The 71,917-nt window shown below is 47.7% G+C and overlaps 2 protein-coding genes across 2 annotated transcripts; one reads left to right on the top strand and one right to left on the bottom strand.

Moving 5' to 3' along the window:
* Nucleotides 1-21,414: 21,414 nt before the first annotated feature.
* On the bottom strand, nt 21,415-48,007 carry LOC147120634 (tubulin alpha-2 chain-like). The gene is made up of 4 exons (XM_085986787.1): nt 47,925-48,007; nt 40,606-40,828; nt 33,821-33,969; nt 21,415-22,576 (listed from the first exon to the last, which is right to left on the bottom strand). The coding sequence occupies exons 1-4, from the start codon at nt 47,925-47,927 to the stop codon at nt 21,605-21,607; spliced, it is 1,347 nt and encodes a 448-aa protein (XP_085842913.1). The 5' UTR covers nt 47,928-48,007; the 3' UTR covers nt 21,415-21,604.
* Nucleotides 48,008-58,139: 10,132 nt separating this feature from the next.
* LOC147120633 (tubulin alpha chain-like) lies at nt 58,140-65,490 on the top strand. The gene is made up of 4 exons (XM_085986786.1): nt 58,140-58,239; nt 61,791-62,013; nt 63,321-63,469; nt 64,433-65,490. The coding sequence occupies exons 1-4, from the start codon at nt 58,237-58,239 to the stop codon at nt 65,402-65,404; spliced, it is 1,347 nt and encodes a 448-aa protein (XP_085842912.1). The 5' UTR covers nt 58,140-58,236; the 3' UTR covers nt 65,405-65,490.
* The last annotated feature ends 6,427 nt before the right edge of the window (nt 65,491-71,917 follow it).

Here is a 71,917-nt window from a genome sequence, read left to right as displayed (position 1 = left end):
GACCCTCCACAACGACCTCTGCCACCCCGGGGTCACCAGACTTTACCACTTCATTAAAGCCCGCAACCTGCCCTACTCCATCGAGGAGGTCAGGACCATGACCAGGAACTGCCAAACCTGTGCCGAATGCAAACCGCATTTCTATAGGCCGGACAGAGCAAGCCTGATCAAGGCCACCCGCCCCTTCGAGCGCTTGAGCATCGATTTTAAGGGGCCCCTCCCGTCCTCTGACCGTAATGTGTACTTCCTCAACATTATTGACGAGTACTCCCGTTTCCCCTTTGCCATCCCCTGCCCAGACATGACCAGTACCACGGTCATCAAATGCCTGAACGACCTCTTCGCCTTGTTCGGGTTCCCGAACTATATACATAGCGACCGGGGCGCATCCTTCATGAGCGAGGAACTTTGCCAGTTCCTGCTCGCGAGAGGTATTGCTGCGAGCAGGACCACCAGCTACAACCCCCGGGGGAACGGCCAGGTGGAAAGAGAAAACGCGACAGTTTGGAAGGCCGTCCTCTTAGCCCTAAAGTCTAAGGGCCTCCCAACCTCTCGCTGGCAGGAAGTCCTCCCGGCAGTGCTCCACTCCATCCGGTCACTGCTTTGCACTGCCATTAACGCCACTCCCCATGAACGAATGTTTGTTTTCCCCAGGAAGTCGACTACGGGAACCTCGCTACCAACATGGCTGACTTCTCCGGGGCCCGTCCTGCTGCGGAAGCACGTGAGGACCCATAAAATGGATCCCCTGGTCGAGAGGGTGGACCTCCTGCACGCCAACCCCCAGTACGCCTATGTGGCATACCCAGACGGGCGAGAGGACACTGTCTCCTTGCGAGACCTCGCACCCTCGGGCACCCCTGAGATACCACCGTTACCCCCCGCCACTCCCCCAAATCCAGCTCCTGTAGACGGCATGCCGGAACCCCAGGAGCCTTCGTCGACCACGCAGACACCAGCATTAACATCGGATACTGCACCACCGCCGCCGCTGCTGCGCCGATCAGAAAGGCTTACGAGGCCTCCTGAGAGACTGACATACACGAACTGGTAGTACACTTCACCCCGCCGGACTCAATTTTAAACAAGGGGTGAATGTGGTAAACCACTGTTACCGTTCACAACCGTTCACCATTGTTACACTGTTGTTATCACTGTTTACACTGTTGTTATCACTACACAAGGTTACCTCTTGCCACGCACGCTGTTATACCTAGGCATACCTCAGCTGACTCCGCCCATGGCTCCGCCTGCTTGCCCAGGTATAAAGGTGACCGCTTGGCTAGTATTCTTCCTTGTTGGAACCGATCACCCACGAGGGTGGGCTCTGTTATTTAGCCAATAAAAACCTATAGTTACTATCTTAACTCGTCGCTTTTCATGGAATGAATTGATAGGTATATCACCTTTAACATAGTAAAATGGCACAATTAAGTTGTTTATTTGTTGGCTTCCTAAAACATTTAGGTTGGAATATTGGCCCAGAAAGTGCCGGTTTTGTGCATGCACTGCGCATGCGCAGGAAACCGGCACTTCCGTTCCCCTGAAAGAAGGGGTTCACAGGTCAAACACATGCTCGGCAGAGGCAGCGCGTGCGCATTGAACTTACATTTCTTTCCAGGTTTCTCCGGGAAGGTAAGTCTCCAGAAGTTAGACATGTAAAAAGGTAAGTTTATTTTTAGCCCCGTTAGAAAATGTAATTATTTTTTTCAAAAATTTAAATTATTGTTTAAAATAGTTATTTCATGTAATTTATAGTTTATTTTAAAAATGTGATTTAAAAAAAAAATTATTTGAGGTTTTAGTGATGTTTTGGGGCTCATAGTATTTATAGGTTTGACAGATCTTCCTGTCAAATCTATGAATACAGATTCCCTGCTACCATTGGCTCTCCATGGCCCACGTGATCCCATGGGATGCTTCGAACTAACTGCGCCCCTGGGATATGCAAGCACTGCGCGCCGGCAGTTGGAGCAGGCCCAGGATCGGAATCCCACGCGGGCCCACAGCTCAACGGCCGGCGCGCTAGGTAAGTGCAGGTCGGAGGCTTGCACCCGTGGGAAGCCCCCGACCTGAATTTCTGGGCCATTATGTTTAACACCTACCCCAACACCTCTCTTTTGGAATAGTTGCCTGTGACTTTTAAGAGTCTGAACAAGGAAGCCTCTCACCTCCCTGTAATGTGTCAATATTTTTGAAGAGGGTGGGGCCTTAAGGATTGCCAACATTCCCAGAGGGAACCCTACGCAGAAGTTTGGAAAATCAATTGGTTACTGAAAGACACAGCTGAAATCTGCCCTGGGCCTCATCCTCTAATGATGAATGTCCCAGTTATTCAAGCGAATGGGGAAAAAAAGGAGGGCTTTTGGCTGAGCATAGTTGCAGAGGTTTGGCAAAGCGATGCAGAAATGAACTTAGGCCAAGAAGGAAACAGGAGGTTTTGTGAAATACGAACACCCACTCAGAATAGCAGCCACTCTCCCAAATCAATCCCTTTGGGTAAAGAAATTGCCACCTTGCAGTAATTGGAGTTAAACTGGACAATACCGTGGGGAAAATACACTTGCTTTTTAAAAAAAAAAGTCGACAGTCTTATTTCAATGGAGTTCAAGATTCCATCAGCCCCCTCTTCCCCACCCTCCAAATTAACCCCATTCCACTGCTCCATGAACTTTTCCTCCCCACAACCACAACCCTCACATCCCAGTCACAAAGTGACCCCTGAGCGCTCAAGCTGAGCTGAGGAATCTCCACAAAACACAGGCTCAGATCCACATCTTTAGATCAAAACAAAACTTCCTCTTCTAGTTTCAACAGATTAAAGGTCTGGGCCACACTGGCTGATTTCAGCTCTCTCTCTCTCTCGTAGGAGAAGAGATTGTACAAGGACCAAACTGGATTGGGGGATTGGTTAAAAAATAAATGATTGCAATCAAGAAAATTGCAAGCTGTTGCAATTGCACACCTTCCAAATGAGGGTGTCACTTCTAAAAAGGTTCCCCATTTTAATTAAACGTCCATGCACTTTTCTCCACACTTAGTTTACGAATATGATCTGTGTCCGACAGAATAAAGTGTTTATTTTATACTCATTCTCCGGATGTGGGTGCCACTGACAAGGTCGATATTTATTGCCCACCCTTAGGTGCTCTGATGTAACGGTTTGCTTGCTCGACCATTCAGAGGGCCGTTAAGAGTCAACCATGTTGGTGTGGGACCGGAATCACATATCGACCAGACCAAGTAAGGACGGCAGGTTTCCTTCCCTAAAGGACATCAGTTGGGTTTTTTACGACAATCCGACAGCTTCACGGTCACTTTTACTGACACCAGATTTTTATTTAATTTCCAAATTTTAGTAAAAAACTGGATTAAAATTCTCAAACTGCCCATGGTGGGCTTTGAACTCCTATTGGTGGGATTATTAATCCAGTAACATAACCACTACACTACCATACCACTGTTAGCAAAAATCTCAAGCAGTCAATAGCAATCCCTGACCAATACAGCCCTGCAGCCCATATCCTCAGTCACACCAAGTCCCATTTACCATTCCTTGTGCTCGCTGACCTACATTGGCTCCCGGTCCAGCAACACCTCGATTTTAAAATTCTCAACCTTGTTTTAAAATCCCTCCATGGCCTCGCCCCCTCCCTATCTCTGTAACCTCCTCCAGCCCTTTAATCCTCCGAGATCTCTGCGCTCCTCCAACTCTGACGTTTTGCGCGTCCCCGATTTTAATCGCTCCATCATTGGCGGCCGTGCCTTCAGCTGCCTGGGCCCTAAGCTCTGGAATTCCCTCCCTGAACCTTTCTCTACCTCTCTCTACTCCTTTAATGTCGCTCTTTAAAATCTACCCTCTTTGGCAAAGCTTTTGGTCACCTGTCCTAATACCTCTTTACGTCGCACGGTGTCCAATTGTGTTTGATAATCGCTCCTGTGAAGTGCCTCAGGGCATTTTACTACGTTAAAGGTGCTATATAACTGCGAGATGTTGTTGCAAAACAAAATATGAAAGTTGCCGGATTGTCATAGAAGTCCAACTAATACATTAACGGCCTTCAGGGAAAGGAACTTGCCACCCCTAGCTGGTCTGGACGACACATGACTACAGTCCCACACTACACTACTGTGTCCAAGACACTCAGCCACTTCGTAATGTCACAGGGAGTGAGCGTAATTGGCTGGACACTGGCATCTATTAAGATGGGACCTTGAGAGAAAGCTAAATAGGATCATCCACTTTTAAGCCAAAGACACTTGCAAACACTTTAGCCTCGTCTCTTGCACTCACGCGAAGACCGATCCAAAATCATTGTTTAGAGTCTGCCATTTCTCTATTTCCCATTATTAATTCCCCAGTTTCACCCTTTAAGAGACCAACGTTTACTTTAGCTGCTCTCTTCCCTTTTATATACCTGTAGAAGCTCTTACTGTCTGTTTTTATATTATTTACTAGTTTACTCTCATACTCTATCTTCTCCCTCTTTATAACTTTTTTAGTCATCCTTTGCTGGTTTCTAAAAATTTCCCAATCCTCTGGCCTACCACTAATCTTTGCAACATTGCATGCCTTTTCTTTCCATTTGATACCATCCTTAACTTCCTTACTTAGCCACGGATGGTGCATCCTTCTCGTAGAGCCTTTCTTTCTCACTGGAATATACCTTTGCTGAGATTTATGAAATATCTCCTTAAATGTCTGCCACTGCTGATCTACCGTCTTACCCTTTAATCTATTTTCCCAGTCCACTTTAGCCAACTCTGTCCTCATACCCTTGTAATTGCCTTTATTTAAGTTCAGGACACTAGTTTCAGACCCAAGTTTCTCACCCTCAAACTGAATTTGAAATTCTATCATGTTATGATCACTCTTCCCTAGGGGATCCTTTACTATGAGATCATTATTAATTAATATCGCTCCCTTCTATCCTCCCCATTGAACCAAGGTTGGTTACCTGGCTCAATGGTGATGGAGGAGTGAAGGATGTTCTGAGCCATGAGGTTACAGATTATGATGGCATATGATTCTGCTGCTGCTGATGACAGCATCTCACAGATGCCCAGTTTTGGGTTACTAGATCTGTCCTTAATCTGTTCCACTTAGCATGGCAACTGTATCACATTACACGATGGTGGGTGTCCTCATTGCGGAGACAAGACTGTGCGTTGGTCACTCCTACCAATCCTACTGTGGACAGATATGTCTGCAATATGTAGCTTGTTGAGGACAGGATAAAATAGGTTACCCCCTCATGTTGGTTCCCTCACGACCTAAAGCAGGCCCAGTCTGGCAGCTATGTCTCAGCCAGAGTCAATCATGGTACTACCGGGCCACTCTTGCTGGTGGACATCGAAGTCCCCAACATAAATTACATTTCCACACCTTTGCTTTCCTCGGTTCTTCCACCAACATGGCGTACTGATTTGTCAGTTTTGGGGTTGGCGGAGTCTCACAGTCGGTGGTGATCATTAGGAAGTTACCTTGGGCTTGTTTGACCTGAAGCCATGAGAATTAATTGAGTCGCAAGTTAGAATAGAATCATAGAACCAAACATCTCTGAAGGAAGCCATTCGTCCCATTGTGCCTGTGGTGGCTCTGAAAGAGCTCTCCGATTAGTCCCACTCCCCTGCTCCTTTCCCCATAGCCCTGCAAATTTTTCCTTTTTAAGTTGAGATCCAATTCCCCTTTGAAAGTTACTATTGAATCTGCTTCTAACACCCATTTAGGCAGCGCGTTCCAGATCACAACAACTCCCAATCCTCATCTCCATTAATGGTGAGGACTCCCAGGTTCACTCGCACCTGCTGGTAGACCACTGTGATGACCTCTTGTAGATCTATCCTGCTGGTGGGACAGGACTTACCAAAGATTGGTGATGGAGGAATCTCGGATGGATATGATTCGGTGAGTACAACTATATCAGGCTTGACTCGTCTATGGCACAGATCTCCCACCACCAGGGGCATTAGTAAGGAGAATTCTGCAGTATCAACTGGGCTGAGATTACCTTAGAGTTGTCCTGACACAACGCCTGGTAGGGTTGCCAACCCTTCAGGATTGACCTGGGGTCTCCAGGAATGGAAGGGAAGGGAAGGCTAATCTCAGGACACCGCTGCAAACAACCCGGGAGAAAAATAGAGGGCTTTAAAAAAAATTGTATTTTTTTCTTTCATTTTCTTTGAACACCTTTGCTTATTAGTTATAAAAAAAAATTGGAGGTGTGGATAAAAAGCTGTTTGACAGTCAAGAATCATCCAATCAGTCTTTCATTTCCCAATTAGTGTAGAATCTCGGCTGCCCGTGTCCTAACTCGCACCAAGTCCCGTTCACCCTTCACCCCTGTGCTCGCTGACCTACATTGGCTCCTGGTTAAGCAGCGCCTCGATTTCAAAATTCTCATACTGGTTTTCAAATCCCTCCATGGCTTCGCCCCACTCCCTATCTCTAATCTCCTCCAGCCCCCACCCACCCACCCACACCGAGATATCTGCGCTTTTCCAATGCTGCCCTCTTGAGCATCCCTGATTTTTATCGCTCCACCGTTGGCGGCCGTGACTTCAGCTGCCTGGGCTTTAAGCTCTGGAATTGCCTCCCTAATCCTCTCTGCCTCTCTACCTCTCTTTCCAACACTCCTTAAAACCTACCTCTTTGACCAAGCTTTTGGTCATCTGCCCTAATTTCTCCTCGGTGTCAACTGTTATGTCTTATGATACTCCTGTGAAGCGCCTTGGGACATTTTACTACGTTAAAGGCGCTATATAAATACAAGTGGTTGTTGTTGTAGAAGGCAGTGTGCCGCAAGGATGGATGTTTCAGGCAACAAATGGCGGGAACCTGGGGGCAGGAGGTCACGTGATAAAACCTCCAGGGATACATCCAACCAGAGTTGGCAACGCTATAGAATATCACAGCACAGAAGGAGGCCATTCGGCCCATCGAGTCTGTGCCGGCTCTTTCGAAGAGCGATCCAGTTAGTCCCACTCCCCCGCTCTTTCCCCACATCCGGGCAATTTTTTCTCCTTGAAGTATTTATCCAGTTCCCTTTTGAAGTCTACTATTGAATCTGCCTCCACCGCCCTATCAGGCAGCGCATTCCAAATCCTAACCACTCGCTGCGTAAAAAAGTTTTCCCTCATGTCGCCTCTGGTTCTTTTGCCAATCACCTTGACTCTGTGCCCTCTGGTTATCGGCCCTTCAGCCATTGGAAACAGTTTCTCTTTATTTACTCTATCTAAACCCTTCATGATTTTGAACACCTCTACCAAATCTCCTCTTAGCCTCCTCTGCTCCAAGGAGAACAACCCCAGCTTCTCCAGTCTATCCACGTAACTGAAGTCCCTCATCCCCGATACCATTCTAGTAAATCTCCTCTGCACACTCTCCAAAGCCTTTACATCCTTCCTAAAGTGTGGTGCTCAGAATTGGACACAATACTCCAGCTGGGGCCGAACTAATGTTTTATAAAAGGTTTAGCATAACTTCCTGGCTTTTGTACTCTATGGGCTGGATTTTGTCATGGGGCGGGCTGGGGTCGTGTCATCCACTTTTCATGTTATCCATCCGATTCCAAATCGATGTGGGAGAATTATGCGATTTTCACATAATTGGGCAATTGAGTTCCAGCGTGTGGGAACCCATGGCCCAATTATTTTTTTCAGTCTGAAACTCGCCTCCCATGACATCATCATTGCTGCTGTATTTAAGGTCTGCAAGAAGCCTCGCTTCTTCTGCAGACTGCCAACCTTTTGGCCTTTGCAGTGAGAGGGACCTGGAGGCAGAATGAGCAGCGGGAGACCTAAGTCTGCTCCCAGGTTTGATGACTTCGCCCTGCAAGCTTTGGTGGAGGGAGCAAGAGCTAGTAAGGAGGTGCTCTTCCCTTCTTCAGGGAGGAAGAAGCCTCCCCAGCAGACGAAGCTTGTGTGGGTCCAGGTGGCCCAGGAGGTGAACTCGTTGTCCCTCATCTGCAGAACCTGGCTTCAGTGCAGGAAGAGGTTTCATGACCTTCTGTGCACTGGAAAAGTGAGTATGACTTTGCCATCACCCTCAATCTGATCCCCATTGCCTTTCCTCACCAGCACTCAGCTTTAGCAATCTCTTCCTCCACATCCCACTTGACACTGACATCCCTGCACCCTTACCCATTCCCTCTCTCTCTATGGTCATAGTCACCTAACTATTCGACTATGCAGCCCTCACACTCCCTATCACTGTGATGCTATGAAAACAACTTACAAAACACAGGGAGGGCCCTTGGTCTTGCCAACTCACTCCATCTTTGTCTCCTTCTAAGCATCTATGCTATGGATTCTCTACACTCATTCCTTCATTCTCACTCAAACTCCACTTGTCTCCCTCATTGCAGGAAAAGAGAGCGCACAATAAGAGGGAAAGAGCGAGTACAGGAGGAGGGCCACCCTCAGTAGCCCACCTCACCCCCCGGGAGGAGGTGGTCCTGGAGATTGTGGGACTGGAGGACGATGCGCAAGTGGGGGATGGACAGACGGGTGCATCAGAGAAAACTGGCAGAACAGTTTTTCATCTCTCTCATTGACATTGCATGAGTCGCTGATAATGATTCTGAAGCTCTAACAGATGGACTTATGATCATCTGCAAGATGCAATGTGCATGTAACCTTGGCCTCACATCTCTGACTCTTTCCTTTACTCCCCCACAGGACCATCACAAGCACCCGTCCCCACTATCCAGGAGGAACAGCCTGAGTCTCCAGGCTCCTCAGAGGAAGCTGCAACCTCTGAGGGTGCAGCGTCAGCAGAATTCAGCCAACCCAGCACCAGCGCAGACACTCACACCTCGGTGGGACCATCGCGAGATAGAGTAGTGTTGTCACCTGGTGTATCACAGCTCACAAGTGAGCATCAGTAGATTGTGGAGACAGGGACAGCAGTGGAGAGTCCTAGTCGGAGGGCGCAGGACTCTCCCAGCTCAGCTCAGCTGCATGTCGACCCTCTGCCTCTGGGTCCATCCATAAGATCAGCGATGCTGGAACTCCAGGAACAGGTGCAGGAGTCTCTGGCAGGTTTTGTCTCCAGGGTCACTGTGACTGTGGAGTGAATGCAGGAGTCCATTGCGAACATGAGCAGAGCCTTTGTGGAGTCATTGGTGCATGAACGCAGCACCACGGAAAGGATGGCAACCTCCGTGGAGGTGATAAGTCGCCAGAGTGCAGAAAACATGGTGAGTGTTCTGAATAGAATGACACCTCTGGAGGAGTGATGGTCAGCTATTGAACAGAGAAACCAGAGCTTCATGGAAGTCCTTCCGAGTAGGACTACCAGTGCAGATCCGAGTCCCCATGGCCCCCCCTGATGTGCAGCAAGGTGCTCTCAAGCTACTTGCAAGCACTGAGGGGGACCTGACCCATGAGAGGGAAGTTGGTGGCAGACATCAAGGAAGTGGGGGCTCCTCTCCAAGTGCTCACACTTCCATGCCACTGCAGAGCCCTCGGTCAGAGCCCCACTAGAGTCTCCACCCAACCGAGATCGGCGTCTCAACCCCTGCACAGCTGCAGGAGCAGCAGACTGTTGACGAGCCCTCACAGGTTCACAACCCCAGAGGATGCCCGCCAAAGGTGTCGAGACAGGAGCAGCAAGAAAGTGAGCAAGGGGCCTCCACATCTGCTGAAGCCACAGGGGAAGCACCACGTAGGAGCACGCGTAAGAGAAAGATACTGCACAAATAGTCACAAGGGTAGTCACTTGGGTGAAATGTTGCGTTTATTTTTAAAATGCCAAAAGTTGGTTATTGTAAATAAAAATTCTGATGGTAACTGTTGCAGTTGTGGCATGTGTCATTTTGCAAATGGGACTTCTACATTGAGGGCTTAGGATTACTTGCAATTGTCAGTATGGTGGTCAGAGTGCTAGGAATCCACTGGTTCTTGGCCATTGTCGATGCTCTGGTAAGAAGCTGCGAAGCAAAAGTGCTTGATTGGCTAGGCTAAGCAAATCTGGCCAAGATGAGTGCGTTCCTTGCATCCCGGGCAGCAATGTGGTCACACGCTGGCGCCTTCTGGCCTGTGCAGCTTCAGGTGGGTGAGCAGCAGCTTGGCGCTCCTGTTGTTGCTGCTGCTGTTGGTGGTGCTGTTGTTCATGGTTCTGCTGGTGCCGCGGCTGGTCTTCGTCCTCATCTGATGTCCAGAAGGAAAGGAAACAAATGGTTCCTATGCTTCTGGTATATGCCTCAGTTGAGGAAGCGCTCAGTCAAGGTGGCGAGAGGGGTTTCCCAGGAGGTCACACTGGAGATGGGTGTCAGGCTCCAAACTTCCACAGCTGTGGTTATGCCTTCTAAAAGTTCCCCCAGACCTGAGACAACAAAGTCCTGCCACCTGCAAATATTGGCTGATCAAATCTACTTTTTAATGGTGGAGCTGCAGCTGATAGTCAGCAATCCAATTGTGCTCCCACCAGGTTTCACCGTCGTGTTTCAGAGGAGACGTGAATCACGTGGGAAACGTGTTAAAATCAGAAAGGCCTCTCAAAATGCGATTATAGAGGCAATTTAGTGGTTGTTAAGAGCCTATCCCGCCTCTTGGAGACGGGACGGACGGGATCAGAAACCACGCATTTGGGAAAATTGCTTGGAGGCGGGATGGGGCCCGCCCGCCTGCCACTTTTTGCAATTTTAACACAGACGCCTCCATTCCCGCCTCCTCGGGCCTGGCAAAATCCAGCCCTCAGTGCCTCTATTTATAAAACCCAGGATCCCAGATGCTTCATTAACTGCTTTGTTAACCTGTCCTGCCACCTTCAAAGATTTGTGCACATGGATTTTCCTCTTATTACAGAACTTCATAGTGATTGTTTGCCAAGATTATGAACCCAAAAACCTGACTCGGAGGCGAGGGTGCTAACCACTGAGCCACAGCTTAAATAAACCATAAGCTTATTAAATTTGGGTGCGTCCCATAATTGACAACTAATGATCATCTGTATTTCTTCCCACCCAAATGGCCCTGATTAACACTGAGGGTTTGTCAAGGAGACATACAATGAGCCTTGTTTAATCTAAAGAGAATGAGGAGAAACTACAGTCCCACCAATTCAGCCTGACAGTCAATGAATTGATTAGCAGTTTGCATGATTGCAGTGAACTGGGTGAAAGGGATGACTTACTTCTAACAATTTACTTCAAGAATTTCAGAGAGGGATAATTATACTGATTCTACTAAATCAAATTAGAGTTGGTTTTTAAACCTTTGTGTATCTAATTTTCATTCTGCAATAAGAGATCGTGTGCGTGTACACAATAAACCTGGCATGACAGTGAAAATAGGCACATCTGGTTTTTGTATATTCATTCTCGGGATGAGGGCATCGCTGGCAAGGCCGGCATTTGTTTCCAGTCCCTAGTTGCAACTGTGTGGCTTGCCGGGACAGTTGAGAGTTAACCACGTTAGTGTGGGACTGGAGTCGCGTGTAGGCCCAGACCGGGTAAAGGACAGCAGGCTTTCTTCCCTAAAGGACATCAGTGAGCCAGTTGGGTTTTTATGACAATCCGACAGGCTTTTTTAAAAAAAAAACGAACTCAACTTCTCAAACTGCCATGGTGGGATTTGAAGACACGTTATCAGTCAAAAGAAGACCTTACTGAGGTGTATAAAATTATGAGGGGCCTAGATAAAGTGGATAGAAAGGACCTATTTCCCTTAGCAGAGAGGTCAAAAACAAGGCGGCACAGATTTAAAGTAATTGGTGGAAGGTTTAGAGGGGATATTTCATCACCCAGAGGGTTGTGGGGGTCTGGAACTCACTGCCTGAAAGGGTGGTAGAGGCAGAGACCCTCCCCACATTTTAAAAGTACTTGGATGTGCACTTGGGATGCTCTAACCTGCAGGGCTACGGACCAAGAGCTGAGAAGTGGGATTAGGTTGGATAGCTCTTTGTTGGCCGGCGCGGACACGATGGATCGAAATGGCCTCCTTCCGTGCTGTAACTTTCTATGATTCTAACTGGGCTTGCTGACCCACTCGGACATTGTGTGCACCACGGAATCAATGTAGGCCAGTGTGCAGGGCAGTTAGGAAGTGGTTAATCCTTTTTCCTGAAGGACATTGGTGAACCAGTTGTGTTAAAGAGGCAGGTTTTAAGGAGGGTCTTAAAGGAGGAAAGAGAGGAGAAGTTTAGGGAGGAAATTCCAGAGCTCAGGGCCTGGGCAGTCAAAGGCACGGCCACCTATGGTGGAGCGAAGAAACTCGAGGATGTGCAAGAGGCCAGAATTGGAGGAGCACAAAGATCTCGGAGGGTTGTGGGGCTGTAGGATGTTAGAGATAGGGAGGGGGGGGGGGGGGGGGTCCCCATGAAGGAATTTGAAAAATAAGGATGAGAATTTTAAAATTAAAGTGTTGCCAGACCGAGAGCCAGTGAAGTCAGCGAGCACAGGGGTGATGGGTGAATGGGACATCAAATGAAGACAGAACATGAGCTTGTTTTGATGCACCCACCACCAGTTCCATGGAACCATAGTTAGTGATTGAGAAGGGGGGGGCGGGGGGAAGGAAGGGGTCAAATGAAGAAAAAAGAAAATTGGATGCTCTTGTACAAGAGATTTCCTTCTTCCCTTTTGGAAATATTGCTGTTCCCCCAGGAAGAGGTTTTGAGCAAGGCTATCTCACTGAATCCAACCCATTGTGAGACACCAGGTTCAGGAATGCAATGGGGCATGTTGGAATTGTTGCATTTCCAACAAACATCCTCAGAAATTCTTAGTGGAAGAGGACGACATTTGACAAGATTAGGGAACTGGGACGGAAATAGAGGTACATCAGGCTGCTAAGAAAGCCATGCGTCAGTTCAATGCCTAAAGCACTCCACCAGCTGGTGACACAAGGAATGTGGGTGTCCATTAAGAGGTTATAGATAGGAAAACCAATGTTCAAATCCCTCCATGTACTCGCCATTCTCCATCTCTGTAACAACCTCCTCCAGCCCTACAATCCTGCGAGATCTCTGCGCTGCTCTATAAAATCACCCTCTGCATGCGACTCCTGCTAAATGATTTGAGGTGGCGTTGTTGGGAGGGGTCAGTCCACCCAGCAAATGCCTCATGGGAGTCAGAGAGCTGCAGTGATTGATGGGCAACAGTAGCTCAGCAAGGCTTGGCTCAACAGGCCACAGGTGCCTGGTGAGCAAGTGTCGAGACTGTGAAATGTCAGACCCACCATAGTGTGGCCCAACCCATTCCCAGCCCTCATCATATGCAAACCTCAGCCAGGAACCAGTCCATGTCAGCATTTACTACCCACATGAGCAAATAGTTCTAATCTTATTTACCCACCCTGCTCCTGTATCCCTACAACACAGTTTCCTTCATTCCATTGAAGGACTGTAAACTGACAAGATAGAAGGTTTTTTTTTGTGTGTACAAACCTTGACGAATTTATGGGCAATCAGCCCAGAGTAGGGATTTTCCACATCTGTAGCTCAGGTGCTTGCCAGATTATTTATTTGCTCACTATTAGATTTGAGTGACTGAGAACAAGGGCAGCAGGCGCATGGGAACACCACCACCTCCCAAGTTCCCCTCCAAGTCACACATCATCCTGAATTGGAAGTAGATCAGCCGTTCCTTCATTGTCGCTGGGTCAAAATCCTGGAACTCCCTCCCTAACAGCACTGCGGGAGCACCTTCACCACACGGACTGCAGCGGATCAAGGCAGTGGCTCACCACCACCTTCGAGGGCAATTAGGGATGGGCAATAATGCCAGCCTTGCCAGTGATGCCCACATCCCGTGAGTGAATAAAAAAAGCCATTATTTGATCTACAAACTTATCAGGATCAAGGAAGTGCTGAAGCCACTTTTGCAATAGGCAGAGATTGTGGGGGTGGAGGGGTGTCTGTGAAGTAAAGGGGTGGAAGTTATGTTAGAGCTATAGAGCTTTGGTTAGACCCCATTACTTCTGCATTCAGAACTGGGCACACCACCTCAGGAAGGATATACAGGAAACTTTGTGCTATCCGGCACCGACGGGACCAAGCTGTTGCCGTTCCCTCAAAACTGCCGGACACACCAGCGTTAATGTTGAAGCATACGGAGCTTTTTATCTCCGTATCTGACAACACTGTTGCTTAGCAACAGCTTCTAAACAGTCGGCCCGTACCTTGGAAGCGTCTCTGTAGCTTAGCAACAGCTTCAGAGAGACTTTCCAGAGCCTGACTGTTTGGAAAAAAAAACCTAACAAAACGGCTCCTGATTTTTGCCGGTGGCTCGAGCTTGCCGGACACTTAGCCTCTGGATAACACAAAGTTTCCTGTATAGGCATTGAAGGTGCAGTGTAATTTCACCAGAATTATACCAGGGGGAAAAGGGTTAAATTAGGACAGGTTGCCTAGACGAGGCTTGTATTCCCTCGTATTATGGTGCGATATAATTCAGGGGCTTATGATTAAAAGAAGTCGATAGGGTAGAGAGAGAAACTATTTCCACTGGTGGGAGCGCCCAGGACAAAGGGGCATAACTTTTAAATTAGTGCTAGGCGGTTCAAGGGTGATGTCAGGAAGCACTTCTTCACAAAGGGTAGTGGAAATCTGGAACTCGCCCCCAAAAAGCTGTAAAAGCTGGGCGCCAATTGAAAATGTCAAAACTGAGATTGATAGATTTGCGTGTTAGGCAAGGGTATTGAGGGATTATGGAACCAAGGTGGATAGATGGGGATGAGATACAGATCAGCATTGTCTAAGCAAGCTAAAGGTATATCTGCTGCCTACGCATTTAGAAACTTGGTGCAATTACATCTACTGTTTCTACATGAAGTGCAGCTCGGCACAGAGTGTAAAGCTGTGAGTTTGGTGAGAGAGGGAGTGAATCTTAAAGGTTAATCTCTTTTTTTTTTTTAAATCTAGTCATGTGCTTGCAATTAGCATTTAACTTAAATTTAAATTTACTGTTTCAAGTTTTAAGTTTCTTCCAGGCTTGGGCAGGGCTATGTGCTGGAGAGCAGGAGAGTGTAATTAATTAATTAACTGGTCTACTATGGTTCTGTAACTGCCAGGGAGTTCACTTATTTAAATCTCAGCAGTATAAATAAGGGCAGCTAGAGTGCAGTTTGTCATTGAGTGCAGCTCGGAACAGTGTGTAAAGCTGCGAGTTTGGTGAGCGAGGGAGTTCGGGGACGGAAGTGTTCCTTTCTTTTTCTATCTTGGTCAACTTCCAGGAGAGCAGGAGTTAAAAAGCTGCACAAGAGGGGACAGAGAACCAGTGGGAGTTCGGCTCTGTGACACCCCCCAACCGCATTTGGAGAAAAATAAAAGGTGACATCACAGGGAAAGGGGCAAGTGATTGGTTGGTGAGTATTTTGCTCACCTCTTATCTCAAAGCCCAGGAAATTTTAGTAATTCTAAGGTTTCATTAGTACTAGTTTGTTAGCAGTAATAAATCTTGTGTAGTAGGGTTTATTAATTAATAAAAATAAATTAAGACTCAATAAAGATGGGCAGGGCAGGTGATGTGTTGCAACTGAAGTACGTGGGAGCTCCTGGACACCAGTGTGATCCAGGACGAACATGTCTGCGGTAAGTCTCTGCAGCTTGAGGAGCTTCGGCTCAGAGTAGATGAGCTGGAGGCCGAGCTGCAGACTTTGCGATGCATTAGGGAGGGGGGAAAGTTACCTAGACACTTCATTCCAGGAGGCAGTCAGACCACTTAGGATAGGGTCTTCTGATTTGGTCAGTGGTCAGGGACAGGAGGATGTGACTGCGAGTGAGGCAGGTAAGGAGACCCAGGAGGTGGAGGAGCCTCAGCCTTTATGGATGAAAGCGGTGGCTGCAGGGTGGATGAGCAAACTGACCATGGCACCAAGGTACAGGAAGCCATTCAAGCAGGGGGAGTTAATAGGAATGTAGTGGTAATTGGGGACAGCAGTCGGGGGGGATAGATACAGTTCTCTGCAGCGAAGAGCGAGAGTCCAGACAGCTGCGTTGCCTACCTGGTGCCAGGGTTCAGGACATCTTGCAGTCAGAATCAGGGGAATTTATAATGGGGAACAAAGAAATGGCAGACCAATTAAATACATAATTTGTGTCCTCCTTTGTGAAGACAGAACCAAATAACCTCAGATGTCAGGGAACATAGGGTCTAATGAGGGAGGAATTGAATGAAATCAGTATGTGTAGGGAAATTGATGAGATTGAAGGCTGATAAATCCCCAAGACCTGATCATTTACATCCTAGGGTACGGAAGTGGCCCTAGAAATAGTAGATGCATTGCTGGTCATCTTCCAAAATTCTATAGACTCTGGAACAGTTCCCATGGATTGGAGGGTAGCTAATGTAACCCCACTATTCAAAAAAGGTGGTAGAGAAAAAACAGGGAATTACAGACCGGTAAGCCTGACATCAGTAGTGGGGAAAAGGCTAGAGTCCATTATAAAAGATGTAATAGAGCACTTGGAAAACAGTGGCAGGATCAGACAAAGTTAACATGGAGTTACAAAAGGTAAATCATGCTTGACTAATCTACTGGAATTTTGAAGTAGTAGCTGGTAGAATAGATAAGGGAGAACCAGTGGATGCAGTGTATTTGGACTTTCAGAAGGCATGCAATAAGGTCCCACATAAGAGATTGGCATGCAAAGTTAAAGCACTTGGGATTGGGGATAAGGTACTGACTTGGATAGAGAACTGGTTGGCAGACAGGAAGCAAAGAGCTGGAATAAACGGGTCTTTTTCCGAGTGGCAGGCAGCGACTAGTGGGGTACCGCAGGGATTGGTGCTAGGACCCCAGCTATGCACAATATATATTAATGATCTAGACAAGGGAACTAGATGTAATAACTCCAAGTTTGCAGACAACACAAAGCTGGGTGGGTGTGTGTGCTGTGAGGAGGATGCAGAGAAACTCCAGTATGATTTGGACAGGTTGGGTGATTATACTGCATCTGCCATGCATCTGCTCAATGTGGATAAACATGGTTATCCACTTTGGTGGCAAAAACAGGAAGACAGATTATTATCTGAACAGCAATAGATTGGGAGAAGGGGAAGTGCAATGAGACCTGGGTGTCCTTGTGCACCAGTCGCTGAAGGTAGGCATGCAGGTGCAGCAGGTGGTTAAGAAGACAAATGGTATGTTGGCCTTCATAGCGAGGATTAGAGTACAGGAACAAGGATGTCTTGCTGCAGTTGTACAGGGCCTTGGTGAGACCATACCTTGAATATTGTGTGCAGTTTTGGTCACCTTATCGGAGGAAGGATGTTCTTGCCATGGAGGGAGTGCAGCAAAGATTCACCAAACTGATACCTGGGATGGCAGGAATGATGTATGAGGAGAGATTGGGTCAATTGGGCTTATATCTGCTAGAGTTTAGAAGAATGAGGGGATCTCATTGAAACTTATAAAATTCTAACAGGACCAGACAGATGAGATGCAGGAAGGATGTTCCCAATTGGGGGTGGGGAGGAGGAGTCCAGAACCAGGGGTCACAGTCTAAGGATAAAGGGGTAAGCCATTTAGGACAGAGATGAGGAGGAATTTCTTCACCCAGAGAGTGGTGAACCTGTGGAATTCTCTACCACACAAGGCAGTTGAGGCTAATTCATTAAATATATTCAAGAAGGAGTTAGATATATTTCTTGAGGCTAAAGGGATCAAGGGATATGGGGAGAAAGCAGGGACAGGGTACTGAATTTGGATGATCAGCCATGATCTCATTAAATGGCGGAACAGGCTCAAGGGGCCGAATGGCCTACTCCTGCTCCTATCTTCTATGTTTCTATCTGCTCTGGGCTGGAGAGGAACTTGCAGTGGGAGGGAGAGAAGCCAGTGCTCATGGTCCATGTAGGTACCAATGACAGATAGAACTAGGAAAGAGGTTCTGCTGAGAGGGTATGAGCAGCTCGGGGCTAAATGAAAAAGCAGAACCTCAAGGTCAATAATGTCTGCATTATTACCTGATCCATGAACAAATTGGCATAGAGTAAATAAAATTAGAGTTGAATGCGTGGCTCAAAGACTGGTGTGGGAGAAATGGGTTTCAATTCCTGGGGCACTGGCACCAGTACTGGGGAAACTGGGATCTGCATCATTGGAACTGTTTTCACCTGAACCATGCTGGGACCAGTGTTCTGGCGAGTCATAACTAGGGTGGTAGAGATCTCTAAACTAAATATTGGGGGAATGGGATCAAATTTGGGAAGATGTGGTAATTCAAAGATTAGAGACAAGGCAATAGAGAAAGGTATTAATATGGGAAATGATAAACAGACTGTGATAGGAAGGGATAGAGAGTACAAATCTAAGAGTAAATCAACAGATAGGGCTAGGTTACAAAAGTAATAAAGGATAAAACTAAGGCTCTGCATCTGAATGCACAAAGCATTTGAAAACAGATGAACTGAGATCATATTTATTTATTTCTATTTGCACTAATAGCCATTACAGAAACATGGCTGCAGGATGACACAGATTGGGACCTGAATATTGAAGGGTACATGACATTTAGGAAGGACAGGAAGGTGGAGGGGTGGCTGTTAATTAATGATGGTATTGGCACAATAGAAAGGGATGACCTAAGTTCAGGAAACCAGGATGTAGAAGCGGTTTGGGTAGAGATGAGAAATAATAAAGGCAAGAAGTCACTTGTGGGAGTGGTGTACAGGCCCCCCTAACAGTAACCACATGGTAGGATGGAGTATAAAGGAATAATGGGAGCTTGTCAGAAGGATACAGCAATAATCATGGGGGATTTTAATCTGCATATATAGACTGGAAAAAAATCAGATGGGCAAAGGTAGCATAGATGAGTTCATGGAATGTTTCCAGGATAGTTTCTTACAACAGCATGTTCTGGAGCCAACCAGAGAGCAGGCTATACTAGACCTGGTATTATGCAACGAGATAGGATTAATGACCTCAGTGAAAGCGCCCTGAGGTAGCAGCGATCATAATATGATTGAATTTTACATTCAGTTAGAGAGCGAGCAAGTCCAAGAATAGTATTTTATACTTAAATAAGGGCAATTATGAGGGCATGAAAGCAGAGCTAGCTAAAGTGAACTGGAAAATTAGGTTAAGGGATAGGTCAATGGAGTTGCAGTGGCAGACATTGAAGGGGATATTTCTAAATACACAGAATATATACATTACAACAAGAAAAATTCCAAGGGGAGGACCTGCCATCTGTGGTTAACTAAAAAAGTTAAAGATAATAGTAAACTTAAAGAAAAAGCATATAATTGCAGAAAGATGGGTGGCAGGTCAGAAGATTGGACAGAATATAAAAACATCAAAGAATGACTAAGATTAATAAAGGAGAAAAATTAGAGTACGAGAGAAAGCTAGCTAGAAATAGGGGGGCACGGTGGCATAGTGGTTAGCACTGTTGCCTCACAGCGCCAGGGACCCGGGTTCAAATCTGGCCTCAGGCGACTGTCTGTGTGGAGTTTGCACATTCTCCCTGTGTCTGCGTGGGTTTCCTCCCACAGTCCAAAGATGTGCAGGTTAGGTTGATTTGGCTCTGATAAATTGACCCTTAGTGTTAGGGGATTAAATACATGGGGTTACAGGAATAGGGTGGGATATGTGTCGGTGCAGGCGCGATGGGCCGAAATGGCCTCTATCTGCACTGTAGATTCTGTGATTCTGTGAAATATAAACACAGATAGTAAGAGCTTCTATAGATATTTTAAAAAGTTAACAAAGTGAGTGTTGGTCCTATAAAAAGTGAGTCGGGGAATTAATAATGGAAAATAAGGAGATGGCAGTTGAATTGAACAGGTATTTTGCATGAGTCTTCACTAGAGGATACAAGTAACATCCCAGAAATGGCTGTAAATCAGGAAATGGAAGGGAGGGAGGAACAAGAAAATTAATCACCAGTGAAGTGGTACTGAGCAAATTGTTGGAGCTGTGGGCTGACAAGTCCCCGGGTCCTGATGGACTTCATCCTAGGATCTTAAAAGAAGTGGCTTGAGAGATAGTTGATGCGTTGGTTTTAATTTTCCAAAATTCTAGGTTCAGGGAAGGTTCCATTAGATTGGAAAATAGCAAATGTAACTCCTTTATTCAAAAAGGGAGGGAGACAAAGCAGGAAACTACAAGCCAGTTAGCTTAACATCTGTCATAGGGAAGGGGTTAGAAGCCATTATTAAAGTTATAACAGGGCACTTAGAAAAGTTCAAAGTAATCAGGCAGAGTCAACATGGTTTTGTGCAATTTATTGGAGTTCTTTGAGGAAGTAACATGTGCTGTGGATAAAGGGGAACTGGTGGATGTACTGTACTTAGATTTCCAGAAGGCATTTGATAAGGTGCCACATCAAAAGCTATTGCAGAAAATAAAAGTTCATGATGTAGGGGGTAACATTGGCATGGGTAGAAGAATGTTTCCTGTTAGCTAGCCAGTCAGCATAAATGGGTCATTTTCTGATTGGCAAGATGTAACAAGTGATGTGCCACAGGGATCAGTGCTGGGGCCTCAACTTTTTACAATTTTATATAAATGACTTGGATGAAGGGACCGAAGGTATGGTTGCTAAATTTGCTGATGAGACAAAGATAGGTAGGAAAGTAAATTGTGAAGAGGACATAAGGAGGCTACAAAGATAGATAAGTTAAGTGAGTGGGCAAAGATCTGGCAAATGGAGTATAATGTGGGAAAATGTGAAGTTGTCCATTTTGGCAGGAATAAAAAAAGCATATTATCTAAATGGTGAGATTACAGAGCTCTGATGCAGAGGGATCTGGGTGTCCTAGTGCATGAATCACAAAAGGTTACTATGCAGGTACAGCAAGTAATTAGGAAAGCTAATAGAATGTTATTGTTTATTGCGAGGGGAATTGAATACAAAAGTAGGGAGGTTATGCTTCAGTTATACAGGGCATTGGTGAGACCACATCTGGAGTACTGTGTACAGTATTGGTCTTATTTAAAGGAAGGATGTAAATGAGTTGGAAGCAGTTCAGAGGAGGTTTACTAGACTAATACCTGGAATGGGCAGGCTGTCTTATGAGGAAAGGTTGGACAGGCTAGGCTTGTATCCACTGGAGTTTAGAAGAGTAAGGTGACTTGATTGAAACATAAGATCCTGAGGGGTCTGGACAGGGTGGATGTTTCCTCGTGGGAGAATCTAGAACTAGGTCACTAAAAATAAGGGGTCGTCCATTTAAGACAGATGAGGAGAAATTCTCAGAGGTCATGAGTCTTTGGAACTCTCTTCCTCAGAGGGCGGTGGAAGCGGAGTCTTTGAATATTTTTAAGGCAGGATTCTTGGTAAGCAAGGGAGTGAAAAGTTAAAATCGGGGTAGGTGGGAATGTGGAGTAATCAGATCAGCCATGATCTTATTGAATGGCAGAGCAGGCTCAAAGGGCCAAATGGCCTACTCCTGCTCCTAATTTGTATGTTCGTATGTCAATTTGTCCAGACTGCATCGAAAAATAGGACAACTAAAACAGTTATGTTAAAGTGAGATTTACTTCAAACACATGCAAGTCAATATACAAAGGGCATTTCAAAGTAAATACTTGACCACAATAGATTGATCAGTCAAAATATTCATTGCTGAATGGGACCATTTTCAATTATTTAAATTTACTTAAAATGGGTGGAACACAGATCTGCCCTACAGTTAGAGGGCGTTCAGAATTACTCCTCGTCTTCATCACACTCTGCAACACTATCAACTCCAACTTCTTCGTAATCTTTCTCCAAGGCTGCCATGTCTTCACGGGCCTCAGAGAACTCCCCTTCCTCCATCCCCTCCCCCACGTACCAGTGCACAAAGGCGCGCTTGGCATACATCAGATCAAACTTGTGATCAAGGCGAGCCCAGGCATCGGCAATGGCCGTGGTGTTGCTCAGCATGCACACCGCGCGCTGCACCTTGGCCAAGTCCCCACCAGGCACCACAGTGGGAGGCTGGGAGTTGATGCCAACCTTGAAGCCAGTTGGGCACCAGTCCACAAAGTGGATGGAACGCCTGGTCTTGATGGACGCAATGGCAACATTGACATCTTTTGGCACCACGTCACCCCGATACAGTAAACAACAAGCCATGTACTTGCCGCGGCGAGGGTCACACTTAACCATCTGATTGCCCGGCTCAAAGCAAGAGTTGGTGATCTCGGACACAGATAATTGCTCGTGGGAAGATTTCTCAGCAGAGATCACTGGAGCATAGGTCACCAGAGGGAAATGGATACGAGGATAAGGCACCAAGTTGGTTTGGAATTCTGCCAAGTCTACATTCAGAGCTCCATCAAAGCGGAGAGATGCTGTGATTGACGACACAATTTGGCCAATCAGCCTGTTCAGGTTGATGTAGCCGGGACGCTCAACATCCAGATTCTTTTCACAGATGTCATAGATGGCTTCGTTGTCCACCATGAAAGCACAGTCGGTATGTTCCAGTGAGGTGTGAGTGGTCAGAATGGAATTGTAGGGTTCGACCACAGCTGTGGAGATCCTTGGAGCTGGGTAAATCGAGAACTCCAGCTTGGACTTCTTGCCATAGTTAACGGAGAGACGTTCCATCAACAGGGAGGTGAAACCAGAACCGGTGCCACCACCAAAACTATGAAATACCAGGAAGCCTTGAAGACCTGTGCATTGGTCACTCTGCAAAGACAAAACCCACATCAGTTACTTAAAGCAGGACATCAACATTCCTATTATCTAGTTCAATTTTGACTCTTCCCTGGTGTGGGTTGCATCCTGGGGGTTGTTCTGATTTTATCCAAGGAGGCATCATTCATAATGGATCTTTGAATTTACACAGGCTGTCCACCGAGAAGAGTCACCAGATTGATAGCTGGGCAGGGTGGGTGGGTACACAGCCAGCAGAGGCTCTAGAGAGGTGTCTAGATTCCCCAGGCATTTCCCCCAGCCATTGAACGTGGAAGCCAGTTTTAATCTGGTTGAGAACACAATTAGAATGACAAGAGCATAGCAAGAGGCCATTTGGGCCATCACACCTGCACTAGCAATCAGTCCGCTCAAGACTTGGATTCAAACCTGGGACCTGCCTGGTCTGTATTGCTGACCAAAGTGGCTACCCTAGCATTATAACCTCATAGCTGCTTGCAAAGCATCAAAGCTTATTGCAATGGTGGAGACAGGTGGTGGGAGGAAGAAAGTGCTCTGGACACGATTTGTGACCAAGAGAGATTTAAGTATTTAAGATAGCTAGACTGCATGGCATTGATGATCCAGAAGAAGAAATAGGAGCAGGAGTAGGACATTCAGCCCTTCGAGCCTGCTCCACCATTCATCAAGATCATGGCTGATATTCCACCTCAACTCCACCTATCCCCATATCCCTAAGAGTCCCTTAGTGTCCAAAAATCTAAATCTCAGCCTTCAATATACTTAACAGCTGAGCATTCACAGCTCTCTGGGGTAGAGAATTCCAAAGATTCACAACCCTCAGTGAAGAAATTTCTCAGTCTTAAATGGCCAACCCCTTATTCAAAGATTGTGACCCCTAGTTCTAGACAACCCAGCCAGGGGAAAACATCCTTGCAGCATCTACCCTATTAAGCCCCTTAAGAATTTTACATGTTTCAATGAGATCACCTCTCATTCTTCTAAACTCTAGGGAATATAGACCTATTCATAGGACAATCCCCTCAAACCAGGAATCAGTCTAGTGAATCTTCACTGCACTCCTTCAGGCAAGTATATCCTTCCTTAAAGATACCAAAACTGTACTGAAGTCAATGGGAATCAGGGGGAAAAGCCTCCACTGGCTGAAGCCATACCTAGCACAAAGGAAGATGGTTGTGGTGGTTGGTGGTCAATCATCACAGCCCCAGGACATGCTGCAAGAGTTACTCAGGGCAGTGTCCTTGGCCCAACCATCTTCAACTGCTTTATCAATGACCTTCCCTCCAACATAAGGTCAGAAATGGGGATGTTTGCTGATGACTGCAGTGTTCAGTGCCATTTGCAACTCCTCATAACAAAGCAGTCCATGCCTGTGTGCAACAAGACCAGGACAACATTCAGGCTTGGGCTGATGTGGCATGAATGTTACTTGACACTTAAGTGCCAGGCAATGACTATCTCCAACAAGCAAAAGTCTAACCACCGCCCCTTGACATTCAAAGACATCCCCAGCCCTTTGTATTTCTGGACCGGTCGACCACTCGAGGCAGACCTTCATTCTTTTGTTAATAAAAGCCTTTAGTTACTCTCTTAACTCTCAGTGCATCAATTTTATTAACAAAATTTTTATAATTGAGAAGATCCTCACACCAGCATGCCTGGACTTAGATCATCAGGAGGCGGACTCATCCACCAAGTTTACTCACTGGTTTAAGTGTTTCGAAAAATTCCTGACCGCCTCCGCAGCAATCAAATCGGACGAGGACAAACTGGATGTCCTTTCCTCCAAAGGGAACCACCGAGTGTACTCGGTCATCCAAGACGCGACCGCGTACGCGGACGCCATCAAGCTCAAGGACCAGTACACGCGCCCAGTGAACGAAGTGTACGCCAGGCACCTTCTGGGGAGTCGTAAACAACAACCTGGGGAATCGACCGTGGAATACCTTCAGGCGCTGTCTGTGCTTGGCCGGGCCTGTGGTTGTAAGGATGTAAAGGCCGCCGTGTACACAGAGGAACTTATCCGGGACGCTTTTGTAGCGGGCCACAGATCCAATTACACCCGACAGCGACTGTTGGAGCAGAGTGACCTCGACCTCAACAAGGCCTCTGAACTCGCACTATCATTGGATGCAGCCTACCGGGGCATGGATGCCTACTCCTCTGCACCGTGGACGCCGCGGGGAATGACAGCCTGGGACACGGTAGGACCGCCTCATAGCGCCGTGCCACCCCAGCCACACCCCAGCAATGGCCCAACTACCGCAGCAGTGTCCCAAGGCCAGAAATGCTACTTCTGTGGCCAGGCAAAACACCCCAGAGCGCGCTGCCCGGCGAAAAACGCGATCTGCTCGGGCTGCGGGAAGAAGGGACACTACGCCAACGTCTGCAGGGCCAAAGCCACCCCGAACCCCAGCAGCGCCGCGTGTGGGCCATGCGGGCCGCCATCTTGGGCCTCCCCGGCCATGTGCGAACCACCGGTACAGCAGCCATTTTGGACGCCTCCAGCCACATGGGGATCATGGACGCCGCCATCTTGGACGACAGCCGGAACGCAGCAGGCCCCCAACACCGCCTCATCTGATACCCGCAGCGACACACCGACCCCTACGCTGGCATCCGTTACACTGGACCAAGCGAGACCGCACCAGCTGGCCAGTTCCACAATGGACATTAAGGTAAATGGCCACGATACAATCTGCCTTTTTGACTCTGGGAGCACGGAGAGCTTCATCCACCCCAACACGGTGCGGCGTTTCTCTCTCCCAGTCCTACCTGCGCACCAGCGGATTTCTATGGCCTCCGAGTCCCAGTCGGCGGACATCGACGGCTACTGCGTAGTGACACTCGTAGTAGACGGGACCGTGTACGATCATTTTAAACTTCTGGTCCTGCCCGACCTCTGCGCTGCCGTCCTGCTGGGGTTAGATTTTCAGTGCCACCTTAAAAGTGTTACGATGGCGTACGGTGGACCCCTACCCCCACTCACAGTCCGCAGCCAGCAGCTCCCAAATTGCCCGCCGCGCACCAGGTGCAACCTCTCCACACTCAGTCACCCCCCCCCCACTGTTTGCTAACCTCACCCCCGACTGTAAGCCCATCGCCACAAAGAGCAGGCGATACAGTGCCGGGGACAGGGTTTTCATTAAAACCGAAGTGGAGTGGCTCCTGAAGGAAGGGATTATTGAGGGCAGCACCAGCCCCTGGCGAGCCCAGGTTGTGGTCGTTAAGACCGGCGAGAAGCAGCGCCTGGTCATCGACTACAGCCAGACAATAAATCGCTACACCCTGCTGGACGCCTACCCACTCCCCCGCATAGCTGATATGGTCAACCAGATCGCGCAGTACCGCGTCTTCTCGACCATTGACCTGAAATCAGCATACCACCAGCTCCCTATCCGCCCTGAGGACCGCCAGTATACTGCCTTTGAGGCAAACGGCCGCCTCTACCACTTCCTTAGGGTTCCCTTTGGCGTCACCAACGGGGTCTCCATCTTCCAAAGGGAGATGGACCGGATGGTAGATCAAAATGCGTTGCAGGCCACTTTCCCATATCTGGACAATGTGACCATCTGCGGCCGTGACTTGCAGGACCATGACGCAAACCTCGAAAAATTCCTCCGCACCGCCCAACTCCTGAACCTGACATATAACAAGGAGAAGTGCATATTCCGCACAAACCGCCTCGCCATCCTTGGCTGTGTTGTGGAACACGGAGTCATCGGCCCCGACCCCGACCGGATGCGTCCCCTTATGGAACTCCCACTGCCTCGAGGCCCTGAAGAGGTGCCTAGGGTTTTTCTCCTATTATGCCCAGTGGGTCCCCTACTCTGCGGACAAGGCCCATCCGCTGATCAAGTCCACCTCTTTTCCCTTGACGGCAGAGGCCCGCTTAGCCTTCCACCGTATCAAGGAAGACATTGCCAAAGCCACCATGCATGCAGTGGACGAATCCATCCCCTTCCAGGTGGAAAGCGACGCGTCCGACTTTGCCCTGGCCGCTACCCTCAATCAGGCGGGGAGACCCGTGGCCTTCTTTTCACGAACCCTCCAAGGCCCGGAGACCAGACACTCCGCTGTTGAGAAGGAGGCCCAGGCGATTGTGGAGGCACTACCTGGCCGGAAAACGATTTACCCTGCTCACTGACCAACGTTCAGTTGCTTTCATGTTTAACAAGCAGAGGGGCAAAATCAAAAATGACAAGATCTTGAGGTGGAGAATCGAACTTTCCACCTACAATTACGAGATCTTGTACCGGCCCGGGAAGCTCAATGAACCCCCGGATGCGCTATCGCGTGGCACCTGCGCCAGCACGCAGATCGATAGACTGCGGGCCCTCCACAATGACCTCTGCCACCCGGGGGTCACCAGGTTCTTCCACTTCATCAAGGCCCGCAACCTGCCTTACTCTATTGAGGAGGTCAGGACCATGACCAGGAACTGCCAAGTCTGCGCTGAGTGCAAATCGCACTTTTATAGACCAGACAGGGCCCACCTGATAAAAGCCACTCGCGCCTGAGCGTTGATTTTAAAGGGCCTCTCCCCTCCTCCGACCGTAATGTGTACTTCCTCAATATTATTGATGAGTACTCCCGTTTCCCGTTCGCCATCCCCTGCCCGGACATGACCAGTGCCACGGTCATTAAATGTCTGAACGACCTCTTCACCCTGTTCGGTTTCCCCAGCTATATCCATAGCGACCGGGGCTCATCGTTTATGAGCGACGAACTCCGTCAGTACCTGCTAACTAGGGGTATTGCCACAAGCAGGACCACCAGTTACAACCCCCGGGGGAACGGACAGGTGGAAAGAGAAAATGCGACAGTTTGGAAGGCCGCCCTGCTAGCCTTAAAGTCTAGGGGCCTTCCAACCTCCCGCTGGCAGGATGTGCTCCCCGATGCACTCCACTCTATTCGGTCACTGCTCTGCACTGCCACTAACGCCACCCCTCATGAGAAAATGTTTGTCTTCCCAAGGAAGTCCACATCAGGGACATCGCTACCGCCATGGCTGACGTCCCCAGGGCCGGTCCTACTGAGAAGGCACGTGAGGACCCATAAAACGGACCCCCTGGTCGAGAGGGTCGACCTCCTCCACGCCAACCCCCAGTATGCTTACATTGCATACCCGGACGGGCGGGAGGACACAGTCTCCGTAAGAGACCTTGCACCCTCGGGGGCCGCAGTAACCCACTACTCACTACTACCACCCCCCCCCCCCCCCCCCCAACGATCCGATATCCAGCCCCAGCAGACGGCAGGCCTGGGCCCCGCGACCCGCTCGACATCTACGAGGACGACACGCCTGTGCCACAGCCCACGCAGGACTCGACGCCGGAAGCTCCACTACCCCTGCCGTCGCCACGCCGATCACAGCGCCAGACAAGACCTCCAGAGAGACTCCAATACACTAACTTTTAATATACTTCACCCCGCCGGACTCAATTTTAAACAAGGGGTGAATGTGGTAAACCACTGTTTGTATTCCACTGTGTACATGCCTGGACATGCCTTGGCTGACTCCTCCCACAAGTCCTAGTATAAAGGTGACTGCTCCCCAGCCCTTTGTATTTCTGGACCGGTCGACCACTCAAGGCAGACCTTCATTCTTTTGTTAATAAAAGCCTTTAGTTACTCTCTTAACTCTCAGTCTTTTATGAGTAATTGATAGCGCATCAACCACCTAGAATGACAAGGGCAGCAGGCACATGGGAACACCACCTCCAAGTTCCCCTCCAAGTCACACACCATCCTGACTTGGGAGTATATCGCCAATCCTTCATAGTCGCTGGATCAAAATCCTGCAACTCCCTCCCTACACGGAGCAGAATTGCTATGGCTGCTAAGCCCCACGCTGCGGACATTTTGGGCTACTGTGTGGTAACACTGACTGTAAAAGGCAGACAAGGATTTTAAACTCCTCGTGATGCCAGAACTCTGTTAATGTAATCTTGGGCCTGGACTTCCAGTGCCACCACGAAAGTGTCACGCTAGCATAGGGCGGGTCCCAGCCGCCACTCAGCCTGTGGCCTATCAGCCTTAAAAATCAGCCCGCCCTCTATTCGCTAATCTCGCTCCGAACTGTAGGCCCATAGCGACCAAAAGTAGACGGTACAGTCTGGAAGACAGACACTTTATCAAGGCGGAAGTGGACAGACTCCTGCGGGAAGGCATTATTGAATGCAGTACCAGTCCGTGGCGTGCCCAAGTAGTCATAGTTAAAAATAGCGAAAAGAAACGGATGGTAATTGACTACAGCCAGACTGTTAATATTTATACCCAGCTGGACGCCTACCCTTTACCCCGCATATCAGAAATGGTCAACCAGATCGCGCAATACCGAGTCTTCTCGACTATCGACCTCAAATCCGCGTATCGCCAGCTCCCCATTAGAACGGAGGACTGCCCATACACTGCCTTTGAGGCAAACGGACGCCTCTACCATTTTCTCAGTGCCCTTCGGGGTAACAAATGGGGTCTCGGTCTTCCAACGTGAGATGGACCACATGGTTGACGAGAATAAACTACAAGCTACCTACCCCTATCTGGACAATGTCACTATCTGCGGGCACAACCAGCAAGACCACGATCTAAATCTTGCGAGATTTTTAAAAACTGCCCTAAAGCTGAATCTAAACTACAACGAAGACAAATGTGTCTTCAACACAACCAGTCTCTGTATCCTCGGCTGTGTGGTGGAAGATGGGGTAATTGGACTGGACCCTGACCGATTACGCCCCCTAAAAGGAACTGCCCCTGCCACACAATCCCAAAGCTTTAAAAAGGTGCCTGAGATTTTTTTCGTATTATGCCCAATGGGTGCCCAATTACTCTGATAAGGCCCGACCCCTCATTAAATCGACGTCCTTCCCACTATCAGCTGAAGCTCGGGAGGCTTTCACCAGTATCAAACAGGACATTGAAAGGGCTGCACTGTGTGCAGTGGACGAAAGCATTCCCTTTCAAGTCGAAAGCGATGCGTCAGACTTTGCTTTAGCTGCGACCCTCAGTCAGGCTGGGCGACCTGTGGCCTTCTTCTCCCGAACCCTTCAGGGACCTGAAATCAGGCACTCTTCTGTCGAGAAGGAGGCACAGGCTATAGTGGAGGCAGTGCGGCACTGGAGACACTACCTAGCCGGCAAACGTTTCACCCTGCTCACCGACCAGCAGTCGGTGGCTTTCATGTTTAATAACAAAGGGGGAAAATCAAGAATGACAAAATACTCAGGTGGAGGATCGAACTATCCACGTTCGACTATGATATTATGTACAGGCCGGGAGCCCTTAATGAACCCCCAGACGCCCTATCGCGGGGAATGTGTGCCAGCATTCATACGGACAAATTACAGGGTCTCCACAATGACCTCTGTCACCCAGGGGTCACCCGACTATACCATTTTATAAAGTCCCGCAATCTGCCCCACTCCATCGAGGAGGTCAGGGCAATGACCAGAGCCTGCCGCATCTGTGCGGAATGCAAGCCTCGTTTCTACAGGCCTGACCGTGCACACCTCAAAGCCACACGGCCATTCGAGCGCCTAAGTCTGGACTTCAAGGGACCCCTTCCCTCTGCCGACCGTAACGTATACTTCCTCAACATCATCGATGAATATTCCCGCTTCCCCTTCGCCATTCCCTGCCCAGAGCCACGGTCATCAAGTGTCTCGGTAATCTATTCTGCATGTTTGGCATGCCGAACTACATACACAGCAATAGGGGGACGTCATTTATGAGTGACGAACTGCGCCAGTTCTTGCTCTCAAAAGGGGATAGCCACTAGCAGAACCACTAGCTACAACCCCCGGGGTAATGGGCAAGTGGAAAGGGAGAATGCTACTGTTTGGAAGGCTGTCACGTTAGCCTTAAAGTCAAAAGGCCTTCCGACCTCCCGCTGGCAGGAAGTCCTCCCAGACGTGCTCCACTCCATAAGGTCTCAGTTATGTACAGCCACTAACGCTGCCCCTCACGAAAAGATGTTCGTTTTCCCCCGGAAATCGACCTCGGGCATATCTCTACCCGCGTGGCTGATGTCTCTGGGGACAGTACTATTGCGGAAGCACGCGAGAGGCCATAAAACGGACCCCCTTGTGGAAAAGGTACAGCTCCTCCATGCAAACCCTCAGTACACCTATATCGAATACTCTGACGGGCAAGAGGACACTGTTTCCATAAAAGACCTCGCTCCCTCGGGGAGCGGAGAGAACGATGAGAGACTACCCGAGGAAGACCTACACCAAAAAGAGACAGGACGCCCAGAGGTATCAATACCCAACTTTAACCTGGAGGACACTGCAGATAACCTGGAAGACACTGCGGAGGCCTGGGCAGCAGAGGAACCAGAATCCACTCCCCTAGAGGCACCCCAACCGGCTTTGCGCCGATCACTGAGAACCGCAAAACCTCCTGACAGACTCACTTATACCAACTTTTAAGAAACATCACCCGATGGACTAAATCTAAAGAAGGGGTGAATGTAATGAAATCTGTTTGTCTTGCCTGTATTAGTTCTTGCCTGTATTCGTTTTGCACTCATGTATATTACCCTCCCCCACAGTGTATAGTTTCACTTCCTCTTTCCTGACTAACCTGGAAGGTTCCAGGTCTTGGCACCGCCCCTGACTTCTCTTACATAAAGATCCCAGGATCTGTATGACTCATTCCTGCGAGCCAGTCAGTGTGTCGAGATGTTAGCTCTGATCTTAGTGATTAAAAGCCAACTTGTTAAAGTCTATAACTTCTAGTTTTGTGGTTATTGAAGGCACATCAGGCCATTAACCACATTTGACACCAAGCCACACAAGGAGATAATGGCCCAGAAATTAGGTTCGGGGGCTTGCCGCACGTGCAAGCCCCCGATGTGCACTTACCTGGCGCGCTGACAGCTGAAGCCTGGGCCTGCTTGGAATTCCTGTCACTGGCCCGGTTCAGCTGTCAGCACACTGTGCTTGCCTGATCCAGCGGCGTAGTTAGTTCGATGTGCCGGCTGGGATCAGGTGAGCACTGGGCAACCAATCAGGGGAGGGAAAACTTCATTCATGAGTTTGATAGTAAGAACTGTCAAACTCATGAAAACTACGGGCACCCAAAACACTACTTAAACTTTAAATAAAATTTTTAAAAACATCCCACTAATTAAATGAACTATAAATAACTTTTTAAAAAATTATAAACAATTAAAAAAAAAAAAATCTCAAATTTGGTTAAGAAATCAGGTCTAAAAATACATTTACCTTACTGTAAAGTCCTTAAAAACAATAAAGCTGTGGAAAAAGTTATAATTTTAATAGACCACTTACCTTAAAGAATCAAGTCCTTATGTCTCCTTTTTACATTTCTAAAAAGCTGAGGCCCTTACACACAGGCAAACCTGTCAAAAAGGAAGTTAAACACGTGTGCGCAGAGTCCTGCACGCACACGTTGGACCTCTGAACCCCTTGGAGGAAATGCCGGTTTCCCGCGCATGCTGAAATCCGGCACTTCCAACAGGCCCACACATGAGTACCCCGTCCGTACTCACGCGTTGGGACCGGAATTACTGGGCCATTAGGACTGGTGACCAAACATGTGAAAGAAAAAGTAGATTTAAAGGCGTGCCTTAAGGTGGAGAGTGAGATGGAGACAGAGGTTCAGGAGGGAATTCCAGAGCTTAGGGCCTGAGCAGCTGAAGGCCTGGCCACCAATGGTGGATGCACAAGAGGCCAGAATTGGAGGAGCGCAGGGTTCGGAGGATTATAGGCCTGGAGGAGGTTAGAGATAGTGTCAGCTCTGGCTCAGTTTGTAGCACCCTTGTCTCAGTTAAAAAGGGTTTGTGCTCAAGTCCTACTCCAGAGATTGGAGCACAAAAATCTAGGCCAACACTCCAGTGCAGCACTGAGGGTTGCACTGTTGGAGGTGCTGTTACAGCGAGGCCCCGTCTGCTCTCAAGTGGACGCAAAAGATCCCATGACACTATTTCGAAGAGCAGGGGAGTTCTCCCTGGTGTTCTGGCAATTATTTTATCCCTCAATCACTAAAAACAGATTATCTGGTCATTATCACATTGCTCTTTGTGGGAAACATAGAAGATAGGAGCAGGAGTAGGCCATTTGGCCCCTCGAGCCTGCTTTGCCATTCAATAAGATCATGGCTGATCATCCAAATTCAGTACCCTGTACCCGCCTTCTCTCCATATCCCTTGATCCCTTTAGCCTTAAGAAATATATCCAACTCCTTCTTGAATATGTTTAATGAATTGGCCTCTACTGCCTTCTTTGGCAGAGAATTCCACAGGTTCACCACTCTGGGTGAAGAAATTCCTCCTCATCTCAGTCCTAAATGGCTTACCCCTTATCCTTAGACTGTGACCCCTGGTTCTGGACTCCCCGACCATCGGGAACATCCTTCAGCATCTGGTCTGTCTAGTCCTGTTAGAATTTTATAAGTTTCGATGAGATCCCCTCATTCTTCTAAACTCCAGCGAGTACAAGCCCAATCGACCCAATCTCTCCTCATACATCATTCCTGCCATCCCAGGTATCAGCCTGGTGAATCTTCGCTGCACTCCTTCCATGGCAAGAACATCCTTCCTCAGATAAGGCAACCAAAACTGCACACAGTACTCAAGATGTGGTCTCACCAAGGCCCTGTGCAACTGCAGCAAGACATCCTTGTTCTTGTACTCAAACCCTCTCACTACGAAGGCCAACATATCATTTGCCTTCTTAACCGCCTGCTGCACCTGCATTCTTACTTTCAGCAACTGGTGCACAAGGACACCCAGGTCTCGTTGCACTTCCCCTGCTCCCAATCTATTGCCATTCAGAGAATAAATCGGCCTTCCTGTTTTTGACACCAAAGTGGATAACCTCACATTTATCCACATTATATTGCATCTGCCATGAGCTTGCTGTGTGCAGATTGGCTGCTGCGTTTCCCACATTACAACACTGACTACACTTCAAAAAGTACTTCATTGGCTGTAAAGAGCTTTGGGACATCCTGTGGTCAAAGGTGCTAGAGAAATGCAAGTCTCTCATTGATGGGAGGAGCAAGGCCATGGAGGGATTGGAAAACAACTAAAGAGGACATTGCTTTTAGCCACTAGTACATACAGAAGCAGCTGGCACATTAGCCCACCAGGGGAAGACATTAAACTTGCCATTGTATGAAATTTGTAAGGTTTTTGTGCCTTGCTGAATCATTATTCAATATGCAGTTTTACAGCATCCATCAATCATTCCTTTCTCAAAGCAAGGCTTTTGAGCACAATACCCATACCAATTTACGGATCCTGTCCAACACAGTGTCAATCAGCTCCTTGCCGATGGTGTAGTGCCCGCGGGCGTAGTTGTTGGCAGCATCTTCCTTCCCAGTGATGAGCTGCTCAGGGTGGAAGAGCTGGCGATAGGTACCAGTACGGACCTCATCTGCAAAAATAGTGCAAATTACACATGACCATACTAGGTATATAATAGACTAGCAGCACTGTTGCATTGAAAATTGGATAGACTGTTCAGCTTGCATAGACTAAAGTAAAAGAAGTGTCCTCACGAATATGGAAGTCTAGAGTTCTTAGCTCAACCTTCCCAAAAAAAGTCCATGACCGTGCATTGAGTTTAACGACCAATCAGAACAGGAGTATGCCATTCAGCCCTTCCAGTCTGTCCAACCATTCAATTAGATCATGGCTGAACTGTAGCTCAATTCAATGTACCCACCTTGGTTCCGTACCCCTCAATACCCTCACCTAACAAATCTGTCAAACTCAATTTTGAAATTTTCAATTGACCCCTAGCCTTAGCTTGGAGGGGAGAATTTTCAGATTTCCACTACCCTTTGTGTGAAGATGTTCTTCCTGACATCACTCCTGAACAGCCTAGCTCTAATTTTAAGGTGTTGTCTCCTTGTTCTGGAGTGGTGTGCAGTTTTGGTCTCCTTACCCAAGGAAGGATATACTTGCCTTAGAGGGAGTGCAACAAAGGCTCACTAGACAAATTCCTGGGATGGGGGGGGTGGGAAATTGTCCTATGAGAGATGGAGTAGACTAGTCCTATATTCTTTAGAGTTTAGAAGGGGAGGTGATCTCATCGAAATGCATAAAATCCTTAAGGGAGTAGACGCTGGGGAGTCTCAGTAAAAGTGACCACGATAAGAACATAAGAAATAGGAGCAGGCGTAGGCTATTTGGCCCTTCAAGCCTGCTCCGCCATTCAATAAGATTATGGCTGATCATCTACCTCAACTCCACTTTCCCACGCAAACCCTTGGTTCCTTTAATATTCAAAAATTTATCAACCTCTGTCTTGAATATACTCAATGACTGAGCATCCACAGCTCGCTGGGGTAGAGAATTTCAAAGCTTCACAACACTTTGAATGAAGAAATTTCTCATCAGTCCTAAAGGGCCAATCCCTTATTCCGAGACAGATGAGGAGAAATTTCTTCATTGAGGGTTGTGAATCTTTGGAATTCTCTACCCCCAAAGGGCTGTGGATGCTCAGTCATTGAGTATATTCAAGACAGAAATCGATAGATCTTTGGATACCAAGGGAAAGTGGAGTTGAGGTAGAAGATCAGCCATGGAATGGCAGAGCAGGCTCGAAGGGACAAATGGCCGATTCCATTTCTTATGTTCTGTTTCTCTCCATCTATCCTATCAAATACTTTAATCATCTTAAACACCTCAATTAGGTTACCCCTTCAATCTTCTATACTCAAGGGAATACAAGCCTAGTCTATGCAACCCATCCTCAAATGTAATCATCTTAGCCCTGATATCATGGGGCAGAAATTACTCCCCAAACGCGTGAGTACGGAAGGGGTACTCTCACGTCTGGCCGGAGGAAATGCCGGTTTTCAGCATGCACAGCGCATGCACTGAAAACTGGCATTTCCTCTCCTCTAACCCAAGAGGTGAAGAGGCTAGCGCGTGCACTGTAGGGGGCAGTGCGTGCATCTTGGATTTCCTCTGTTTTGGGGGATTTGCGCACGTCTAAAGGCTTGTCTTTACGCTTGTAAAAAGCACAAGTATTTATTTTTACAGGCAAGTGGTGTTTTAGTGTAATTTAGAAAAAAAATTTCCCCCACAGGTTTATTATTTTAAAGAACCTACAATAAGGTAAGTTTAGTTTTAGACCCTTTTTATTAAAAATTTATTTTTTTCAAAAAAAAATTGTTTAAATCATTTTTTTTTTTTTTTTAAACTTATTTATACTTAATTTAATGATTGGGATGTTTTTTAAATTTTTATTTAAAGTTTAAATAGTGTTTTGGGCCCCCGTAGTTTTCATGAGTTTGACAGTTCTTACTCTCAAACTCATGAATGAACCTTCCCCTCCCCTGATTGGTTGTACAGTGCTCACCTGATCCCAGCCGGCACATCGCACTAACTACGCCGCTGGATCAGGTAAGCACAGCGCACTGACATCTGAACCGGGCCTGTGACAGGAAATGCAAGCAGGCCCGGGCTTCAGATGTCGGCGCGCAGGGTGAGTGCAGATCGGGGGCTTGCACACGCGGCAAGCCCCCGACACCAAGTTCTGGGCCATTATGTCAAACCTGCACTGCACCTCCTCCAAGGCCAATAAATCCTTGATGTGGTTAGGGCTAAAAAGAGATTAGTCATTTATGAATTTAAGCAACTCCCTAGTATAGTTAGGATCACACCACCATCAACTGTTTGTAGATACATAATAAAAGCAGAGCATTGCTTGGTAACAAGGGCAGGTCAGAGGCTAGTTATCCTGTGGAGAGTGTCTCACCTCCTGACTCCCCAAAGCCTTTCCACCGCCTACAAGGCACAAGATAGGAGTGTGATGGAATACTCTCCACTTGCCTGGATGAGTGCATCAACAACACTGAAGAAGCTCGACACCATCCAGGAAAAAGCAGCCCGCTTGATTGGCACCCCATCCACCACCTTAAACATCCGCTCCCTCCACCACCAGCGTACCGTGGCTGCAGTGTGTACCATCTACAAGATGCACTGCAGCAACTCGCCAAGGCTTCTTCGGCAGCACCTCCCAAACCCACGACCTCTTCCACCTATAAAAGGACAAGGGCAGCAGGCACATGGGAACACCACCACCTCCAAGTTCCCCTCCAAGTCACACACCATCCTGACTTAGAAGTATATTGCCAATCCTTCATCATCACTGGGTCAAAATCCTGGAACTCCCTACCTAACCGCACTGTGGGAGCACCTTCACCACAGACGGCAGTGGTACAAGGCAGCAGCTCACCACCACATTCTCAAGGGCAATTCGGGATGAGCAATAAATGCTGGCCTTTCCAGCAACATCCATAAGCGAATAAAAAATGCCTCCAATAGATATTCCTAGTGTTCATAGAAATTTACAGCACAGGAGGGCATTCAGCCCATCTTGTCCATGCCAGCTGACAAAGCTATCCACCCTAAATACAAGGCTATGGACCAAGTGCTGGAAATTGTAAGTTATGGCACTTCAAATGCATATCCAAGTACTTTTAAAATGTGATGAGGGTTTATGCCTCTACCACCCTTTTAGGCAGTTCTAGACCCCCACCACCCTCTGGGTGAAAAAAGTTCTCAAGTTCCCTCTAATCCTTCTACCAATTACTTTAAATCTATGCCCCCTGATTATTGACCCTTCTGCCAAGGGAAATAGGTCCTTCCTATCCACTTTATCTAGGCCCCTCAATGCACTCTCCTCATTCTCCTCTGTTCTAAAGAAAACTCCAGCCTATCTAATCTTTCCTCATAGCTAAAATTCCCCAGCCTAGGCAACATCCTTGTAAATCTCCTCTGCACCCCCCTCTAGTGTAATCACATCTTTCCTGTAATGTGATGACCAGAACTGCACGCAGTATTCTAGCTGCAGCCCAATTAGTTTTATACAGTTCAAGCATAACCTCCCTGCTCTTATATTCTATGCCTCAACTAATAAAGGCACGCATCCCATATGCCTTCTTAACCACCTTATCTAGCTGTCCTGCTACCTTCAGGGATCTGTGGACGTGCACTCCAAAGTCCCTCTGATCTACTGCACTTGTGTCCTACCATTTATAGTGTATTCTCTTGCCTTGAGCCTTCACTGATGAAGGGGAGGAACTGAAAGAAATCAGTATTTGTAGGGAAATGGTGTTAAGGAAATTGATGGGACTGAAGGCCAATAAATCCCCAGGCCCTGATAATCTACATCCTAGGGTACTTAAGGAAGCGGCCCTAGAAATAGTAGATGCATTGCTGATCATCTTCCAACATTCGATGGAATCTGGAACAGTACCCATGGATTGGAGGGTAGCTAATGTTACCCCACTATTCAAAAAAGGTGGTAGGGAGAAAACAGGGAATTACATCAGCTTGACATCAGTAGTGGGGAAAATGCTAGAGTCCATTATAAAAGGATGTAATAGCTGAGCACTTGGAAAACAGCGACAGGATCAGACAAAGTCAACATGGATTTACAAAAGGTAAATCATGCTTGACTAATCTACTGGAATTTTTTGAGGATGTAACTGGTAAAATAGATAAGGGAGAACCAGTGGATGTGGTATATTTGGACTTTCAGAAGGCTTTCGATAAGGTCCCGCATAAGAGATTAGCACGTAAAGTTAAGGCACATGGGATTGGGGGCAAGGTATTGACTTGGATAGAAAACTGGTTGGCAGACAAAGCAAAGAGTTGGAATAAACGGGTCTTTTTCCGAGAGGCAGGCAGCAACTAGTGGGGTACCGCAGGGATCGGTCCTTGGACCCCAGCTATTCACAATATATATTAATGATCTAGACAAGGGAACTAGATGTAATATCTCCAAATTTGCAAATGACAAAGCTGGGTGGGCGTGTGCTGTGAGGAGGATGCCGAGAAACTCCAGGATGATTTGGACAGGTTGGGTGATTGGGCAGAAGCATGGCAGATGCAATATAACATGGATAAATGTGAGGTTATCCACTTGGTGGCAAAAACAGGAAGGCAGATTATCTGAATGGCAATAGATTGGGAGAAGGGGAAGTGCAACAAGACCTGGGTGTCCTTGTGCACCAGTCGCTGAAGGTAAGCATGCAGGTGCAGCAGGTGGTTAAGAAGGCAAATGGTATGTTGGCCTTTGTAGAGGGGGTTTGAGTACAGGAACAAGGATGTCTTGCTGCAGTTGTACAGGGCCTTGGTGAGACCACATCTGGAGTATTGTGTGCAGTTTTGGTCACCTTATCTGAGGAAGGATGTTCTTGCCATGGAAGGAGCTCAGCAAAGATTCACCAGGCTGATACCTGGGATGGCAGGAATGACATATGGAGAGAGATTGGGTCGATTGGGCTTGTACTCGCTGGAGTTAAGAATGAGGGGATCTCATTGAAACTTATAAAATTCTGACAGGACTGGACAGACTAGATGCAGGAAGAATGTTCCCGATGGTCAGGGGGTCCAGAACCAGGTGTCACAGTCTAAGGATAAAGGGTAAGCCATTTAGGACAGAAGAGAGGAATTTCTTCACTGAGTGGTGAACCTGTGGAATTCTCTACCACAGAAGGCAGTAGAGGCCAATTCATTAAATATATTCAAGAAGGAGTTGGATATAATTCTAAAGGGATCAAGGGGTATGGGGAGAAAGCAGGGATCAGGTACTGAATTTGGATGATCAGCCATGATCACATTGAATGGCTGAGCAGGCTTGAGGGGCCAACTGGCCTACTCCTGCTCCTATCTATGTTTCTATGTAAATGCATTACCTCACTTCTCCAGATTGAATTCCATTTGCCACTGTTCTGCCCACCTGACCAGTCCATTGATATATTCCTGCAGTCTGCAGCTTTCTTCAACATCAACCACACGGCCAGTTTTTGTACCATCTACAAACTTCTTAATCATACTTCCTACTTTCAAGTCCAAATCATTGATGTAGACCACAAAAAGCAAAGGATCCAGTACTGAGCCCTGCAGAACCCTACTGGAAACAGCCATCCAGTCAAAAAAACCTTCAACCATTACCCTTTATTTCCTGCCTCAGCCACTTCGCCATGGATCCATGGGCTTTTACTTTCATGACCAGTCTGCCATGCAGGACATTAAAAGCCTTGCTAAAATCCATATAGACTACATCAAACACACTACCCTCATCAACCCTCCTTAAAAAATTCAAATCAAGTTAGTCATAGAAACATAGAAGATAGGAGCAGGAGTAGGCCATTCGGCCCTTCGAGCCTGCTCCGCCATTCAACGAGATCATGGCTGATCATCCAAACCCTAGCACCTGGTCCCAACACCGACAGCCATCCCACCCAAGCCCTATCCCCGTAACCCCACGTATTTAATCCCCCCTAACACGAAGGGCCAATTTCTTTTTAGCATGGCCAATCAACCTAACCCGCACATCTTTGGACTGTGGGAGGAAACCGGAGCACCCGGAGGAAACCCACGCAAACACAGGGAGAATGTGCAAACTCCACACAGACCCGAGGCCGGATTTGAACCCGGGTCCCTGGCGCTGTGAGGCAACAGTGCTAACCACTATGCCACCGTGCTGCCATACACGAGTCAGACACAACCTTCCATTAACAAATCCATGCTGACTGACCCTGATTAATCCATGTCTTTCTAAAATGAACATTTATCCTGTCCCTCAGAATTTTTTGCAATAATTTTCCCACCACCAAAGTTAGGCTGACTGACCTGTAATTACACAGTCTATCCCTTTCTCCCTTTTTAAACAAGGGTACCACATTAGCAGTCCTCTGGCACCACACCTGTAGCCAGAGAGGATTGGAAAATGATGGTCAGAGCTTCTGCTATTTCTTCTTACTCTCAACAGTCTGGGATACATTTCATCTGGGCCTGAGGATTTATCCACTTTCAAAGATGCTAAACCCCTTAATACTTCCTCTTTCACTAGGTTTATTTCATCTAATATATTTCACTCCTACTCAATTATTATTAGTGTTAGGAGCATCAACTGTTCAGGGTGGAGAGATTTCATTCAAGGCGCAAGGCTATCCCAACATGCCTTAAATCAAGAGCCCTACTAAATTGCAAGCAGCTTCTGTAAAACGTATTAAGATACAATTATAGATTTGAGTGCCTCTATTACCAATCACAGTCGGTTCCAAGTCCACAAAGACTGCCCTGGGCACACGTTTCCCAGCTCCCGTCTCACAGAAGAAGGTGCTGAAGGAGTCGTCCACCCCTCCAGTGCTGCTGCTGTCAAGTCTATAGCCATTGGGCTGGATGCTATGCTCCAAACAGTACAGCTCCCAGCAGGCATTGCCCATCTGGACACCAGCCTGGCCAACATGGATGGAGATACATTCACGCTGCAAAAGAGAAGGGAATGATTAGAGGGTGTTTGAGGAATTAGTGCAGAATGCTTAGAGTCAACCTTATTATAGAATTTACAGCACAAACAGGCCATTCGGCCCAAATGGTCTATGCTCCACAAGAGCCTCCACCCCCCTTCATCTCACCCAAACATATCCTTCTATTCCTTTCTCCCTCATGCACTTATCTAGCTTCCCCTTCAATGCATCCGTGCTATTTGCCTCAACAACTCCTTGTAGTTACAAGTTCCACATTCTAACCACACTGGGTAAAAATGTTTCTCCTGAATTCCTTATTCGATCCATTACTGACTACCTCATTGATGCCTCTAGTTTTGGTCTCCCCCCACAAGTGCAAACATTTTCCCTACATATTGCTTCCTGTCCTTTTTCATGGCTAATCTAAAGGTTATGATACTATGATCGTGGTTCCCTAAATGTTCCCCTACTGACACCTTATTCCCAGAACCAGCAATGCCTCCTTACTCATTGGGCCAGAAACACTCAAGTTCTCCTGAACACCAGAAATTCTTCCCCCTCTCTGCCCTTTACACTATTACTATCCCAGTCTATTAGAATAGTTGAAGTCCCCCATTATCACTACTCTAGTTCTTGCACTTGTCCAATTTCCCTGCAAATTTGCTCCTCGATATCCTTTTCACTAGTTGGCCTATAGAATACACTTTAGTGTAATGGCACCTCTATTGTTTAACTCTAACCAAATAGATTCTGTCCTTGACCCCTCCAGGACATCCTCTCTCCAGCATTAACATTCTCCTTAATCAATACTGCCACCCCACCTCCTTTTTCTCCTTCCCTATATTTCCTGAACACTTCATATCCAGGAATATTTAATACCCAATCCTGACTTTTTGTGCCAGGTCTCATCGCCACAACATCATATTCCCACATGCGGCTATTTGCATCTGCGGCTCACCAACCTTATTTACCACACTTTGTGCATTTACACACATGCACTGTAAACCTATCAGACCTTCTTGTATTCTTAGTCTGACCCCACCTAATACCTTACTATTTCCTACTCCAGTGCTATCTGTCTCCCAATCCTTTGTGTACTTTGTTTCTTCCTTCTAATGTTACATCCTGGTGCCCATCCCCCTGCCAAATTAGTTTAAACCCTCTCCAACAGCACCAGCAAACCTCATCGTGAGGATATTGGTTCCGGTTCTGTTGAGGTGCAAACCATCCGGCCTGTACAGGTCCCACCTCCCCCAGAACCGGTCCTAATGTCCCAGGAATCTAAGGCCCTCCCTCCTGCACCATCTCTGCAGCCATGCATTCATCTGCTCTACTCTATCTCTATACTCACTAGCTCGTGGCACTGGGAGTAATCCAGAGATTATGACCTGAGGTCCTGCTTTTTAAATCTCTTTCCTAGCTCCCTAAAATCTGCCTGCAGGACCTCATCACTTTCTACCTATGCCATTGATACCAATATGGACCAGAACCTCTGGCTGTTCACCCTCCTACCTCAATGTTCCCAGCCACTCTGACATCCTTGACCCTGGCACCAGGGAGCTAACATACCATCTTGGAATCACATCTGCGATTGCAGAAACACCTATCTGTTCCTCTAACTACCAAACCACTTGCTTTCCCGATCTTGTCCCACATCGCCGCCCCCCCCTCCCAAATACAGCTGAGCCACCCGCAGTGCCATAGACTTGGCTCTGGCTGTACACCCCAGAGGAGCCATCTCCCTCACCAGTATACGGGTTAGAGAGCAAGATGCACTCAGGGGACTGTGTGCCTGGTCCTCCTCTTCTGTCTGAGCCACCCAGTCTCCCTATCTGCACACTTACGCTGCAGGGTGACCACCTCCTGAAACACGCTATCCACGTAGCTCAGCCTCACTGATGCACCGCAGTGATGCCAGGTGCTCATGCTCCTTCAGCCGACAACATTTCCTGGACATGTGGTTGTCCAAGACACAGTGACCTGAAGCTCCCAAATAGCACAGGATGTGCATTCCATGGAACTGAGGTGCCCTGCCATGCCTCTATTTAATAGACTATTAATTAGTTTATCTAGTTAAGTTAGGGGAAAAAACTAGTTAATACTCACTAGGCAACAGAGGGTTGATGAGGGTAATGCAGTTGACGTGGTGTACATGGACTTCCAAAAGACATTTGATAGTCACATAATAGGCTTGCCAGCAAAGCTGAAGCCCATGGAATCAAAGGGACAGTAGCAGCACAGATACAGAATTGGCTAAGTGGCAAGAAACAGTAGTGGTGAACGTTTGTTTTTCCAGACAGGAGGAAGGTATACAGTGGCGTTCCCCAGGGGTTGGTACTAGGACCACTGCTTTTCTTGATATATATTAATGACTTGGGCGTGGGTGTACAGGACAATTTCAAAATTTGCAAATGACAAAACTTGGAAGTATAGTGAACAGTGAGGAGGATAGTGATAGACTTCAAGAAGACAAACAGGCTGGTGAAATGGGCGGACACGTGGCAGATGAAATTTAACACAGAAAAGTACAAGCGATACATTATGGTAGGAAGAATGAGAGGCAATATAAACTAAAGGGTACAATTCTAAAGGGGGTGCATGAACAGACACACCTGGGGGTATAAGTGCACAAATTGTTGAAGGTGGCAGGGCAGGTTGAGAAAGCGGTTAAAAAAGCATACAGGATCCTGGGCTTCATAAATAGAGGCACAGAATACAAAAGCAAGGAAGTAACGATGAACCTGTATAAAACACTGGTTCAGCCTCAGCTGGAGTATTGTGTTCAATTCTGGGCACTGCACTTTAGGAACGATGTAAAGGCCTTAGAGGGTGCAGAAAAGATTTACATGAATAGTTCCAGGGATGAGGGACTTCAGTTATGTGGATAGACTGGAGAAGCTGGGGGTGTTCTCCTTGGAGCAGAAAAGGTTGAGAGGAGATTTGATAGGTGTTCAAAATCATGAGGGGCCTGGACAGAATAGAGAGAGAGAAACTGTTCCCATTGGCGGAAGGGTCGAGAACCAGAGGACACAGATTTATGGTGATTGACAAAAGAACCAAAGGCAACAGGAGGGAAAACTTTTTTACGCAGCGAGGGGTTAGGATCTGGAATGCACTGCCTGAAAGGGTGGTGGAGGCAAACTCGATCACGGCTTTCAAAAGAGAATTGGAGAAGTACCTGAAGGAGAAAAATTGCAGGGATACAGGGAAAGGGCAGGGGGGGGGGAGTGGGACTTAAGTGCTCCTGCAGAGAGCTGGCATGAGCTTGATGGGTCGAATGGCCTCCTGTGCTGTAACCATTCGATGATTCTACGATACACTGTCAAACCCTTCATAATTTAATTTAATGTCCTCTATTAGCTCACCCCTCAGCCTTGATTTCTATAAAGAGCCCCAGCTTGTTCAGTCTTGTCCTGACACAGTTTTGGTATCATCCTTGTTTTAAAAAAGATTTCTGGCAAAATTGCAATTTTATGTAACAATAGAATAAGCATTTAGTGTTAGAGCACAGGTAGACTGAAGATGGTTTGAGGATAGGCTGCATTACATGGGGGTCTGAGCACAGGCTAACTGTCTCTGGAGAGAGATGATCACACTTAAAATGGCAAATATCCTAGTACCAAAAAATGTAATGATAAAAAGTCATATCCCTTCAATACAAGTTGGGGCTAGAGATGGAGCCCACCACCCGTTATGTCTGACATTGGTGATAGGTACTCGATTGCCTGGGCCTGAGCACACGGAGTTTGATAGTGCTGTTATCATTGTATTGTGTATAGGTATTCGATTGCTTTTGCCTGGGAGTGTGTGTGTGGAGCAGCCATTAAAAAGCAACATGAACTAAACTCTGCTTACGGCCTCTGGATTATCTTTGCAAATGCACCACCACCCCCAGTGTAGTTCATGCAATATCATATCCACAGGCACTTTAAAAAAGGGATGAATTGGAATTTTTACACTGCAGTGGGACAGTTCTTTCTATATAACCCTTGAGCCATTGCAGTTGAGCTCTGTCACCCGTGACCCACCACAAGCCTGATTCTCCCTCTTTCACACACCCTCCCATCCCCAGTTATGTATTGACCAAAGTACAGCAGTACAGTGACTATAACCTACCACACCAAGGTAGTGTTGACAAGAAAGCTGAACTGTTCCCCATGCATACATCTCCCAACATTTTATTCTCACTTCATCATAGTCACAGTAAGTGGCTGGAACCGCAATCAATGCAGGTTCCTCTATATCCAAGTGAGGATCTGATGGTTGCCCAACCACCTGCTGCTGCTTAAGCGTCAGCCGTGGCGCAGTGGGTAGCACCCTTGACTCAGTCAGAAGGTCGTGGGGTCAAGTCCCACTCCAGAGACCTGAGCACAAAAATCTAGGCCAAAAGTCCCAGTGCAGTACTGAAGGAGCGCTGCACTGTCAGAAATCCCAACTTTCAGATGAGACGTTAAACCGAGGCCCCATCTGCTCTCAGGTGGATATAAAAGATCCCGTGGCACTATTTCAAAGAAGAGCAGGGGAAGTTCTCCCCAGTGCCCTGGCCAATATTTATCCCTCAAATCAACATCACAAAAACATTGTCACATTGCTGTTTGTGGGAGCTTGCTGTGCGCAAATTGGCTGCCCCATTTCCTACGTTACAACAGTGACTACACTTCAAAAAGTACTTCATTGGCTGTAAAGCGCTTTGGGACGTCCTGAGGTGGTGACAGGCAGCAAGTCTTTCTTGAAGCCAATGACCTTCCCCTACATGTGCAGGAGTGGGGCTGTTCATTCACAATTCTATAGTGTTCAGCTCCATTGCCAACAATCGAGTGGACTAAAGCAGGACCGAGAAATGTTGATGCTCAGGTTGGCAAGTGGCATTTAAGCGCTGGCCAATGGCCAACTACCTGCCCTTAATAGTCAACAGCACCAACATCCCGAGAGTCCCCAATTGTCCAGGAGCTTAATTGGACCAGCTGTAAGAAAGAACTCCCACAGTTTTGCCCACTCACTTAAATCTATCAATGCCCCTTTGTAACTTTCTGCTCCCATCTACAGTACTTGCTGTGCCACCTAACCTGGTGTCATCAGCAAACTTGGATATTCCACTCTATTCCTTCATCCAAGTCATTGATAAATACTCACCATTTGGATAAGTATGGACTAATAAAGGATTTGTGAAGGGCAAATCGTGTTTAACTAACTTGATTGAATTGTTTGATGAGGTAACAGAAGGTATGAGGGCACATGCAGTTGGAGTTGTGTATATAGACTTCAAAAAGTATTTGATAAAGTACCACAGTCTTTTTAGCAAAATTGAAGCCCATGGGATAAAAGGGGCAGTAGCAGCATGGATATAAAATTGGCTAAGGGATAGAAACAGTTGTGGTGAATGGGTGTTTTCTAGACTGGAGGGAGGTACACAGTGGTGCTCCCCAGGGTTCAGTATAGGACCACTGCTGTTTTTGGATTCTTATAAAGCAGAGGCCCAGTACAGATCCCGGGGTGGTGGATACACACCACTAGTCATAGCCTGGCAAAGTCTAACAATTCACCCATTCTGTCAGATAAATGACATCAGGATAGATACAAGAGGTTACAAAGCTACAGTTTAGAACTGGTAAGTAACTTGTTAAAACATCAGGTTAGATTGTAGGAGGGGTGGAGTCAGACAATATGGAGTGTCATCTCTACTCCCTCAGTTTAAAAAGAAAGTGAATTTTCTGGTGAAGTGAAAGAAGTGTCAAACCCAGGCTGGAGGTTAAATAAATACAGCTGGTTAAAAAGGAGCTACACGAAAATAAAACCTTGCACTAAAGCTGGAGTATTGTGCACAATTCTGGGCACCACACTTTAGGAAGGATGTCAAGGCCTTGGAGAGGGTGCAGAGGAAGTTTACCAGGATGATAGCAGGGATGGTGCGAGTTCAGCTATGTGGCGAGATTGGAGCAGAGAAGGTTAAGAGGCAACATAAATGGGTGTTCAAATTATGATTGATTTGTTCGGTTTCCTTTTGCAAGTGGGTCTGTAATCAGAAGTTAGATTTAAAATAATTGGCAAAAAAACACTAGAAAGGGAATGAGAAGAAATTTTTTTCCCCCCAGAGAGTTGTTAAGATCTGGAAGGCACTACCTAATAGGAATTTTCAAAAGGCAATCGTACTTGGAGAACAAACTTGCAGGGTTATGGGGACAATGCTGGGGTGTGGGATTAAATTGGACAGTTCTTGCAAAGAGCTAGCACAGGCCGACTGGCCCCCTTCTGTGCTGCAAGTTTCTATGATTCAATGAAATTAAAAGACATGCAGAATGCAACTTTCTCTGGTTTTAAATGGAACCCAATGCAAAGCCCATGAATTAATAATGCGCACATGGGGGCAAGTTACGGTGCTGGTTTAAACCTTCCTCAGCCTCAAATCACCATAAACATATTAAACAAGCAGCTGAATTTAAAACAGACCATCAGGAGGAGTAAAGGCCATGTCAGACACCTATAATTTAAGTGACATGACAAACTGGATTTGCAGCCACCATTAAAAAGTGTTTATACAAGACATTACCTCCATTTGCCTGGAGTTGTCCAACTTTAGAATTTTTAGGTTGTAGTAAAGTGGAGACACTTGCCTCCAGTTACACTTTACAGCTTTCAATCAGTTGGAAGATCCCAATGTGATTCCCCTCCACCCAGAAATGGCCAATTTGTAACAATTGGACTAAATGGGAATGGGGTAAGGAGGAACAAAATGGTGCACAAGGGTAAACACCCACTAAAATCTTGCAGCCTTATTTTTAATGCAATTGGGGAGGGGGGAGAGGGGAAGAGGGTTAATTCCCAAGGGGGGGGGGGGAAGGGAAAAGAGGGTTAATTCCCAAAGCAGAGCAAGGGTCTGGACATGTGGCAGCCTGGACTCCCAAGGACAAGGGGGCAAAAGGAGCAGTCAGGGGGATGGATACCCAGCCCCGGGGATTGCGGGGCACCAAGTCAGCCCCTCATTTTCCTCAATAAGTTCCCTCTTCCCCTCCAGGGTGTAATTCTAGGAACATCTTCACATTAAGAGAAAAAAATTCTCTTCCAACTTTAACAGGTTAACGGTTTGGGCCACACTGGCTGAGTTCAGCCCACTCACCATTTCAAATATCTTTTTTTTTTCCCCTCCTCTCAAAGCTGGCTGATGTAAGCACAAAGACCAACCACCCCAGCCTAGGAACAAAACAGAGAAAAAAAAACATTACTCCCGGGACCCTATTTATACAGCTGTTCGTGTCACCCGATTGGTTAAAAAATAAATGATTGCAATCAAGAAAATTACAAACTGCTGTAATGGCACACCTGCCAAATGAGGTCACTTCTAAAATGTTTTCCCTTTTTTTTAAATGTACGTGCGCGTTTCTCCTCACTTAGTTTACTAATATGAATTGTATGTGGATCATAAATGCAACTCTTTTGGTTAAAACTTATCACCAATTAGGAGTAGCATGTGTCCCCTTCTTAAAGGGGCACAGCTAATAAAACTGTAACTTCAACCAAAATTAATGGAAACTTAACAAATTAAATCAAAATTCTATTTTCTGGGGTGATGAAGCACTCCAGCCCCTCCGATGCCCACGGTCGCGGAAGGCCTCGAGTGTGCCGGCAGACACCGCGTGCACCATCTCCAGGGACACCTGGGCGCGAACGTAGCCGCGAAAGAGAGGCAGCCAGTCGGGCCGAATGACAACCCTGAGCACCCGCTGCCTGGACCTGTTAATGGTCACCTTGGCCAGGCCCAGGAGCAGTCCTATGAGGAGGTCCTCTGACTTGCCCTCTCCCCCTCCCCCCCGCACTGGGTGCCCAAAGATCAGGAGCGTGGACTGAAGTGCAGCAGTAAACGTTGGTCCCTTAGAGGCTGAGACAGGAGAAATTATAATGGGGAATAAGAAAATGGCAGAGATTTTAAACAAACATTTTGTATCTGTCTTCACAGTAGAAGACACAAATAGCATACCAAAAATAGTGGGGAACTAAGGGGTTAATGAGAGTGAAGAACTTGAAGTAATTAATATCAGTCGAGAAAAAGTACTTGAGAAACGAATGGGACTAAAAGCTGACAAATCCCCTCGACCTGATGGCCTACATCCTAGGATTCTAAAAGAGGTGGCTGCAGAGATAGTAGATGCGTTGGTTGTGATCTTCCAAAATTCCCTAGATTCTGGAACGGTCCCAGCGGATTAGAAGGTAGCAAATGTAACCCCGCTATTCAAGAAAGGAGGGAGAGAGAAAGCAGGAAACTATAGGCCAGTTAGCCTGACATCAGTCGTCGGGAAAATGCTGGAATCCATTATTAAGGAAGTAGTAACAGGGCACTTAGAAAAACATGACATGACTAGGCAGAGCCAACATGATTTTATGAAAGGGAAATCATGTTTAACAAATTTATTAGAGTTTTTTGAGGATGTAACTAGCAGGGTAGATAAAGGGGCACCAGTGGATGTAGTATATTTGGATTTCCAAAGGCATTTGATAAGGTGCCACATAAAATGTTGCCACGCCAGATAAGGGCTCATGGAGGTAATATATTAGCGTGGATAGAGGATTGATTAATGGACGGTAAACAGAGTAAGGATAAATGGGTCATTTTCTGGCTGGCAGGCTGTAACTAGTTTTTTTCTATTCGTTCCTGGGATGTGGGTGTCGCTGGCAAGGCCAGCAATTATTGCCCGTGCATAATTGACCTTGAGAAGGTGCAGTCCGTGCAGTGAAGCTACTCCCACAGTGCTGTTAGTGAGGGAGTTCCAGGATTTTGAACCAGCGACAATGAAAGAACGCCAATCTATTTCCAAGTCAGGATAGTGTGTGAATTGGAAGGAAACTTGCAGGTGATGGTGTTCCCATGCGTCTGCTGCCCTTGTCCTTCTAGGTGGTAGAAGTCACGGGCTTGGGAGATGCTGTTGAAAAAGACTTGTTGTGGCGAGTTGCTGCAGTGCATCTTGTAGATGGAACACACTGCAGCCACGGTGCACCGGTGGTGGAGGGAGTGAATGTTTAAGGTGGTAGATGGGGTGCATATCAAGTGAGCTGCTTTGTCCTGGATGGTGTCGAGCTTCTTGAGTGTTGTTGGAGCTGCACTCATCCAGGCAAGTGGAGAATATTCCATCAGACTCCTGACTTGTGCCTTGTAGATGGTGGAAAGGCTTTGGGGAGTCATGAGGTGAGGCACTCACCACAGAATACCCAGCCTCTGACCTGCTCTTGTTGCCACAGTATTTATGTGGCTGGTCCAGTTAAGTTTCTGGTCAATGGTGACCCCCAGGATGTGGATGGTGGGGGATTTGGCAATGGTAATACTGTTGAATGTCATGGGACGGTGGTTAGGCTTCCGCTTGTTGGAGATAGTCATTGCCTGGCACTTGTGTGGAGCGAATGTTACTTGCCACATATCAGCCCAAGCCTGAATGTTGTCCAGGTCTTGCTGCATATGGGCATGGAATGCTTCATTATCTGAGGAGTTGTGAATGGCACTGCACACTGCAGTCATCAGTGAACATCCCCATTTCTGACCTTATGTTGGAGGGAAGGTCATTGATGAAGCAGATGAAGATGGTTGGGCCAGGACACTGCCCTGTGGAACTCCTGCAGCGGTGTCCTGGGGCTGAGGTGATTGACCTCCAACAACCACAGCCATCTTCCTTTGTGCTAGGTATGACTCCAGCCGGTGGAGAGTTTTCCCCCTGATTCCCATTGATTTCAGTTTTACTAGGGCTCCTTGATGCCACACTTGGTCAAATGCTGCCTTGCTGTCAAGGGCAGTCACTAGTGGGTATGCCACAAGGATCAGTGCTTGGGCCTCAGCTACTTACAATCTATATTAATGACTTAGATGAAGGGACCGAGTGCAATGTATCCAAGTTTGCTGACGATACAAAGCTGGGTGGGAAAGTAAGCTGCGAGGACGACACAAAGAGCCTGCAAAGGGATATAGACAGGTTAAGTTATTCACTTTGGTAGGAAAAATAGAAAAGCAGAATATTTTTTAAATGGTGAGAAACGATTAAATGTTGGCGTTCAGAGAGATTTAGGTGTCCTCATACAGGAAACACAGAGAGTCAGCTTGCAGGTACAGCAAGCAATAAGGAAGGCAAATGGCATGTTGGCCTTTACTGCAAGGGGGTTGGAGTATAAGAGTAAGGAAGTCTTGCTACAATTGTACAGGGCCTTGGTGAGACCACACCTGGAGTACTGTGCTCAGTTTTGGTCTCCTTATCTGAGGAAGGATATACTTGCCTTAGAGTGGGTGCAACGAAGGTTCACCAGACTGATTCCTGGGATGAGAGGGCTGTCCTATGAGGAGCGATTGAGTAGATTGGGCCTATACTGTCTGAAGTTTAGAAGAATGAGAGGTGAGCTCATTGAAACATACAAGGTTCTGTGGGGGATAGAAACATAGAAGATAGGAGCAGGAGTCGGCCATTCGGCCCCTCGAGCCTGCTCCACCATTCAATAAGATCATGGCTGATCTTCGACCACAACTCCACTTTCCTGCACTATCCCCATATCCCTTGATTCCCCTAGAGTCCAAAAATCTATCAATCTCAACTTTGAATGGCCGACCCCTTATCCTGAGACTAGTTCTAGATTCTTCAGCCAGGGGAAACAACCTATCAGCATCTAACCTGTAAACTCGCTGGAGTTTAGAAGAATGAGAGAAGATTTCATTGAAACTTATAAAATTCTGACAGGACTGGACGGACTAGATGCAGGAAGGATGTTCCCGATGGTCGGGGAGTCCAACCAGGGGTCACAGTCTAAGGATAAGGGGTAAGCCATTTAGGACAGAGATGAGGAGGAATTTCTTCACCCAGAGAGTGGTGAACCTGTGGAATTCTCTACCACAGAAGGCAGTAGAGGCCAATTCATTAAATATATTCAAGAAGGAGTTGGATATATTTCTTAAGGCTAAAGGGATCAAGGGATATGGGGAGAAAGCAGGGACAGGGTACTGAATTTGGATGATCAGCCATGATCGCATTGAATGGCGGAGCAGGCTCGAGGGGCCGAATGGCCGACTCCTGCTCCTAAATCTTATGCTCAACCAAAAATTGAGGAGCAGCCCCTTAAAATAGTGGGATCATAAATGTAAACCTTGAGCTGTTTGATTCCAGTAATTGATGACAATTGCCATAACCAATTAGGAGGTAGCATGTGCCCCCTTCTTAAAGGGGCACAACCAATAAAAACTGTACCTGAAACAAAAATTAAAGGAAACTTAACAAGTTAAATCAAAATTCTATTTTGTGGGGTGATGAAGCAGCACCCACTCCCCCCCCGCCCCGGGTGACCGGTGATCAGGAGCGTGGGACTGAAGTACAACCAAACATTGAGGAGCAGTCCCTTCAAATACTGTAATATGATCATAAATGCAAACCTTTCAAATATCAGGAACACATTAACAAGGATGAAGAATCAGCCGAGTACCAAAAGTGAATAGCCATATTGGCCAGGGATTACTATTGACTCCTTGAAGCTTCGGCTTGTTGCTACCAGTGGTACAGTATAGTGGTGGTGTTGCGGGATTAGTTAGTCCAGCGGTCTGGACCAATAACCTAGAGAACATGAGTTCACTAATGTCCTATGGAGAAGGAATCCTGCCGTCCTCACCAATGTTCCCTTTAATTTTTTAGGGGGGGTGGTGCGCGGCCCCTTTAGCTGGTGGTGCAGCCCATTCAACTTTCCGCGCAATGTGCGGTTTTCCATTTTAAAACCGTTGAGCAGCCTGCAAACCATCGCGCAGCTTAAAGAAAGAAAGACTTACATTTCTACAGCGCCTTTCACGACCACCGGATGTCTCAAGGCGCTTTACAGCCAATGAAGTACTTTTGAAGTATAGTCACTGTTGTAATGTAGGAAACACGGCAGCCAATTTGCACACAGCGAGTTCCCACAAACAGCAATGTGATAATGACCCAGATAATCTGTTTTTAGTGATGCTGATTGAGGGATAAATATTGGCCAGGACACCGGGGGTAAATCCCCTGCTCTTCTTCGAAATAGTGCCGTGGTGTAGGAATGTCTAGTTCCTATCCAAAAGACTGAGGTCCACTCAGGCGATCAAATAAATGAGGTTTAATGAAAACTAACAGAGTTTAACAGATAACTACAGAAGAACATCGAATATAGGTCTAGTCAGTTCGGAGGCTTCACGAGGACTGCTAGGGCAGTCCCGTGGCTGACGTCATGACGTCATCATGTTTTTCCCGCCGGTGGGGGATCACGTGATGAACGGCATGACGTCATCGCGTTTGCCCGCGCTATTAAAGTGATCGTGCTCTGTACACGTAAACAGTGAAAACAAAGATACAGACTCAGGCTGTAGCCAACATATTATTAAAGGGAATTATATACAATTGATTGGAGTCCTTTAGTGGCTCCGCCACAGTGGGATCTTTTACGTCCACCGGAGAAAGCAGATGGGGCCTCAGTTTAATGTCTCCACCTCCGACAGTGCAACACACTCTCAGCACTAGATTTTGGTGCTCAAGTCCCTTGGAGTGGGACTATGAACCTACAGCCTTCTGCGTTAAGAAGCGAGAGTGCTACCCACTGAGCCACAGCTGACACTGGGCCTATCGATGTGACTCCAGTGGTTGACTCTTCACAGCCCTCTGAAGTGGTCTAGCGAGCCACCACATGTATCAAACCACTACATCAGAGCAACTTAGGGTGGGTAATAAATGCCAACCTTGTCCGTGGAACCCACATCCTGAGAATGAGTATAAAATAAACACTTTATTCTGTCAGATACAAATCATATTAGTAAACTAAGTGTACTCTTTTTGATGGGGGTGGATAACCAAATCAACTGTAACTGAATAAAACTTTAAATAAAACTTAACAAATTAATTTAAACTTGGATCCCGGTGGTGATAATGCACTCCAATCCCCGCGGCGCCCACCGGTCGCGGAAGGCCTCGAGCATGCCGGCGGACACCGCATGCTCCATCTCCAGGGCCACCCAGGCGCGAACATAGCCGCGGAAGAGAGGCTGGCAATCGGGCTGAACGACCCCCTCGACCGCCCGCTGCCTGGACCTATTAATGGCCACTTTGGCCAGGCCCAGGAGCAGTCCTACGAGGAGGTCTTCCGACCCACCCTCTCCCCTCCGCACCGGGTGGCCATAGATCAGGAGCGTGGGACTGAAGTGCAGCCAAAAATCGAGGAGCCGCCCCTTCAAAAAATGGAACAGGGGCTGCAACCTCTCACACGCCAAGTAAATATGAAACACGGACTCCTCTAGGCTGCAAAAATAGCAAGCGGGCCTGGGAGTCCGTGAACTTGTTTAAAATCTTATTGCACGGGACTGCTCCGTGCAACACCCTCCAGGCCAAGTCCCCAATAGATAAAGGGAGGACTCCCGCGTAGAGAGCCCCCCATTGGGGACCTCCGCCTCCGCCGGATGGCAAGATTGCACGCCAAGGCGTGTCCTGTCGGCAGGTGAAGATGACAAAGTGGAGAGTGTGCAGGAGCAGCCCGTACAGGAAACCCTTCTGCGCAGAACTAAAAGGCACGGAGGGCATTTCCCCGAGACGGCTCAAGTTGTGAGGCGTCGGTTCCCGAGAGGGTTTTCGGGGCCGCGCGCCAATGAGGAATTCTGTCCGAACGGGGGTTAGTTCAGACGGGATCGCCCCACGTACTTGAGCCTCCTCGATACACCTAGTGGAGTCGGGGCCCAGTGCCGCTTTCAGCGTCTCGATGGACTCGGCCGCGAGTCGGACGTGGCCCAAGACAGGCGCCGCGCCAACTCCTCCGGTGCCATCCAGCCCACTCCTCCGCCATCGAGCAGGTCCCCAGCCCTGGTCACCTTGCCAGGCACAGCCCTGTCCTCCGCCAGCCGCCCGAACCAACGGTCGCAGAGGCGCGGATTCCTGAGCAGCGACTCCCGAAGGACAGCCGCCACTCCTGACGGGGGAGTACTCCGCCTGGAGGCAATGCTGTTCCAGACCCATAGCAGTTCCAGGTAGAAGACAGGCAGATCCCGCAGGGAGGCACATGTACGGCCCAATTTCACAAACAGGAGCTGCGTGTCGTAGTTGAGGCCATGCAGCTGGCGGAAGAAATACGTCACCAGCGCACACCATCGAGGAGGATTCTCGACGTACAGGTATCTCTGCAGGGTCCGAAGACGGAAAGTCGCCGCCCGGGTGCGTAGGCACACCAGCGCCTGACCGCCCTCCCTAAGCAGGAGACTCAGAACCGCGGCAGAGACCCAGTGCTTCCCTTTGTCCCAGAAGAAGTCGATGAGCTTCTTCTGCATCTTGGCGACAAACGCAGGGGGCGGGATCAAAGTGACCAACCGGTACCACAACATGGCGGCCACCAGCTGGTTTATGACCAGCGCTCGACCCCTGTAGGACAACACTCTGAGCAGTCCTGTCCAGCGTCCTAGGCGAGCGGTGACTTTGGCCTCCAGCTCTTGCCAGTTCGCCGGCCAGGCGTCCTCGGCGGGGCTGAGGTAGACTCCCAAGTAGAGGAGGCGCGTGGTGCTCCAGGCGAAGGGCCTGAACTCCTCCGGCAGGGAGTCCATCTGCCACTGGCCCACCAGGAGTCCAGAACATTTCTCCCAGTTGATCCTGGCGGAGGATGCGTCCGAGTAAATCTGCTGGCATTCTCGCATCCTCCGCAGGTCAACGGGATCCGTGACCATGAGGAGCACGTCATCGGCGTAAGCCGAGAGGACCACCTCCACGCCCAGCCCTTGCAGAGCCAGTCCCGTCAATCTCCTCCGCAAGAGGCGCAGGAAAGGCTCCACGCAAACGGCGTATAACTGACCAGACATGGGGCATCTCTGACGCACCCCCCTCCCGAAGCTAAGGGGCGCCATCAAAGGCCCGTTAACTTTTATCAGACACTCCGCGGCGGCGTACAGAAGTCGGATCCGGGCGACAAAACGCGTCCCGAACCCGAATGCGCGCAGAGTCCCGAAGAGATACTCGTGATCCACCCTGTCGAACGCCTTCTCCTGATCCAGGGAAAGGAAGGCGACCGACAGACCAGCCCTCTGGGAATGGTGGGCCAGGTCCCGGCCCAGATGGATATTGTCGTGGATGGTCCGGCCCGGGACCGTGTAGGACTGGTCGGGGTGGGTCATGTGGGCCAGCACGGTGCCAAGTCGGGCAGACATAGCCCTGGCAAAAATTTTGTAGTCCGTGCTGAGGAGGGAGACTGGGCACCAGTTTTTAAGTAGGCGGAGATCACCCTTCTTAGGCAGCAGGACAATGACCGCCCTGCGCCAAGAGAGGGGCATCTCCCCGGTCGCCAGACTTTCCCCCAGGACCCGCGCGTAGTCGCCCCCCAAGACGTCCCAGAAGGCCCTGTGGAACTCCACGGTCAGCCCGTCCAGCCCCGGGGACTTTCCCCGCAAGAGCTGGCTGAGGGTGCCGGTCAGCTCCACCAAGCTTAGCGGAGATTCCAAATTTTCGGCGCCCTCCGGGCTGACCTTCAGCAGGTCCTCCCTCAAAACTCTGCGCACATCCTCGCTGGACAGATCTGGAGAGAACAGAGCCCCGTAATAGGCCCGGGTCTCCGCGCTGATCCCCTCCGGATCTGAGACCAGAGATCCGTCGTCAGCCAGCAGCCCAAAGAGCTGCTTATGGACCCCCCGTCTTTTTTCCAGCGAGTAGAAGGGGGAGCCGCGGTCCAGGTCCCGGAGGATCTGGATCCGCGACCTTACCTTCACGCCTCGGGACCCGACGAGCTGCAGGTCCTTCAGCGCGCCCTTCTTCTCTTCGTACACCTTCCGCAGGGCCGGGTCCTCGACGACTTGACTGAGACGGGACTCCAGGTCGCACACCTCCCTCTCCAACCACCCGACCCGGGCCTCCCGCCTCTTGGTCAACCCCCTCGCGTACTCCTGACAGAAGAGACAGACGTGAGCCTTGCCCACGTCCCACCATAGCCTCAAGGAGGGGAAGCCGCCCCGCTTCCTTCTCCAGTTGGCCCAGAACCGGCAAAACGAATCCCGGAACCGCTCGTCCTCCAGCAGCAGGTTGTTAAAATGCCAGTACGCGGACCCCCCTGGTGCGCACAACAGAGCGAGCTCCGCCCACACAAGGTGGTGGTCCGTGCACGGCACCGGCCGCATGGAAGCCGCTGGAACGCAGGAGACGTACGCCTGGGAAATGTAAAGGCGGTCGATTCTGGACCCTCCTCCTCCAGACCCCACATGAGTGAAGGCGCTGGAGTCGGGATGGAGATTTCGCCAGACGTCCGCCAAGTCGAAGAACCCAACCCGGTCCCTCAACTTCTCCACCGACGCCCGGTCATGCTGGCGACCCGAACGGTCCCTCGCCTCGAGGGTGCAGTTAAAATCCCCCCCGAGGATGATGCGCTCGCTGACGTCGATGGAGCCCAGAAGAGCGGACACTTCTTCAAAGAAGCGCGCTTGCTACGCACCGGTCTGGGGGGCGTACGCGTTCACTAAATGGAGCGGAACGCCCTCGAGGCGAACAGTGACCTGGAGCAAGCGGCCCGGCACGTGCTCCTTGACCCCCAAGATCTCCGGCTGAAAATGTGGGGCCAGCAAGATGGCCACCCCACTGGACTTACTGGAGAGGTGACTCATGCTGACTCTTCCTTGCCACTCCAGGAGCCACATGGCCTCGTCTCCCGGAACGGTGTGGGTTTCTTGCAGGAAGCACACCGCAGATAATCTGTTTTTAGTGCTGCTGATTGAGGGATAAATATTGGCCAGGACACCGGGGATAACTCCCTTGCTCTTCTTCGAAATAGTGCCGTGGGATCTTTTACGCCCACTTGAGAGAGCAGACGGGGCCTCGGTTTAATGTCTCATCGAAAAGACGGCACCTCCGACAGTGCAGCGCACCCTCAGCACTAGATTTTTGTGCTCAAGTCATGGAGTGGGACTTGGAACCTACAACTTTTATGAGTCAGAAGCGAGAGTGCTACCCACCGAGCCACAGCGCCTATCAATGTGACTCCAGTGGTTGACTCTTAACAGCCCTCTGAAGTGGTCTAGCGAGCCACCACGTGTATCAAACCGCGACATCAGAGCAACTTAGGGTGGGCAATAAATGCCAACCTTGTCCGTGGCACCCGCATCCTGAGAATGCGTATAAAATAAACACTTTATTCTGTCGGATACAAATTATATTCGTCAACTAAGTGAGGAGAAAAGTGCATGTACGTTTAAATAAAATGGGGCACCTTTTTTAGAAGGAACACCCTCATTTGGAAGGTGTGCAGTTGCAGCAGTTTGTAATTTTCTTGATTGCAATCATTAATTTTTTAACCAATCGTGAACTGTATAAAAATAGGGTCCCGGGACAGTTGTTTACTGTTGTTTCCCTTGCTGTCTTTGTTTTTAGTCTGAGGTGGTTGGTTTCTGTACAGTCTCACTTCTTCCGTCAACCAGCTTAGAGAGTGGAGGAAAAAAAAAAAGATTTGAAATGGTAAGTTGGCTAACCTGAGCCAGTGTGGCCCAGACCTTTAATCTGTTGAAATTAGAAGAGAAATTTTTGTTCTGCTTTGATCTGAAGATGTGGATCTGAGCCGATGTTTTATGGAGATGCTCATCTCTGCTCAAACAATCTGCCCTGGTTAAAGGGGAAGGATCATATGATTTTTGGTTGGGGGGGGGTGGAGGCAGAGGGTGTGTCTGTCCAAGTGATGGGGATGTGGGCCAGGAAGCTCACATGACTGCTTTAAGTAGGGTCATTAAGTTAGTCGCCCTGAAGAACATAGCGTTCACATCCTGCGCACACCCAACCCGACCCCACGGTTAAAAATTCCGGCCTGTCTGTCTGGGAAGCAGTGATTTGGGATTAAATTTGGAGGGTGAGCAGAGGGGCAAATTGAAAATCTCTAAATCTGACTGATCCCAATGGGGAATGGTCCCAGAATTACCCCTGGAGGAGAAGAGGGAATCCTATTGTGGGAAAATGAAGGGCTGTCTTTGCCCCTGTCCCTGGGGGCTGGGTAGCCCCAGACTGCTATTGCACCCCCCCCCCCCCTCTCCCTGGGGCTGGGTAGCCCCAGACTGCTTCTATTGTCCCCCCCCCCCTTCTCCCTGGGGCTGGGTAGCCCCACTGACTGTTCCTATTGCCCCCCGCCCCACTGACTGCTCCTATTGCCTCCTGTCCCTGGGTAGCCCCACTGACTGCTCCTATTGTCCCCCCCCCTGTCCCTGGGGCTGGGTATTCCCCACTGACCACTCCTATTGCCCCCTGTCCCTGGGTAGCCCCACTGACTGACTGCTCCTATTGCCCCCCCCTCTCCCTGGGGCTGGGTAGCCCCACTGACTGCTCCTATTGCCCCCCCCCCTCTCCCTGGGGCTGGGTATCTGTATTGACCACTCCTATTGCCCCCTGTCCCTGGGAATCCAGGCTGCCACCTGTCAAAACCCCTGCTGTGCATTGGGAATTAACCCTGCGCCCCCAAATTGCATGTTCAGTTGCCTTTTGGAAGTTCCTATGGAATCTGATTCTACCACCCTTTCAGATAGTGGTCCAGAAATTCGGGTTGGGGGCTTCCCGTGGGTGCAAGCCCCCGACCTGCACTTACCTTGCGTGCCGGCCGTTGAGCTGTGGGCCCCCGTGGAATTCCGATCTGGGGCCTGCTCCAACTGCCGGCGTGCATTGCTTGCGTATCCCAGGGGCGCAGTTAGATCGATGCGTCCCCTGGGATCATGTGGGCCATGGGGAGCCAATGCTCCATTCATAAGTCTGACATGAAGACCTGTCAAAACTTAGAAATACTACGGGCCCCATAACATCACTAAATCTTCAAATACATTTTTTTTTTAAATCACATTTTTAAAATAAACTATAAATTACATGAAATAACTTTTAAATAATTTAAATTTGAGAAAAATAATTTTATTTTCTAACGGGGCTAAAAATAAACTTACTTTTCTTTAAACTATTTAAAAATAATAAACCTGTGGAAAAAAGTTTTAATTTTAATTAATTCACCACTTACTTGTAAAAAGCAGGCCTTACGCCTGCTTTCAGGGGAACAGAAGTGCCAGTTTCCCACGCATGCACAGTGCATGCAGAAAACCGGCACTTCCATTGGGCCTACGGGTGAGTACCCCGTGCGTACTCACCTGTGGAGACCTGTATTTCTGGGCCAGTGTATTCCAAATCATAATCACCATCTTGTGTAGGGGAGGGGTGGGGAAATCTAATTCTGCTCTCGTTCTCTTGCCAATTATTTTAAATCTATGCCCTCTGGTTACTGGCCCATTTGCCAGAGGTAACCGAGCAAGTAGGGAGAAACAGCAAAACCCCTCCATTTTGAACACCTATCAGTCTCCTCTTCACCTTTGCTGCTTGACAGAGAAACATCCCAGCTTCTCCAAACTCTCCACATAGCAGCGATGGAGGAAGTTCAGCTTTCATCCTGGTAGACTTCCTCTGCACCCCCTCCAAGGCCTTGCCATTCTTCCTAAAGTGTGGTGCCCAGAATTGTACACAATACTCCAGCTTTGGTGCAAGGTTTTATTTTCACAAGTAGCTCCTTTTAACCAGCAATATTTATTTAGCCTCCAGCCTAGGCTGATTCTGTTCTTTATCTTCATCAGAAAGATTTTTTTAAACTGAGTAGAGATGACACTCCATTGTCTGACTCCACCCCTCCTACAATCTAATTGGGTGTTTTAACAAGTTACTTGCCAGTTCTAAACTGTGTAGCTTGATAACCTCATTGAATCTATCCTGACGTCATTTATCTGACAGACTGGGTGAATTGTTAGACCTCGCTTTCTTTGAGAATGTCCAGGATATGACTACTGGTGTCTCCCCGGGCCCCACCAAGAAAGAGGGTGATCCTGGAGGTGCAGGAGGCTCTCGGGTTTTGCAGTTGTGATATGTGCAGAGAATGGAGTCCATCTCCAACATGTCGCAGGTGATGGGGACAGTATGCTCTTCCATGGAAAAGATGGCCACCTGCATGGGGCAGCTAATGCACCACTCGCATGTGCATGTGCTATCTATGGACAACAGATGGCAGAGGCTCATCGACCTTCTCTTTAGGAGGGGTGTAAATGTAGACTTGGGTCCTCATGGCCCCACTGCTGTGCCGCAAAGTGCTTTGCAGCTCCTTGCTAGCAGGGAAGTGCAGGTGGCCCATGAGGGATGATGGTGAGAGGGGACATGGAAGTGGGAGCTCCTCTCAAAGCGCTCACACTTCTCCCCCTGCCCCCCACCCCACAACAGTCAGAGCCCCAGATGCCTTCTCTGATCGCGATGGCCAAGTCTGCCCCTGCACAGTCACAGGAGCAGCAGACTTTGGTGGGGCCATCAGCGGCTCCAAAACTCAGAGGATGTCTGCCAAAGGTGTCTGTGCTGTCGCAGCACGGAAGTGAGCAGGTTGCCTCTACCTCTGCTGAAGCCACAGGGGTTGCACCTTGTAGAAGCACATGTAAATTAAAAATGACGAAAGTAGATACAAAAAGGTAAGCACATGGGTGTTTAAAGAAGTGTTATTGCTAAGGTTCGGTTACTGTTATGACACATATAAAAGTATTTATTTTCGCCACTTTCCGGTCATGCCCACTTTTGTCTGCTACTTTGAAGTGGTTTAGTGAGTTGGAGTGAATGGTCAGACATAACGGTACCTCCAACAATAGCGGTCCATGTGAAAGGAATGGCTTGGTCATTGTTGGGCTGCTTTATGGTGTTGGGGAGGGGTGGTGAGAACCTGGCATGGCACGTGGCAGCCATATGGGTGTAATGCAGGAAGTTGGGTAGATCTGGCCATCCCTGGCCTCCTGGGCAGCAATGTGCTCTGCTGCTGCTGGCATTTAGACCTAAAAATAGAATATGTTGATAGGGTGAGATGGAGGGTGGGGGGGGGGTGGGAGGCAGCTTGTGTGGAGCATGGACCATTTGGGCCGAATGGCCTGTTTGTGCTGTAAATTCTATGTAATAAGGTTGACTCTAAGCATTCTGCACTAATTCCTCAAACACCCTTCTAATCATTCCCTTCCCTTCTCTTGCAGCGTGAATGTATCTCCATCCATGTTGGCCAGGCTGGTGTCCAGATGGGCAATGCCTGCTGGGAGCTGTACTGTTTGGAGCATGGCCTCCAGCCTGATGGCTATAGACCTGACCACAGCAGCACTGGAGGGGTGGACGACTCCTTCAACACCTTCTTCTGTGAGACGGAAGCTGGGAAACACGTGCCCAGGGCAGTCTTTGTGGACTTGGAACCAACTGTGATTGGTAATAGAGGCACTCAAATCTATAATTGTATCTTAATATGTTTTACAGAAGCTGCTTGGAATTTAGTAGGGCTCTTGATTTAAGGCATGTTGGGATAGTCTTACACCTTGAATGAAATCTCTCCACCCTGAACAGTTGATGTTCCTAACACTAGGAATATCTATTGGAGGCAATGTTCTGCTTTTAGAATGTATCTACAAACTGTTGATGGTGGTGGATCCTAACCATATCAGGGAGTTGCCTAAATTCATAATTGACTAATCTTTCTAGCCCTACCCACATCAGATATATTGGCCTTGGAGGGGGTGCAGCCTAGGTTCAACGTGTTATCGGAGCTAAAAGGGTTAAATTGAGGACAGGTTGCATAGACTAGGTTTGTATTAGAAGATTAAGGGGTGGTCTAATTCAGGGGTTTATGATTAAAAGGAGTTGATATTGTAGATAGAGAAATTATTTCCACTAGTACAAAGAGGCATAACTTTAAAATTAGAGCCAGGCTGTTCAAGGGTGATGTCAAGAAGCACTTCTTCACACAAGGGGTAGTGGAAATCTGGAACACTTCCCCACCCCCTCCAAAATAAAGCTGTAAAGGCTGGAGGGTCAACTGAAAATTTCAAAACTGAGATTAATAAATTTGTGAGGTAAGGGTATTGAGGGATTATGGAACCAAGGTGAGTAGATGGAGTTGGTTACCTGGACTAGGCTTGTATTCCCTTTAGGTATAGAAGACTGAGGGGTAATCTAATTGATGTTTGAGGATTTGATCGGATAGTGAGAAACTATTTTCTCTGGTGGGGCAGTCCAGAACATGGGAGCAGAACCTTAAAATTAGAGCTATGCTATACAGGGGTGATGTCAGGAAGCACTTCACACAATGGATAGTGGAAATATGGAGCTCTTTCTCTTTCTCCCCTTCAACCCCCCCCCCCCCCCCCCCCAAAAAAAAAAAAACCCTGTTGAAGGGGGGGTCAATTGAAAAATTCAAAACTTGAGATTGATAAATTTTTGTTAGGAAGGCTATTAAGAGGTATGTAGCAAAGGTGGGTAAATAGAATTGAGATACAGATCAGCCATGATCAAATAGAATGATGGGTCATGCTGGAGGGGCTTTTTGGCCTACTCCTGTTCCTATGGTGCATTGAAATTAAAGACCAGTCATGGACCTGTTTAAGATTGAGCCAAGAACTCTACCATACTTAGACTCCTGTGTGGACATGTTTACTTAACAGTCTATCCAACAGTGCTGCTAGACTTTGGATCTGTATTGTATACCTAGTATGGTCTGTAACTTGGAATATTTTTTGCAGATGAGGTTCGCAGTGGTACCTATCGCCAGCTCTTCCACCCCGAGCAGCTCATCACCGGGAAGGAAGACGCTGCCAACAACTATGCCCGTGGGCACTACACCATCGGCAAGGAGCTGATTGACACTGTCCTGGACAGGATCTGTAAATTGGTATGGGTATTGTGCTCAACCCTTGCATTGAGAAAGGAGTGATAAATGGATGCTATAAAAACATATGATTCAGCAAGGCATAATAACCTCAAACAAATTGCATGTCTTTTTTTTAGTTGTGTTCAAATCCCTCCATGGTCTCACCCCTCCAGCCCTACAACCCTCAGAGCTCCACATTGCTCTAATTCTGACCTCTTGCATGTCCCCTATTTTTCTTCGCTCCACCATTTGTGCCTTCAGCTGCCTAGGTCCCAAGCTCTGGAATTCACTCCACCTCTTTGCACCTCTCTCCTTTTTAGAGCCTCCTGAAAACCTACCTTTTTTGACCAAGCTTTTGGTCACCAGTCCTAATATCTCTATGTGGCTTAGTTCAAATTTTGTTTGATAATTGCTCTTGGTTTGTTTTGCTATGTTAAAGGTGCTATGTGAATGTGTGGTGATGGGACCATGGTTTTTCCCCACTCCACTTCAGTAAGCCATGATGCTTTGCAAACAGCTGTTTTGGGGTTAGATTGCATGGGTATCCACTTCAGTCAGAAATACAGATTAGGCAGGTCCTAGTCTGAGTGGACTAATCTCTGGCACAGGTGCCATGGGCTAAACGGCCTCCCTTTATGCTGTATCATTGATTCTGTAATCTCCACCAGGTATTAAAACTAGCTTCCATAGTCAATGGCTGGGGGAACTGCCTGGGGATCTAGAGCGCTCTCTCTAAAGAGCCTCTGCTGGACATGTACCACCCCCCTGGTGAATGGTACTGGGGCGGGGGGGGGCGTGGTGGTACATGTCCCTGTGGACATCCTGTTTAAATTCAAGGATCCATTATGAATGATGCCTCCTTGGATATGATCAGAGCAACCCCCCCAGGATGGAACCCACACACTTGGGAGGAGGGAAGGTTAACCTAGATAATGGGAATGTTGATTTCTAGTTTGGAAGTAATTGATGGTTTTGTCTTTGCAGAGTGAGCAATGCACAGGTCTTCAAGGCTTCCTGGTATTTCATAGTTTTGGTGGTGGCACCGGTTCTGGTTTCACCTCCCTGTTGATGGAACGTCTCTCTGTTGAATATGCCAAGAAGTCAAAGCTGGCGTTCTCGGTCTACCCAGCTCCAAGGATCTCCACAGCTGTGGTCGAACCCTACAATTCCATTCTGACCACTCACACCACTCTGGAACATACAGACTGTGCTTTCATGGTGGACAACGAAGCCATCTATGACCTCTGCCAAAAGAAGCTGGGCGCTGAGCATCCCGGCTATGTCAACCTGAACAGGCTGATTGGCCAAATTTTGTCGTCCATCACAGCATCTCTCCGCTTTGACGGAGCTCTGAATGTAGACTTGGCCGAATTCCAAACCAACTTGGTGCCTTATCCTCGTATCCATTTCCCTCTGGTGACCTACGCTCCAGTGATCTCAGCTGAGAAGGCTTACCACGAGCAATTATCTGTGTCTGAGATCACCAACTCTTGCTTTCAGCCGGGCAACCAGATGGTCAAGTGTGACCCTCGACGTGGCAAGTACATGGCTTGTTGTTTGCTGTATCGGGGTGACGTGGTGCCAAAAGATGTCAATGACGCTATTGCGTCCATCAAGACCAAGCGTTCCATCCAGTTTGTGGACTGGTGCCCAACTGGCTTCAAGGTTGGCATCAACTACCAGCCACCCACTGTGGTGCCTGGTGGGGACCTGGCCAAGGTGCCGCGCGCGGTGTGTATGCTGAGCAACACCACGGCCATCGCCGAGGCCTGGGCTCTCCTTGATCACAAATTTGATCTGATGTACGCCAAGCGCGCCTTTGTGCACTGGTACGTGGGGGAGGGGATGGAGGAAGGGGAGTTCTCTGAGGCCCGTGAAGACATGGCCGCCTTGGAGAAAGATTACGAAGAGGTTGGAACTGATAGTGTAGCTGATGAGGATGAGGAGGAATTCTGAACTCCATCCCAACTGCAGGACAGATCTGTGTTCCATTCATTTGATGTAAGTCTTAATGATTAAAAATGGTCCAATTCAACACTGAATATTTTGACTGATCAATCAATTACATCGAATTACCAGCACAGAAATGGGCCATTTGGTTCCACTTGTGCCTTCCTGTCTTTCCTCCTCTAACTCTATTAGCATAACTTTCCTTTTCCCTCATGTGCTTACCTAGCTTCCCCTTCAATCACCTCAACCACTCCCTATGGTAGCGAGTTTGACATTCTCGCCACTCTCTGGGTAAAGAATGTTTTCTCCTGCATTTCCTGTTTGATTTCTTGGTGACTAGTTTTGCTCTACTTCACAAGTGAAAACACTAAAAGACCTCTTGGGTCATTCCTCAGCCTTCTCTTAAGAGGCCCTTTCCTGATGGGTATAACTCACATTTCTGGTATCCTCTTTGTAAATGTATTTTGCACCCTCTCCAGTGCCTTTTTAAAAATCTATCTCTATCTCTCTCATCAGCCAGAATTGTACACCGCACGTTCCTGTGCAGCCCGGGACCGGCTTTTCAATGTTAAGGGGCCGTGCACACAAAAAAAAATTACGGGGCACACTGGTACTCGGTACTCTAAATGTGGTCTAACCAAGTTTTGATACAAGTTTAGCATAACTTCTCTACTTTTCAATTCTATCCCTCTAGAAATAAAACCTAGTGCTTGGACTTTCAGAAGGCTTTCGATAAGGTCCCGCATAAGAGATTAGCGTGTAAAGTTAAAGCACAAGGGATTGGGGGCAAGGTACTGACTTGGATAGAGAACTGGTTGGCAGACAAAGCAGAGTTGGAATAAACGGGCCTTTTTCTGAGTGGCAGGCAGTGACGAGTGGGGTACCACAGGGATCGGTGCTAGGACCCCAGCTATTCACAATATACATTAATGATCTAGATGAGGGAACTAGATGTAATCTCTCCAAGTTTGCAGACGACACAAAGCTGGCTGGCTGCTGTGAGGAGGATGCCGAGAAAGTCCAGTATGATTTGGACAGGTTGAGTGAGTGGGCAGATGCATGGCAGATGCTGTATAATGTGGATAAATGCGAGGTTATCCACTTTGGTGGCAAAAACAGGAAGGCAGATTATTATCTGAACGGCAATAGACTGGGAGAAGGGGAAGTGCAATGAGACCTGGGTGTCCTTGTGCACCAGTCGCTGAAGGTAAGCATGCAGGTGCAGCAGGCGGTTAACAAGGCAAATGATATGTTGGCCTTCATAGCGAGAGGATTCGAGTACAGGAACAAGGATGTTTTGCTGCAGTTGTACAGGGCCTTGGTGAGACCACACCTTGAGTATGGTGTGCAGTTTTGGTCACCTTATCTGAGGAAGGATGTTCTTGCCATGGAGGGAGTGCAGCGAAGATTCACCAGACTGATACCTGGGATGGCAGGAATAACGTATGAGGAGAGATTGGGTCGATTGGGCTTATACTTGCAGGAATTTAGAAGAATGAGGGGGTCTCATTAAAACGTATAAAATTCTAACAGGACTAGACAGACTAGATGCAAGAAGGATGTTCCCGATGGCGAGGGAGTCCAGAACCAGGGGTCACAGCCTAAGGATAAGGGGTAAGCCATTTAGGACAGATGAGGAGGAATTTCTTCACCCAGAGTGGTGAACCTGTGGCATTCTCTACCACAGAAGGCAGTTGAGGCCAATTCACTAAATATATTCAAGGAGTTAGATATATTTCTTAAGGCTCAAGGGATATAGGGAGAAGGCAGGGACAGGGTACTGAGTTTGAATGATCAGCCATGACCTCATTGAATGGCAGAGCAGGCTCAAGGGGCCAAATGGCCTACTCCTGCTCCTATCTTCTATGTTGATTTGCTTTTTTTAATGGCCTCCTTAATCTCCATCACTACTTTGTGTATTTGTACTCTGATCCTCTACCCCATTTAGATTGTTATTTTCTGAGTAATGTGACCTTTTTCTTACCAAAATGTTACACCTCACACTTTACACCTCACTTTCCTATGTTGAAATTAATTTGCCAATTAACGCCCATTCTGCAAGTTTATTAATGTCGACTGGTCATTTGTTGCAGTCCTCCTCAGTATTGACTCTTTTCTCCCCCACCCCCATAATTTAGTGTCATCTGCAGTTTAGAAAATTTAGAAATCATTTTGATTCCAAAGTCTAAATTGTTAATAAATTTTGTGAACAACAGAAGTCCCAGCACTGACCTTGAGACTCCACTTTCCACCTTCTGTCACTCTGAATAGTTACCCTTTATCCTTGCTCTTTGCTTTCTGTCTTGAAGCCAGCTAGCTATCCATTCTGCTACTTGTCCCCTGACTCCAACTCTGCATGCTCTGACCTTATTCATATGTGGCACCTTATTGAAGGCCTCTTGGAAATCTACTGCATATTACCCCTGTCTACCCTGTTATTACTTCAAAGAATTCAATGAGGTTGGTCAAGCAAGACATTCCCTTTTGAAATCCAAGTTGACTCTTCATTATTATATTTTTGGTTTCTAGATGTGTTCCATTTTCTCCTAGTAGGGATTCTATTTTTCCTACCGCCAATGTTAAGCTGACTAGTCTATAGTTCCTTGAACATGTTCTATCTCCCTTCTTTAAATATAGGAATTAAGTTAGCTATCTGCTAGTCCTCTGGCACTAACCTTGTTCTAACTAAATGTGTAATAGTTCCTCTGCTATCTCTTCCCTAGATTCTTTTAAAATGTGCAGATGTAATCCATCCAAACCAGGGGTTTTATCCTTTGAGTTTGATTTAGTTTTGTTTATTTTAATATGTCTTTTAAATTTAAATGCAGTTATCATTTCTAATCTCATCTGATGCCATGTCTTCCTGGTAAATACTGAAGGAAAGTAAATACTGAAGTAAATATTTAATTCCTACCATTTTACTATCTCTGCCTGTGATTTTTATCCTGTTCATCCCTTAGTAGCCCTATCCCCATCTTGACTTTTTATGCCTGTAGATTATTTTACTATTATGTTCCTTTAATTTAATTTCATAGTTCCTCTTTGCCTTCCTAATTTTTTTTGACCTCTCTCCTCTCCTAATCTTTGTATTTTCCCTTTGTCATGTTCTCCCCTGCTGTCCATGTACTTAGTGTATGCCTCTTTCCTTGCCCTCAATTTTTCCCTTGTCTTTAATGCATGGTGTCTCATTAGTGTTTAGTTTGTTTTTAGCAGAATATATTTTGCTGGGCTCCATGGAACAGTTTTAAATGTTTCCCATTGCTGTTCTACATTATGGTTTGCCAATATTGTTTTATTTTTCACAAGTTCTATTTTCAGCCCCTCAAATCATCTCTTCTCCAATCTAATCGCAGAATAAAAATGTTTTGTCAAAATTATGATGTGTGATGGACTTGAGACAATTAATATCTGATGTATGTAATCAAGATGAATTTAATGTGTATGGATCTCCCCTGGGAGCAGAGCCCAAGGCAACGACGTGAGACTTGACAAAAGAAACCTGCATAACAATAACCTCCAGAGACCCCATCGAAAACCCATCGAAACTCACCATCAAAACTCAAGAGCCATTAAAAGGGGTTAACAAAATAATTAACTTAATCAAGAAATGGCACCAGCTGCTGCAGACAGACACATGGGTAAGGAAAGCCAATCAAGAACTGCCATGAAACTAAGATCAATCCTGGGTGTTATGTTCATTAATAAATAGACATTCTTATTATGAACACAGCTAGCTTTTGCTAGACACTTTTATTGAGCCCATGTGGACTAGGTACAGTATCTGTAGAGGCTTCCATCTTGACTGCTGCCTTGTGGGTAATGTAGTCTTAATATCCTACAGCTGGGTAGTGTAGTCTTATACATACAGCTATATACAGCTCCACCTAGTGTCCACTATAGAATGACATGTTATTGATCATTACACTGGGGTCTTAGCAATTTATACTAGACAGTGGACTATAGAAGGAAACCAAAAGCTCTCATCTCTTGATGACCATGTAGAAAAGCAGGAAGCCCCCTTTCTACAGACCAGACCAAGAAGCAAGGAAGAAGGCTGCATTCATTGTTTGACTCAAAGGTAAGTATAAGTCTGTTTCAATCTATAACCCATTACCTTACCTGTTGTAATCAAGTGGAGTCCATAGGATAGTGTGTGTGTGACAAGAATTGGTCTTGCTGTCAAATTAATGCCAGTCGAAATAAAAAGCTTACAATTACCCTGGTCTCTATCATACTTGTGTCCTTCTCAATTATCTTAGTGTAATATTATGGTCACCAGTAGTGGAATTATTTCCTCAGCAGGACCTCCTCCCTGTTGCTACCTATACTATTTTTTGTTCTGACATGGCCACGACAATTTCTTCCCCCCCCCCCCCCCCCCCCCGTCCAAATTCCTCAACCTTTCTCTCGCTATCACTTCCCTGGGCACCGGGTAGTCAACACTCCCTGTGGGCCTCGTTTGTGGCTGCAGAGATCGCTATCTATTCTCCTCCCTTCCCCCCCCTGCCGCCCAACCCCCTCCAATTACAGCATCCCCATCACTGACTACTGTGCTCAAATATTTACTTGGAAAGGCCCTTCCTGTATATTGGCTTGCATGTGTTTCTCACCCTAACTAGCACCAAGTTTTGGATGTGTCCCTTTTTTGGGGTGCAGTCTGTACAAGTTGACGGGCAAGCTTGTATCATCAGCAAACTTGGATATATTGCACTCAGTCCCATCATCTAAGTCAGTGATGTAGATTTGTTAATAGCTGAGGCCCGAATACTGATCCTTGTGGCACTCCACTAATACACCGTCACCCTGAAAATGGCCTGTTTGTTCCTACTCTATTTTCTGTCCATTAGTCAATCTTGACTGTCAAACAGCCTTTTTGCCACATCTTAAATTTTTAAATAATCCAGTGTTCAAAGAAAATGAGGGGAGGGGGGATTTTTTTTTTAATGGCCCACTGATTTTTCTCCTGGGTTGCTTGCAGCAGTATCCCGGAGATTAACCTTTCACTGACAGATTGGGAAATGTTGGTGTACAAAGGGACTGGAGTGTCCTTGTACACCAGTCACTGAAAGCAAACATGCAGATGCAGTTAGGAAGGCAAATGGTATGTTGGCTTTCATTGCAAGAGGATTTGAGTACAGGAGCAAGGATGTCTTGCTACAGTTATACAGGGCCTTGGTGAGACCACACCTGGAGTACTGTGTATAGTTTTGGTCTCCTTACCTAAGGAAGGATATACTTACCATAGAGGGAGTGCAGCAAAGGTTCACCAGAGTGGTTCCTGGGATGGCAGAACTGTCTTACGAGGAGAGATTGGGTCGACTAGGCCTGTATTCACTCGGGTTTAGAAGACTGGATGCAGGGAGGATGTTTCCCCTGGCAGGGGGCTCTAGAACGAAGGGTCACAGACTTAGGATATGGGGTAGGACATTTAGGACTGATGAGGAGAAATTTCTTCACTCCAAGGGTGGTGAACCTGTGGAATTCTCTACCACCGAAGGCTGTGGAGGCCAAGTCACTGAATTTTTTTTTAATTCATTGATGGGATGTGGGCGTCACTGGCTAGGCCTGCATTTAGTGCCCATCCCTAATTGCCCTTGAGAAGATGGTGGTGAGCCGCCTTGAACCGCTGCAGTCCATATGGTGTAGGTACACCCACAATGCTGTTAGGAAGGGAGTTCCAGGATTTTGGCACAGTGAAGGAATGGCGATACAGGTCCAAGTCAGGCTGGTGTGTGGCTTGGAGGGGAACTTGTAGGTGGTGATGTTCCCATGCGTCTGCTGCTCTTGTCCTTCTAAGTGGTAGAGGTCGCAGGTTTGGAAGGTGCTGTTGAAGGAGCTTTGGCGAGTTGCTGCAGTGCATCTTGTAGATGGTACACACTGCAGCCACAGTGCGCTGGTGGTGGAGGGAGTGCCAATCAAGCAGGCTGCTTTATCCTGAATGGTGTCGCGCTTCGAGTGTTGGAGCTGCACTCATCCAGGCAGGTGGAGAGTATTCCATCACACTCCTGACTTGTGCTTTGTAGATGGTGGAAAGGCTTTGGGGAGTCAGGAGGTGAAACACTCGCCACAGAATTCCCAGCCTCTGGCCTGCTCTTGTAGCCACAGTATTTATATGGCTGGTCCAGTTCAGTTTCTGATCAATGGTAACCCCCAGGATGTTGATAGTGGGGGATTCAGCGATGGTAATGCCATTGAATGTCAAGGGGAGATGGTTAGAGTCTCGCTTGTTGGAGATGGTCATTGCCTGGCACTTGTGTGGTGCAAATGTTACTTGCCACTTGTCAGCCCAAGTCTGAATGTTGTCCAGGTCTTGCTGCATATGGACACTGACTGCGTCAGTATCTGACGAGTCTCGAATGATGCTGAACCGTGTGCAATCATCAGCGAACATCCCCACTTCTGACCTTATGATGGAGGGAAGGTCATTGATGAAACAGCTGAAGATGGTTGGGCCTAGGACACTGCCCTGAGGAACTCCTGCAGTGAGGACGTGGAGCAGTGAGACAATTCAACCGGACA

This window comes from Somniosus microcephalus, chromosome 4 (genome assembly GCF_052327205.1).
Source record: "Somniosus microcephalus isolate GS21.2 chromosome 4, FLI_Smic_1.0, whole genome shotgun sequence".
Lineage (NCBI taxonomy): Eukaryota > Metazoa > Chordata > Chondrichthyes > Squaliformes > Somniosidae > Somniosus > Somniosus microcephalus.
The sequence above is the reverse complement of the archived record's forward strand: the minus strand, read 5'-3'. Positions and strand labels throughout refer to the sequence as shown.

Coding starts and splice junctions, on each gene's coding strand:
- LOC147120634 (XM_085986787.1), bottom strand. Junction 33,970..40,605: donor CTTGGAACCGACTGTGATTG/GTAATAGAGGCA, acceptor CTATTTTTGCAG/ATGAGGTCCGTACTGGTACC. Junction 22,577..33,820: donor TGGACAGGATCCGTAAATTG/GTATGGGTATTG, acceptor TTGTCTTTGCAG/AGTGACCAATGCACAGGTCT.
- LOC147120633 (XM_085986786.1), top strand. Junction 62,014..63,320: donor CTTGGAACCAACTGTGATTG/GTAATAGAGGCA, acceptor TATTTTTTGCAG/ATGAGGTTCGCAGTGGTACC. Junction 63,470..64,432: donor TGGACAGGATCTGTAAATTG/GTATGGGTATTG, acceptor TTGTCTTTGCAG/AGTGAGCAATGCACAGGTCT.